Source organism: Balaenoptera physalus (assembly GCF_965194825.1).
Source record: "Balaenoptera physalus genome assembly, chromosome: 18".
Classification (NCBI taxonomy): Eukaryota; Metazoa; Chordata; class Mammalia; order Artiodactyla; family Balaenopteridae; genus Balaenoptera; species Balaenoptera physalus.
In genome coordinates this window covers 31,277,021-31,349,109 of record NC_138899.1, presented here as the reverse complement: position 1 = coordinate 31,349,109, position 72,089 = coordinate 31,277,021, and positions in this window count along the sequence as shown.

The following is a 72,089-nucleotide window of genomic DNA, read 5'->3' as shown; positions in this document are numbered from 1 at the left end:
ACTATTATCATGGTTGTACAGTCAGGACAGGCTAGGTTATGCTGTTATAAAAAAGTAAATCAAGAATCTCAGTTACTTTGTACAATAAAGATTTTATTTCTTGCCTAGGGGAATTCTAATGCAGGTCAGGTGGCTGGCTTCCTTGGGAAGGCAGTGATTCAGTGGTCCAGGCTATTCTGATCTGTGAAACTGCCATATCAACATGCAGTTGAAAACACAGTTATCAATTAATAACTGCCATTTATTTATTTAAAAAAACAGAGGTTGAGGCAATTCATTTTGCAATAAGAGAGGAAAATGTTAGAGCGATAAAGAGAAAACAGGGCTTCTACCACAGATTTTGAAAAGTTTAGTAAGTAATGATATTGAGTTGACATAGTGTTTTTATCTTTTAAATACTTTTAATAACTCATTTGATAGGGAACAGAGCAATGTAGTAGAAAGGAGGGTAGGTTTTGAATCCCAGCTCACCTCAGTAGGAAAAGAGACACGTGGAGAACTTCCCACCGGTTCTTAAATGCTCTGGGCCGGAAGTGACAATGCTTTTAACAACACTTTGGTCAGACATAGCCACATGGCCTAACTGCAAAGGTCTGTGAAATGTGGGGAAGCACATGGCTATGTGGTGAACAGTGAACATCTCTGCCCCAGTGATCAAAAGCACAGGCTACTGGTATGTAATAATGGTAGCCATTATCATTAATCTCACTTTAGAGATGATAAACCTTGAAGCACAGAAAGGTAAGGAACTTTTCCAAAGTTGCAAAGTGGTTAAATCAGGGATTAAACCCAGGTGATCTGGCTCTACAGCCCACACTCCTAACCATAAGAGTGTGTCATTTGCACAGGGTCACTATTAATTATCTATGGCTTTTAGCAAATCATTTGATATTTCTTCGTTCTACCGTTTGCAACTCGGGGTAAGGGTATCTATCCATTGGACCATATTGATCACAAATAAAGATATGTCTTTTGCGGACAGAAATTTTACCATTCTTGAATTACCATTGGATGCCAGGGATAATGTGTTTTTTATCTGCTATAGTCTCCCTATACCCCAATAATGATGAGAATCATGATGATGATGATGGTGGTGGTGGTGACAATGAGGACAATCGGTATCCGACAGGTACGAAGACTTAATATCATGCTCTATACTAAGCACCTAACAAACACTATTCCATTGAATCCTCATGATAATACTATGCTCAATATTATACTCCACTTGACAGAAGGAGAAAATGACATTCAGAAGGCTTTCAATAATTTGACCCAGGCTGAGTAAGTGACAGAGCTGGAATTCAAAGACCTGCCCTCATTTCTACTACACTGCTCTGTCCTCTATCAAATGAGTTGCAATAAAAGAAGTATTTAAAAAATAAAACACTATGTCAACTCAAATTGTCATTACTCATTAAAATGTTTTAAATCTGTGATAGAAGTCCTGTTTTTTCTTTATCACTCTAACATTTTCCCCTCTTATTGCAAAATGTATTGCCTCAAACTCTGGTCTTTTTGATAAATAAATGACAGAAGTAGAAGTTTCTTGAAGATTGTGACTAGATCGTCGGCTTAATGTATATGTCACATAGTGGTAGGAGTTTAATAAATATAATCAGAATTATATATAATATGCCATAACACACAGTTCCACATGTCAGTCTCTGTTTCTCCCTTTTCCAGGTTTGTTTTGCTCATCATTATTTCATTCCATACAAAGTCTAATTAGTATTCACATCTCTAGTACTGGTCTGGTCTTTTACAAACCTCATATTGCTTTCTATTAAAAAACATCCTCTTTGGGGCTTCCCTGGTGGTGCAGTGGTTCAGAATCTGCCTGCCAATGCAGGGGACGTGGGTTCGAGCCCTGGTCTGGGAAGATCCCACATGGCGCGGAGCAACTAGACCCGTGAGCCACAACTACTGAGCCTGCGCGTCTGGAGCCTGTGCTCCACAACAAGAGAGGCCGCGATAGTGAGAGGCCTGCGCATCGCGATGAAGAGTGGCTCCTGCTCGCCGCAACTAGAGAAAGCCCTCGCACAGAAACGAAGACCCAACACAGCCAAAAATAAATAAATAAACTTATAAAAAAAACAAAAACAAAATCCTCTTTAAGCGATATCTTTTGTTTTGTCAATTTCTATTTCCCTGCATCTAGAAAAATAATAGTGTTCCTTAATAGGTGATGATCCCACTTGCCACCAAGTTATGGCTGGTTTTATCGTTCAGATTAGCAGAAGCAGGAAGAGTAACAGAAAGTGTATTTTAAGGACCATGCCTGTGCTTAACAACAATGTCTGTGAGGGCTGGCTTTTATTTTATTTTGAGACATTAAATAGACTATGGGCTAGAGGAATTCTTCCTTTACTGTGAGATCTCTGGTCTTAACTTCTGAGATGAAACTGGTTTTTTATTAAAACAAATCCCACAACCCAGGACTCACTTAATCCCTCAAGGTCAGGGACTGTGTCTCATCCTTGTCAATCCCTGCCCCATCACAGGAGCCTGTGAGCCCAAAAGATGTCTGCTAAATATTTGTTGAATCTTCCATGTTCAAAAATAAAAGAGTTCTCAGCAGTTCTATACACTAATGCAAACATTCACTCTCTCTCTCTCCCTGAGGTAGCTTCCTCTTCAGAGTTTTCTCACGTCAGTTTTTTCTACCACTAGCATGTCAGGCCCCAGGGACATAACCCCATCCAAGTATGAATGCAAACATTTTAACTATTTTGTTCAAATTCTTTGAATTTCAAAGTTTTGGTCCCAAGTCCTCTCCACTTTGCTCCTGGATCTATGTGATAAAAAATAAGAAACTTCCTTTTCCTCCTATTGTGGGGAATTATGTTGTATCTGCTCCCGCTTCTCCGTGGTGAGTAGATTTCTCATCCCCTTCCTCCAGCCACAGGTTTGCCCTGCCTTTGGGAATGGAAAAGACTGCTTTCCAAACACATCTCTGCATCTTCACACCTTAAGCTTAGACGTGTCTTTTTCGAGTCTTTGCTTCTGCTTTGTTTCTCACAAATACGATAAACTGTGTAGAAAATTGACCTCTGTGGGGAAAGTTCAGTGGACATTACTAGGGCAAAGAGAATGAGGAAAGGCAGGGTGAAAAATATTATTCTTGAAAATTCCAGATTCTGAAATGACCAGAAACACACCCTGGTGAAAGTAAGGGCGTGCTTTCGTTCCAACATTCATCTAATTCCATCCTGGCTGCAAACTAATCTAGGTGAGTCAGTTGCTTGCTTTTAACTCTGTCTCCCCTCAGTTTACACCTACAGAGGTTCCACGTCGTTGGAATCCTTCATAATAGGCCTCATATTCTTGGCATTTGGCATTTATTTATGGAAAAGGCCTTTGCATTACAGTGTGATAAAAACAGAGTTGCATGTTTACTAACTTCTCGATGTTCAACTAACCACTATGAGAGTGTATTTTCCTTATGCTTATTACATGTTGAACTTTACTTGGCAACATACAAAATTAGAAGAGTCTATGATTCTGAGTTTATTACTTTTGGAAGAGAAATAATTCAATTTTTTTATCTTTCTCTTTTTAATTAAATTATAATTTATCTAGTTTTTTTTTTCCCTTCACTCCTCCACGTCCTTTTTTTATGTTTCCTTGCCGGTCACACTCCGTGTCTGGTACTGTACTTGTGGGCAAGTAATAACTCTTGTTTACAATTCTTTCTGAAACTGTTCTCAGAGATGCTGAGCATGCATCATTTTAAGCATTCACTGATTCATTCATTCAACAAATATATGTTGACCATCAGCCATCTACCAGGCTCCACTGTAGACACTGGGAACAAAATAGCCCCTGCCTTTTGGAACTTAGTAAAGGGAGACAGACAATAAACACAAAAATACATATATACGTGTGAGTGTATACACATACACACACACATATATATATGAAAAACGTAGAGGGTGACACGAGTTTTAGAGGAAAATAATGTAGGATAAGTGAATCAGGAATGCCAAGGATGAAAAAATATATATATTTTTATAGGATCATCAGGGAGAGTCATTTAGGAAATCAATAAACAGCTATAGCAGTAATCCTACCTAACTTTCTCTAATTCATATTGAAATTAGAAGACCTGAAGATAAGGGAGGTGAAAACCACTTTATTTTATTTTGTTTGCGAATGGAAAGTATGATGCTATTTACATTTCTAGTTGTCCCTAGAAATTCATAATCAACATTTTAAAAAGATCTCATGTCTAAATGGGAGGGAAGTCCAAAAGGGAGGGAATATATGTATGAGTATGGTTGATTCATTTTGCTGTGCAGTTGAAGCTAACACAACATTGTAAAGCAACTATACTCCAATAAAAATTAATTCAAAGAGTAAAAAAATGAAAAGATCCCATGATATAAATCTTCTGTCTGTCTGTCTGCCTGTCTATCCATCCATCCATTCATCCACCCACCCATCCATCCCTTCTTCCATCCACACATCTATCCTACCCAGTCACTGACAATATGGGCCAGGAGAGTCATGGCCAGGGCTGAACTCAGAGGTCCACGGGAGTAGTAGAAACATGTTGCCTGGACGCTAGCAGAAGGCCATTAATTATTTAATTAATTATTTCTATCTTCTTGAGCCTACCACGTGCCAGGCACTACAGTATTCTAGAATCCGGAGATATGAGATTGACAGGCTCCTGGCCCTCAAAGAGCTTGTGTTCTAAGCTTTCAAAAGAGGCAATACAGCTCCCTACTCTGCAATCTCACCATTGGCCTGGGTAAATGCTCTGAGGCAGTGGGCACTTAGAATTAAAATCCATGTGACTGATTTTTTTAACTTTAATAATATGTTTTATTTAACCAACTATATCCAAAATATTATCATTTCAATGTATAATCAATATAAAATTTCTTTTTTCATACTAAGTCTTCAAAATCCCATATATGTTTTATACTTACAACACATTTCAATTCAGATTAGCCCTAAGTCAAGGGTTCAACTGCCATCTGTGGCTATTGGCTGCCATACTGGACAGCACAGCTACAGAAAATGGCATATGACAATTTTTTAAGGGGCTAGTCCCACTCATATACATGTACTAGCCTAACTCTTTTGTCCCAGCCCTCTCTCATCCATTGCTTAGGAATTCTCTCTTCTTACCTGGTGGTCAACTTCACCAACCATTCCCACTTTTCCATATGACACCTAACCTTTATATATAAAGTAATGTCTTCCCTGTTACAACCTTGACACTTTAACAGTGAGATTCTTACCTATGTTTACTCAGACTACCTTATGTGTAGGCTATTACTGGTCTGATCTGGCCTCTAGAACTTTGCTATTGGTTGCTGAATCTCAGTATATCAGTTAACATGGTTTGGCCACAAGTGACAGAGTTCTCTAACAATGACTTAAAATATTTTGGCATTTATTTTTTTTACTTGTCATGAAGTCTGGAACTAGGGAATCCCAAAGATGACTTGGAAACCAAGGCTCGGGTATCTCTCCACCCTTCCCATGCCATCCACCTCTGCCATCCTCCTTAGGTTGGCTTTAAACTCTCATTTATTGCCTCAGAGTCTCAAATCAGTTATTTAAGCTCCAAAAAACATTCTAGTCACACAAGCTCATACATGAAAGTGAAAGAATGGAGAACAGGCCAATGGCTTGTTCCTATGAACCTCTGTCTTTTAATCATGGAGGGAAAATATTTCTGCGATGTTCCCAGAAGATTTGCCTTATATCTTATTGGCCAGAATTAAGTCATATACCCACCTCTAGCTAGAAGGATAATTGGAAACGTTCAGGGGCCAAAGGACTGGGGGAAGTGACATTTTTGTTGGGCACCATTCAGCCACTTGAAGTGAAGAACAAGATCAGGGCAAGGGTCAAGCATGAGCCTGACTTAATCTGAAATCAGTAAAATGGATTATGAACTTTTTTGGGGTGGGGTGGGGCTGGAGAGATACTCTAGGCTGAGATGAAACCGTGTGTGTGTGTGTATTGGTGTGTGTGTGTATGAGTGTGCACACTTGTGGGTATTGGGGGACAGGGTAGATGTCCTTGGATGAGGAATAATGGGGAGGACCAGTGAGATCATCATGGGTGACAGGACCAATTTTGAGAACATCTGAATGCCAGGTAGAGGGATTTTTACTTTATTATGTGGATAATGCGGATCCATTGAAGATTTGTGAGCAAAGATTTGACAATAAAAAAAATTTTTAAGTGGCATTGTGCAGCCTATGTGTGGAGGTTAATCAATGCTGCCTCTGCTGGGGACTCTGCCTATGTGCACTGCTTTTCTGTTCACCCAAAATAAGAGAGCAAAATCCACATGATGTCAGCTATATAGTTCACAGAACCACCTCGGAGGAAAGTCCATAGTGTCTGGGAAGAGGATGAGGAATAGGAGTAATCTGACACTTCCAGACTGGAGAACTTTTAGTTCACTAAATTTAAAAGTTGACTAGTTGTAAGAAGTACTTCCCATATAAAGATGAATAAGTAAAAGAGACTCATAGGGGTTATTTTTCAATTCCACAAATGATTATATCACAAAGGAGAATAAATGATTAATGAAAAAGTTGCAGGTCTGGAATTCAGGTAAAAGAAAATATCTTAAATTAGTATTAAAGATAAAAATAGCAATAAAATTAAGATATCATTCCTTAAATTCAGCTTTTATTTTTAAGCAGAGTGGCTCTTCATTCTCAAGAATAACCACAAGAGAAATGTTATAAAGGCATAGTCAGTGCATATTTGTATGGTTTTGCCCTCTCTTTCTTCAGGTAGAAAAAAAATGAGCTTAATTAGTCTACAATCATTACCGTTTTTTCAGTCCTATTGCTCTATAACCTTATAGCAGATTCTCCCTGGATAGCTTAATATTCTCTACCATTTAAAATCAAATTTCCCACATTGCTTTTATTTAAAAAGGTCACGTAGCCATAGATATAATCACCTGATTTAAAAAACCTTCAGCTCCAGTGTTAAAAGTATACTGCTTTTATCTTCTAATGGGATGAGTTCAGACGGTCCCAAGCAATATTTTTAAACTGTCACATAATCCTTCACAGCTAATAAACTGTTCTACAAGATTATGGTTGATTATCTACAAGGCTGTGTAATTTATCCTATAGGGTGTTTTTTCTTCAGTATAATTGATGTCAACAAAATTCAGGAGTCATGATAAATTCATATCAATCTTTAAAATGACAATTTATTATAGGATACAAACCAAAATTCAAAAAGATATATTTCCAGTTTGCCTTTAAATAAAGCAAAAAAAAAAAAAAATTCTGTTATTTGTTTTAACTGCTTAGATTTTATTGCTTTTGATCAAAGGCCATCACCTGATGTTTTAAGTAAGGAGCTGAGTATAATTTGATATTCAGAAGAACCTGCAGAACAGTGATTTTTCTAAGCATGAATATATGTAACACATCAGAGATAATAACCTAATAGGAATGATCACAACATTGTACTGCGTGAGTTTAATGACATTAATTTAGCTCTGATTTTTAATCAGCAGATTAAAAAATGGTAGATGCTAAATACTGGGTTGGCCAAAAAGTTTGTTCGGGTCTTTCTGTACTGTCTTAAACGAACCTTGTGGCCAACCCAATATTAAATACATATCTGTTGTAAAGAGTGAGCAACATCTTTCCAGAATGTTATTTCAATTTACTAGGTGTTACCCCAACTGCTACTGGATCCAGAAATAGCGGGATAAAACTGGTATGCAAGACATGTGGCTTAAAAATTTGTAAAATGCTTATCTGCTGGGCTAGGAGAGTCCGCTTTGAATTGCAGCTAAGGGGATGGTCTAGCAAAGCGCTGAAGAAGTGTTTGATCTTGGTAAGTTACGATTTCCAAGAAGACTGAGTCCTCTGATTACTTCAAAAGATTTCCAACAAACTAAGGAAAACAAGCTTTAAAAAAGAAAATCTGGGGCTTCCCTGGTGGCGCAGTGGTTGAGAATCTGCCTGCCAATGCAGGGGACACGGGTTCGAGCCCTGGTCTGGGAAGATCCCACATGCCGCGGAGCGGCTGGGCCCATGAGCCACAACTACTGAGCCTGCGCGTCTGGAGCCTGTGCTCCGCAACAAGAGAGGCCGCGACAGTGAGAGGCCCGCGCAGCGCGATGAAGAGTGGCCCCCACTTGCCACAACTAGAGAAAGCCCTCGCACAGAAACGAAGACCCAACACAGCCAAAAATAAATGAATAAATAAATAAATAATAAAAATAAAGGAATTCCTTAAAAAAAAAAAAAGAAACAGCAGAATGTCCCACCTGGCTTTCCCATCCCTGCAGACACAGGAATACAATTCCAGGCTTTGGGTGCCCTTTGCCTTAGCTTCTTTTACCTTTTCCAAGTCTGTAAGGCAGAGAATTTACTCAGCTCCATCAACACCACTTTTTTTCTTCCCGAGCTGTAATTAGTATCAACAGTAAAAACAAACTCAGTCTTTAAAAATCTGTGGTTGAACCATGCAGAGTTTGATGGATAGATTTCAGAGAAATCTCAATTTTTGCCTAGACCTCCTGAAATGAAGAACTCTAAGGAGAGTTTTACTTTTACCCAATCCAGAATAGCAACACCAGAAGGTTGTTGAGAAATTATTATTTCGTAAGATTTCCTGTTCTGCACTGCTCTTATATCAGCCTAACTCCACCTGTTTTCACAGAGAATGAAATTCTGGGGTTTCAAATTTAGACAGTGTATACTACAATTAGCAATGCAGACCTCTCTGTTTACATGCACAGAAACAGAAACTCTGAGACTGTTATAGCCATTTGACAGAGGACACAAAGTAGTAATAAACGGGGCACCCAAACTTGGGCCTTCTGACTCTCAGTACAGTAAATTTTTCACATTGGTTTTGGTCTCTTCTTGCACCACTATCATATAAATTAACACCCAGTAACGGCATTTACATGTTTGTTTGACTTGATATGAATAACACAATTTTGGCTATTTTTATGCAGCATCAACTCTCTCAGTTGCAGTTAATCAGGATCTGAGTAGGCACTGCAATTTTGACAATGCTGGCAGGAAATATCATGAAGTTAGTAGCTGCCAGTAAAGGCAGCAAGACAGAAGGTACAGTAGACCAACATTCCAATCAGCCTTTTCCTCCCATCATCCTCATTTTCCTCCCATCATCCTCATTTTCCTTCGACAGGAAAGAGAACGTTAGAAACTAACAGTATCTTCCATATTTTAGATCACTGTGGGAGGAATAAAATCCAAAATTCATGCCTACAGGATTTGAGTTGAGTAAGGAAATAGCTGTAACAACCACATTGAAGAATCTAGAACTTCTCAGTTATCGAACAAATCCTTTTATAGTAGAATGCATACCTGAAATAGAGGATGTACTATCCTCCCGCTCATATTTCTTTGAAGAACCTAGTCACACCCGATTCACACACCTGTTTCCCTTTTGATCTTAAAGGATATATGGGATGCAACTTCCCATGTATCTGATAGCTCCTTTTGTTGCAAGTGACAAAAACAAGACAAATCCAAACAAACCAACCCTTACGCTTCTTAGCCCCAAAAGGAGGGAATTTTGCTCACATCACTACCATGGAAAGGGCCTGAATTTGGCCTCAAGGACAACTCAGGGCAGGGACTCGACCACTGTCCAGATATTTCTCTTTCTCTTCATTGCTTGTCTCCATCTTTCTCTGAATATTAGTTTCATTCTCTGCTGCTACGTCTGATACGGTCTCTCTCCACATAGCAAGGATATGTACACCAGCAACTCTGGGATTATATCCTTAATAGTCTTGCAAAAGGGAGAAGAGAAAAATTCTCCACCAGTTTAACTCAGGGAGCCAAAACCTCAGGAAAGATTCTGTTTGTCCTGTCTTGGATCATGTGCCTACATTGAGCCAGTCAGAATTTCTGTAGACAGAAATTTTGCTGGTCCTAACTCTGGCCATGTCCAGGGCACAGAGTTTTTGCCAGAGTAAGGTAAAGTAGCACAGACATCACCACGTTAGGAACCCTAGGTGTAGTAACTACCCCAGTTTGCACCTAATAATAGCTAATAGTGAACACTCAGGGCATGCCTACCATATTACTACCAAGAGTCTAAGTGCTTCACGCTTATTAACTATCTTATTCCTCATTGCCCTATGAGGACGGCTCAACTGATACTTCTACATTAGATGAAACTGAAGCTCATTGGGGTTAAACAATTTGTCCAGGTCACACAGGTAGGTGGCAAGGCCATTGACCCTTGGCCCAGGACATGAGCTATTAGTTTGTACAGCGTATTTTTACATCCTGGAGGCTCACTGGCAAACTTTTGGCCACATCTACAGAGATCCCTCCTTCTTTATCTCTGGCACTTAGGGATAGTTTCTTATTTAAAGACAACTCCTTCACTTTTTAACCCATCACCTTTTGCTTCCCCAGGGACTTGTCTATCAATCATTACTCCTTTACCTATATCTTTAAACACTTCCATTTTACTAGATCATCTCCCTTAGTTTTACCAACACCCAAAATCTCTTTACTGTTACCATTCAAGCTTTTTAAAGCAATATGTTTTACTCATTGCCTCCACTTCACTACCTTTTTTCCATTCCCTGCAAACCACCACATCTGCCATCTGCCCTATTCTCACTCTCTCTTACACACAGTATTTCAGGGGAGTAGTTTTATTAGTGATTTTACTGCCATTGAGTTTCCAAAGGCTAAATCCAATGGACACTCTTCAGTCCTTTCCTCTACCTCTGCTCCAGTTAACATTCTTACCCTCTCCCTTTGTAAAGTTCAATGCCTCTCCCACTCCTAAGACTATTTCCTCTCGTTATTTTTTGAACCATTCTTCTTTGGTCACCCCTTAAATGACACACCTCTGCAGGGTTCTGTTTTTTACTCTTCCGTTTCCTTGCTCTGGGAGAACTCCTTAGGAATTCTCACACACACCTATGAATCTAACTTTTATCTTCATGCTGGTAACTCCCCCATATATAGTTCCGGTTCTGAGCTCGTCTCCCTGAATTCTAGATCCATATATCTGATTTCTTCAAATACCTTCACTTGGACCTTGTCTTATAAGTCATAGGGATCAGTGACTAGCTTCCAGCAGTAAAGGGGTATGATCAGATTTTAATTTTATAAAAAAGAAAATACTTAGGAAGCATCATGAAGCCTGAGCTAGGACTCTTCGTAAGATCACTTAAGAAGAGATTGAAATAGTGCTGAGATAATGAAACATTGAATTAGGACACTTTGGATGGAGAAAAGGGATATGTGAAATATTTCAGACGTAAAATGGACTAAATCTGGTAATTCACTGAATGTAGGTACAAGAGAGGAGTGCTTAGGAGTGACTTCTGGATTTCTGACTGAGATGATCGGATGGATGGAGATGCCATCAAACGAGACTGGAATAAAAGAACGAGAACAAGTTCTGAAACGGAAAACAATACAGCTGTAAGACTGTTTGAGTCCTTCCTCCTCTCTCTTCTCTGCCCACCTTTTGAAACATACAGATTTACTTTAGCTTATATGGGCTCCAGGTTCATCCCTACATCTGCTGGATAGGGATCACATAACCCCCTTACAAAGCTGGAATGGAAATATTTTTAAGAAAGACAAATGAAGAAAAAAAAATCTGCTGCTACTCCAGGAGGAATTCCCTAGGTTAAAACAAACTGCCTGGTCCCAGAGCAAATGAATTCTAGCTACTTGCTCAACTTACTTCTATGATGCAAAAGCTCTTCCCTGTCTGCCTAACTTCCTGGTCCCCTGCATCAACTTTAACTATTAACCTTTGTTCCCTCTCACTCACTAAACTCTCTTTTTGTACCTGTCTGTTCTTCAAAAAGCAACTTTGTATCATCAATCCATTGGGGATACTGTTAGTCACTTCAGTGCTTTATTTTGAGGGGCTACAGTCTATTTCATCTATTTTCTTCAGTATTCCTCCCCATAGCTGATAGTAGACCACTTCCCAGCCCCAAACTGGGACTTTACATTTTGTTTTGCACAGATACAAGGAAGTCTGGGCCAAATGTTCCTTGTCTTAGTTGAGTAATCTGTTTATAAGTCACATATGTGCATCACAACAATGTACTAGACCTGGCTAATATTAACATTGTTATCACACACTAATGCCCTTAAAAAATAGGCACAACTTGTGCTTCATATGTATGAGACCGGCATCATATACTGAAATATTAAACAAATCTCCTCTGGCTTTACAATGCCTACAATGGGCCATTCTCTAGCTTTTTATGTTGTCACCATGGGTATGGAACAAAGAAACAGATTTGGAAACATGGAATAAATCTTAACTCTACATGAAAGCAGAGTCCACTGGAATTCCACCAAGGAGAAAGGTCCCCTGATCTCCCTGTGCAGTGGCCCAGTGTTTAATACGAGGAAACTATTCCTCTATTCTCAAATTTACATATCCGAGAGCAGGGCATAGTGGGTAAGGAACACGCACTGACCTTTATGGGTTTACTTACTATAAACACAGATTTATCCTCAGATGATGATGTTTACACTAGATTATAAGATAGGAGTGGAGGCAAAAGAATCTCATGACACAGGACACTAGCAGTAGAGAAAAATACAATACCACCTATGATACTATAAAAACTTGCCGATGTATGAGAGTGGGAATTAAATTTCATACTTATCTATCTACAAATTTGATTGATAAACTCCTGCCACACCATCTACCACGTCTGAATTCTATTCTCCTGCGTCTCCCCTTCAAGGACATTTTCATTCGATATAAGCTTGATAGAAATATGTGGGAGCTAGAGGAGCATACAATTGATCTTTACAGGGTGCCGAGTCTCCCAATGGAAAGGAAACGTAATTTAATATTTTTCAAGGAATGAACTACTAAATTATTTTTATAGACCTTCGGGTGGGATCCTCAGAAAACAGAGAATTACTCTGCTGAGTCAAGTATTTTTTAAATTCCTTGTTTAAAAAGTATGTGATGAATGAATTCTATTTCTTTAATATTTATTTTAAATTAAGAGCAAATGATGCCTAGTTTCTCAATTTTGAAGCAAAAAATATTCAAATCTACAGGGCATACATATGAGCACAAACACACTGGCCTCTAGCATTTTTCATGTTGCTGCTTTTAACACATGTGGAAAAGTGCTTCACCTGGCCCAAAATCACAGTTCATTTATTAAAAATCGCTATCGAAACCACACCCATAAAAAGTATTCATAGGAATTCAATAGCTCCTGAGCATGTCTCCAAGGCTATTTTAATGATTATAACGCTCTGAGAGATTGAGGGCTACATTTGAAATCTTAATTCCTGCTCTGAGACTTACAGATTTTATCCAAGAACTAACAGTGTTAGCGTAAACATACCCTAAAGGGTCAGACTTGCTAATGCACATTTAATTCTTTCCGTGGAGGACCATCTCCCTGGAGAAAACTATCCAATCATAAAAGTAACAAAGATGTGCAGCAAGGGTCTGACACTGAATATAGAATAAGTAGAGAAGGAGAGAGCTGGGTTTTGATCACAGTCTTTAACAAAATCCTTTTACCACTGGGATTTCTGGTTACCTAAACTCATCACTTCTAATCTGGAGAAATGCAGGAGGCCCTCAGGCCCAAGCAGGAGAAAGTTATGTGGCCAACATGGAAAATACATCTCTGAAAGGAGAAGTGTCATTTCTTAGTTAGTGCTCATGAAAATTCTGATAACTTAGAAAGAAACCATCATTATTATTCATATTCTCTGAAAGTGCTCGCTATTTACTACTAGGCTTAATGTAAAAGAAAATATAAATTCTTTTAGCAGCATAATTCAACAGCTCTACACTGTATGCTTGCTATTGCAGGGAAATGGCAATCCTCAGGAGTCTTGTAATATAGTCTCTAGTAGCATTCACTCATTTATTAGGACAGTAATAAATAGTTATTCTGAATAAAATTCTCACTAGGGTATTAAAGCTTATTGGAAATTATGACAAATGAACAAAGCGGATTTGTTGTTTGTAAGTAAAGTAGTTCAGAAGTTTTGCCTTAAGATTGGTCTCTAAGTTAACCTCATCTAACTTAACAACTCTCAATTTTAGGAATTTTTTTTTCTATCTGTAAATATTAGTGAAGGTTAGAAACTGGTTTACTTCACGAAGCTAGTTCTCTTTTAGAAAGATATTACTGCCATAACCACAAGCTTGGATTAACATGGATGAGAAGTTCTCTGCCCAAACTTCAAATAAATGAAATCACCTAGGTGTGTCTTTTTATTCACTGCCACCCCCAATTCTCGAAAGGGGTATGACAGTCCTTCCCTGACACACAGTTGACATTGGGGAGGAGGCTCATAGACCATGTGCCAGTTACCCCAACTTCTATTCCAATCGGGCTTTGAGTTTACATACAATTCAGGTATCCAGGGTGCACGGGACCATCGACATAATAACCAGCTGTATAATAGGACACTTTCAAAATAACTATACAGAACAAAGTATAAACTGCTTCATGTGAAAATAAACTTATTTTCTTAAGGTGTACTACTGATATATCAGGAGCTTGATCTTGTCGAGGTTATAGGCAAGTTCAACCACTACTTTTGTCCTTCAGCCTACTCTAAACATGCCTCTGCTACTCACTTATTTAACATTCACCTCTCTGAAGTCATGTTGGTTTATTACTCTGCTAAGTAATTAAGTTAGTTAATTACTTTAAGCAATTACAGCAGTTGTTTAATTGTAACAGAAAATTTATATGAATGTATTCAGAATTCTAACTAGAAATAAAATTACCTTATGTGGTGATTAATTTTATATGTCAACTTCACTGGACTGTGGGATGCCTAGATAGCTGGTCAAACATTATTTCTTAGTGTGTCTGGGGGGGGTATAGCTAAAGGAGGTTTGCAGCTGACTCAGTAGACTGAGTAAAGCAGATGGCCCTCCCCAATGTGGGTGGGCATCACTCAATCTGTGGAGAGCCTGAAAACAGCAAAAAAGGCAGAGGAAGGTTGCATTCGAGGATCTCTTGCCTCGTTGCTTGAGTTGATGCTCCTGGTTCTCAGGTCTTTAGACTCAGATCAGAATCTATATACCATCAGCTCTTGAGATCTCAGGTCTTCGAACTACACATCTGTGGCTTTCTTGGGTCTCCAGTTTGCAGAAGGCAGATAGTGGGACTTCTGAGCCTCCATAATCACATGAGCCAGTACCTTATAATAAATCTATACATATATATATATTTACTATAAATACATATATATACACATACACATAACTACATATATATATATAATACACACGTATATATATGTATATATCCTATTAGTTCTGTTTCTCTGGAGAACCCCAATATACCCTACATTTGAAAACCTGTTTTTCCCCCCAAACTGTAAAGGTTATTGATGGGACCAATGAAGTGTGCATCACTGAAACACAACACATCCACAGCCCAATCACAGTCGCCTCCTCTCTGTCAAGTGCCCTCCCAGACCAAAGGACAAACTCATGGCCAATTACACTGTTCTTCTGCAGTCTGCTTATTATGTCATTGGGTTTGCAGACCTCACAGGAGAGTTAGATAAGTACATGGCTTCAGGGATTTTATTCTATTTATTCATTTAGTCAATAGGTCATAGTCAGTAGATATTCTTCTATTTTAAATTAGTATATGCTAATGTCTTCTGCATCTTGCCAGTTGATGGCTTTTGTGCAGGAAAAGACTAACTTTGAGTCCCCAGAACTAGCCGATCATCCAACAACCATGGCGGTCTCTGGTTCTCTGAGATGCAAAGCAAATTTCAAATCATAAATTCCATTTGGCTTAAGAGAACTGACACAGTCTAGTGTGTTTATTCCCCAGAGTTCCCTTTGTTTCTGTCAAAGGTAATGCATTTTTAATGTACGATTAAATATTATGATAGAAAATACATAAGTATATAATTCTGAACTTTTCTACAGCTGAGGGAATCCTACATTTATTTCCAATAACTATTCCACTGGATTTAATTGTAATATTAGAGAAAGATCTTATTGAAAATTATTAAATGATTTGCTCTCTGTGATGAGTCAACCTAAAAGATACATTTACATTTTAACTATTAAATATAACTAGCACTAAAAGCTAAAACCAATCAAAGAGAATAACTAAACTAAGTTTCAGCTTTATACATCCAAACAAAAGAGAGAAGACAGAATTGAGGCCCCTTGATTTGCATTAGATTTGGGCGATTCCTTGTCTAACTTAATTCTCTCATCCAGAGAGTCAAGTTGACTTGCAGGAATGAGCAGAATTGAATACTTCCTAAGAACTTACCGAAGAACTGGGGAGGTCTATACCCATGTAGGTTCATGCAAATCAGCCCTATTTGGGTCCATAATTGGTTTTGGTCTTTGGTACCACCATGCTCAACCCCCTGTAGGAGAATGTCAAAAGGTCATTGACTATGAATTCAGTTAGGAAAGCAAGGTCCCTCCTACAAAGAGAAGGGAACTCCAGAAGAATTTTTTCTGTCTTCTCCAAATTCAGAGGCTTCTCAGCTTATGGTTCTAAAGATGGAGAAAATGTTGAGTAGAGGAAAACACAGTTACTACAAAATAATAATTTGGCAGCCTAAATGAGAATAAAAGATGCATGATTTAAAAAGTTTGGTGTTGTCATTGTTAAAACACCTCATTTGTTCAAAACAAACTTCCAGGAGCACAGCTAAATATTACAGCATAAAATGAGTACCAAGATATAGCTGGAGTAATAAGAAATGCTGACAGATCATCATGTAAAATAAGGGAGTTTTCATTTTAGAGATGAACAGAAAAGACAAGAAAATAAGTAATTATCTGTCTGCCTTTTGAGTACAAATTCCAACTGCCAAGAAGGTACCATTAATTATTGTTCAAAGTAAATACATCCTTGCCTTCTTTTCAGAGGACTCTTTGTTTAATCTCTCTGGAATTTTTGTTTCATTTTTTAAGTCCTCTGCCTCAGTTGCTGACAGACAAGGTTTCTCTCCTCTTAGGCTAGACCTTTCTTTCTTTCTTTTTTTATTTTTTAACATCTTTATTGGAGTATAATTGCTTTACAGTGGTGTGTTAGTTTCTGCTGTATAACAAAGTGAATCAGCTATAAGTACACATATATTCCCATTTCTCCTCCCTCTTCCGTCTCCCTCCCAGCCTCCCTATCCCACCCCTCTAGGTGGTCACAGAGCACCGAGCTGATCTCCCTGTGCTACGCGGCTGCTTCCCACTAGCTGTCTGTTTTACATTTGGTAGTGTATGTATGTCCATGCCACTCTCTCACTTTGTCCCAGCTTACCCTTCCCCCTCCCCGTGTCCTCAAGTCCATTCTCTGCATCTGGGTCTTTGTTCCTGTCCTGCCCCTAGGTTCTTCAGAACCTTTTTTTTTTTTTTTTAGATTCCATATATATGTGTTAGCATACAATATTTGTTTTTCTCTTTCTGACTTATTTTACTCTGTATGACAACCTCTAAGTCCATCCACCTCACAGCAAATAACTCAATTTCGTTTCTTTTTATGACTGAGTAATACTCCATTGTATATATGTGCCACACCTTCTTTATCCATTCATCTGTCAATGGACACTAAGGTGGATTCCATGTCCTGGCTACTGTAAATAGAGCTGCAATGAATTTTGGTTTTCTCAGGGTATATGACCAGTAGTGGGATTGCTGGGTCATATGGTAGTTCTATTTTGAGTTTTTTAGGAACCTCCATACTGTTCTCCATAGTGGCTGTATCAATTTACATTCCCACCAACAGTGCAAGAGGGTTCCCTTTTCTCCACACCTTCTCCAGCATTTACTGTTTGTATATATTTTGATGATGGACATTCTGACTGGTGTGAGGTGATACTTCATTGTAGTTTTGATTTGCATTTCTCTAATGATTAGTGATGTTGAGCATCCTTTCACGTGTTTGCTGGCAATCTGTATATCTGCTCTGGAGAAATGTCTGTTTAGGTCTTCTGGCCATTTTTGGATTGGGTTGTTTGTTTTTTTGATATTGAGCTGCATGAGTTGCATGTAAATATTGGAGATTAATCCTTTGTAAGTTGCTTCATTTGCAAATATTTTCTCCCATTCTGAGGGTTGTCTTTTTGTCTTGTTTATGGTTTCCTTTGCTGTGCAAAAGCTTCTGAGTTTCATTAGGTCCCATTTGTTTATTTTTGTTTTTATTTCCCTTTCTCTAGGAGGTGGGTCAAAAGGATCTTGCTGTGACTTATGTCATAGAGTGTTCTGCCTATGCTCTCCTTTAAGAGTTTTATAGTGTCTGGCCTTACATTTAGGTCTTTAATCCATTTTGAGTTAATTTTTGTGTATGGTGTTAGGAAGTGTTCTAATTTCATTCTTTTACATGCAGCTGTCCAGTTTTCCCAGCACCACTTATTGAACAGGCTGTCTTTTCTCCATTGTATATTCTTGCCTCCTTTATCAAAGATAAGGTGACCATATGTGTGTGGGGTAAGTCTAAGAGCAGAAATTATGAAAACCAGAGGACATAAATCTGCTAAAGAACTACTAGCATCCACCTCAAAAGCTAGTAGTTATATTGACCGTTTAATGCATCCATCCGAAGACAATGACTTAACACATACTCACAGGGGTACTTGCATATCATTTGGTGAAGCATAACTTTTCAATTAGATCAAATGACTACTCTTCTAAATTAATTTATTTGCAGTTCCAAGTTTTCTTATGCATATATAAAGCAATAGCTGTTAATATATTGGTTCCAAGCCAGTATTTTTTGTATCATCAAAGGCCTCAGATAGATAATCAGATTAATTTTTAAATGCTTTGTTCTCATCCAATTTATCAAATCAAAGTAAGACTCTTTTTTAAGCTCATTCTTTCACTTGAACGTACAACAGGGTCTGAAACCTGTTGTAAATTCAGTTTTAAAGTTCAACATTAAAGATAAAATTAATGCATGTTTTGGTGATATTTCAAATACAAATTTTGATTGAGGTCAACATCAAAATAAAAACCTTTTTATTAAATGAAGAAACATATGGAGCAAAAATTTGGAATTGGCCATGGTACACACATAATTCAATATTGCATCCAATATATTTTAATATTCTGCCAATTGAAATAGAAGTTGTATGTATACAAATTCATAAATATTTTTATATATATGAAGAATAATTGAACTATACATTTTTTGTTAAGCTGATCTTAAATATAAAATAAATACTTCATCACAGCACTATATGCTTTTTCTTTTTTCTGATCAATGTCAATAGTCAATAGAATTCTAGTATATTTGAGAATCTGGAGAACTAGTTTTTAAATTAATTGTCTTAAAATGGTATTGATTGAACATTTGCAAACGAGTCCTCTAAACTTCAGCAGCATTTTGTTCAAAATCATTTAAAAATCTTGAATCAAATTATTCAATGAATGAAGTGTCAGAGCACTTCAGCTTTTGAAGCTTTAATTGAATTGCTATTACTGAAAACTAGGCTTGAAAACAGGAAGACATTAAAATGTATTGCTTAATAGCAAGGGAGCAATTGAACAAATTAAATAATAAGAGCACAGCTGGCATACAATATGAAATTTTGAAATTCTATAATTGTGCTTCAGAATGATGCTTTCCAAACTATCCGTGATGAAGAACAATGTTTTAAAAAAATGTTCAATCCTTCACAAAACAAAACTTCTGTAAAGTATAATAAAAATACATTTATGGAAAAATGAAATGGACAAAAAAGACATACAAAATTCAAGCCCACATTTTTTATCATTAGCGTATATGGACATAAAATTACATTTTAATAAATATAATTAGAGCAACCATAACAGAGAAAAAATAAAGAATTACAAAAACTATACAAGTTGCTCACTGTACATAAAGGCAACTAATACATAGAAAGGCTATTAGATGCCTAACTTTTTGTCACTCTGAAATTGTAACCCAGAAAAAATTCCAATTGAAATATGGTTCTCTATGTTAAACACCTATACACACACTTTCAATGAGTAGCATGTACAGCAATATTTTTTTGAAATCATATATAATTAGATTTTGTAATATGTATAATTTTTCATATGTAATTAGATCTTTGTAATTTTATATATAGTTGTTTATAGAGTATCAGATACAATTTGGAGGGGGCTGTTTTTTCTTAATTTATTTCATTTTTTTCTTCTTTTGATTTTCTTTTTCCTGGGTATTTTTTTTAAATTGAGGTAAAGTTTATATATGATATTATATACATTTCAGGGGTACAACATAGTGATTCACGATTTTAAAGGTTATATTCCATTTATAACCTTTGAAATATTGGCTACATTCCCTGTGTTGTACAATATATTCCCGTAGCTTATTTATTTTGTGCATAATAGTTCGTAACTCTTAATCCCCTACCATGCCTTGCCCCTCAGCCTTTCCTGCTCCCTACTGGTAACACTAGTTTGTTCTCTATATCTGTGAGTCCCTTTTTTTGTTACATTCACTAGTTTGTTTTATTTTTTAGATTCTATATATAAGTGATATCATACACTATTTGTCTTTGTCTGACTTATTTCACTTAGCGTAATACCCTCCAAGTGCATCCATGTTGTTGCAAATGGCAAAATTTCATTCTTTTTATGGCTGAGTAGTATCCCGTTGCATATATGTACCACATCTTCTTTATTCATTCATCTGTTGATGGACACTTAGGTTGCTTCCATATCTTGGCAATTGTAAATAATGCTGCTGTGAACATCAGGGTGCATGTAACTTTTTGAATTAATATTTTTGGTGTTTTGGACATATACCCATGAGTGGGATTGATGGGTCACATGGTAGTTCTAGTTTTAGTTTTTGAGAAACCTCCATACTGTTTTCCACAGTGGCTACACCAATTTACATTCCCACCAGCATGTACATCAATATTTAAAGTTTTTAATGTGGCAACTGAACTTTTTCTTGGTTGTTAATTTATCTAATCTAGGTTGAATTGACAACAATGTTAACTTGCAAGAGATAATATGCATCTAAACTATTTCCTTTTTTATTAGTATAAAAACACAGGAGAGAAACCAGAGTCACAAATACATGCATGGGAATGGAAAACGATTTTTTTTATAACTTCAACAAATTCAAGTTATTATTTTTTTAACTTTTACCTAAAATCAAGCAAATGATACTGTAGTTTCAAAATTCATAATCCTTCATGGGTAACCAGTTCTGACAATTAGTCCTATGAGGTTATAGTTAAATTTGTTATATAATTTTATGAAAGCAATGAATTTCCTCTGCAGGATCTTCTTGTGATGGAAAATAAAATTCAAAACCATTCATCAAATTCATGAGGTATTTGGTGATAAACGTTTTCAGCTGTACAGTATCAAGATCATCACCTACTTCCTTGATAATTATTGGTTAATCATGGAAAGTGTTATGATAATCTATAGAAACTCTGTCTTCCAAGCTTCTCACTTTAAATTGTGCCCTTTGGTCTTTTCTGCCACTGAAAAATGTGTTGCATTCCTTCATTGTATGGATGCAATAAGAGCATCAAAAATTCCAAAAATATCAGATAAATAAGCAAGTCAAGAGTCCAATTACATCTTTAAAAACCTGGGACCAAACTGTTTTCTTATCTTGCAGAAACACATTCTCGACAGAATTTTACCCTTGATAACAATCATACCTCCACATGCAATAGCAGTTATATATGATCAGTTTCTATATTATCACATAATAAAGAATATTATGAAATTTAACATCTTTGTAAAAGCGGTATGAAAACTATTGGTCTTCTTTTCCCTGAAATCACTTCCAACACCATGTTCACCATTTTCTTTACTGTAACTATCACATTCAAAGAAGACATATCTTTTCAAGTATAAGAGCAAAGTTTATCTGCCATCAATAAATTAGGGTCAAAAATAAATAATATGTATCAGAAGCCAAAACAATCCACTGAGCTATATAAGTATACTTGTTCTTGAAATTCATTCAATAACTGAGTATAAGAAGAAACCTAAATGAACCAAACTCTGGAAAACAAGCTTGCAAAAGAGAAAAACAATCCCCAGTGGCTATCATCTCTGAAACAGAGGGGGAGCAATCTGCTACTGATAAAGGTAATGAGTAACCAGGCTAATGTTTAACAAACCTTTTAGGGCTGTGTGTGAGCTGGCCTGATGGATTAGTAACCCAAGGAACCCAAGTCACAAAGGGAAAGTATATCACCCTCCAACTCTTTCCCTCACATCTTTACAGGGGCTGATACCCTAAAACTGGGGCAGGGAAAGAGAGTTCAAAGAAATTACTGTTGGCACTCCAGGTTTTTGGTTAAGGAAAACTGGGGAAGGGGCAGGAAAGCTGAGAGAAATCTCTCGGGAGTAATCCCTGGTTTCACAGAGCGTAGGCCAGCTATAACCACCTGCCAAAGGCCAAGGGTGGTGCAGCAGGAATGAAAAAGATAACCCAAGGCACAGGAAGCAGAGAAAAGAACTGGAGATCAAAGAGAATTCCCCAAACCACCCAAAAGTGCTGGCAACCAGAATGTAAAGCGGGGAGAGATCTCCCACAGTAGTACAGAAGGCACATGAAATGCAGCAGATGTCCTGAAACTTGCCAGTGCTAAGATCCCAGGCCCTGCTGAAGGGAAAGGCTAGGTCTATTTTAGATCCTACAATGCATAATTATCATTGTTTTATTGACTCAAAAGTCATTTAGATTTACCCATATAATTGATCTTTCTGTTGCCTTACATTTCTTCCTGAAGCTTTGAGTTTCCTTTTAGAATCACTTTCCTCTACTTAAAGAACGTTCTGTAGTACTTTCTTTAAAATAGGTCAGCTATTAGTTAAATGTCTTTATTGTGTCTCTATTTTTGCTGGGTAAAGAGATTTATTATGTGGATGGAACTGCCAGTTTAAATGCTCTTTATGAGGCGTATTCTAGATGATTTCCCTCTTCATAACCAGGTCACAGCTTATTTGCACAATGTCTTACCAGAAAGCATGTGTCTAAGCAGACATAACTAGAAGATCTCTGTGAAGTAACAGACCCCTCATGGTCCAAAAATTTACCAATATTGCCTGGATTTTAGGGACTGAATTCATCAAAATTCAGACTGACCTAACCGATTCTTTACCCAAGTTTGTACAATACCCTTTGAAACCAGAACCAAAGGAAGGATTATGGCCCACAGTATAAACACCAATAGAAATAGATGTAATATGCTATGAACTATCCTTTGAAGTACTCCTAACCTGCAATGGATAGCTCAAGATCTTAAGGCTGTTAATAGAATGATCATACCTCACTTTCCAGAATTGCCTGATCCTCTGGATAAAATTCTAATAGTCATTACCCTACATGAGTTAGAGAGTCATTTTCCTTCCACTGGCCCCTTCTAAAATATTCCCACATTATGAACCCTAAATTCCAGTAATAGGAAAAAAAAATAGGATTATGACCCTGGAAGAACAAAGTGCTTCTGCAAAAATCATTACAGTAATGTCTACTGAGACCAGGAATGCAACAGAGGTAAGAATAAATATTGGAACAATTTTTTCGGCATCGTTCATTTTTTCTCCCTAGAGAGTCTTCAACTGCTTTACAGAAGTTATTCAACTCCAGGGTATCTGCCCCTCCCAAAACAGAGCTGATGTACCTGTCATATGAAAGGATTCCTACACTACCACATAGTCTGTGCCCTCGAGGACACTATTTTGTTTTATTATATGAAAGCAGTCCTTTGCTTGTTTATCACAAACAAACCATCCCTTGTAAAACACGATTCCTGGCAGCAGGCAACCAGGAACATAGAAAATGAAGCCACATAGGCTACTTTGGAGAATTACCCAGAAGAACCACTAATTTACTGTTGGAAGTACAACATCCAAACAAGAGTTCCTATAGTGAGGTTTACACAACTGGAAAAGGCAGTAAGAAATTTACACAATTGAATAGGGTGGTAAGAAATTAAATCTTAGCTGATATTTTAAATGATACTTCCCTAGCTTTTGAAGCTAATTAGACAAATCTAAACTCTTCAGTCCAAGTGGTAATGATGAAAGTAATAACTTTAGATTTTCTATTAGGTTGTCAATGCGATATCTGTGCCATTACTAGCACTTCAGTTGCACTTGGATAAACACTACTGGCCAAATAAGGACAAACAGTTCATCTCTAAGAAGATGTCCACATAAATCTTCAAAGTAGACCCAAACAGACTCTGCATGTGTTTCCTTGCTTTGGATTCTAATCATCATTCTGCTTTCAGTCTGCTTTTGTCAGTAGAGTAATTGCCAAGTGTAGAGTCTCCAGAATCTTAAATACTTCTGAACAGCCATTGTCATATCGCATGATTTAACAACTCCTCATTTGATGAGAGGAGTAAAAAGGATAGACCCTGGTCCAACTCCAAATAGTTTGTCGTTTCTGAGATAATGCACATCTGGAGATTATGATAGTAACGTACATCTGGAAAGAGTCTTCTCTTTGGTTTGGTTAGAGACTGGTCAGAAGGAGGAAGGGGTTCAGGAGAGACTAATTGTTCAGGAGAGAACAGTCACCCCATCATATATGCAAGACAAAGAACAATGACATTTATTAGTTATACAATTATAACCACACAATGTCATATGACTCGCATTAACTCCTGAGCTCAGAATATCATCTAGTTTTGCACTGACCCTCACCTTAAGAAATCAATCAGTCTAAAGGCTCACTCTGCTTCTAATACAGCATACTCTAAGAACTTCTGAGGTCAATTCATACGCAATAAAAACATCTGCTTTCTTTGTTAACTAATACGCCTTTTCTGAGTTTTCCTTGTGTTGTTCCCCCTTGCTGTAGTATGTCGATACAACTCCAGTTACTTATATCATAGCAGGTTTCTTTATTAGAGTAAAAGGCTGTTCACCCATAGAACAGAGTATAGGAACATAAAGTGGATATAAAATATATCCAATTAGGTTATGGATTAATACAAATATTCACAGCTTAAAAAAGGAAGCAAATGATTAAGCAGACCTTGAGAAGCTATAGCAGCAAATTGATCTGCTCATCATGACACATCAAAATACTATATTGTTTGATAACTCTATAATATTATTCCCCTAAAGAACTCAAGAGGCATGGAAATATCTTGAAAAATGGCATTTTAAACTATACTAGTATTTAAACTAGTATTAGTAATAGTATTAGTATTAGCAGTAGTAGTACTGAGTCACTGTTAATATGAAATTTTTTTTTTAATCCCAGAGTAAAGTAATGAGTTTTAGTACAAACAAGCACTAGAGAAACAACCTTGGATTGAAGACAGCTCTGGAAATCCATAATAACGCCACACAAGGCAAGTCATTTAACTTTTAGACCTCAATTTCCTCATGTATAAAATGGAGGGACTTCCCTGGCAATCCAGTGGTTGAGACTCTGCGCTTCCAATGCAGGGGGTGCAGGTTCAATCTCTGGTCAGGGAACTAAGATCCCACATGCCGCGCGGCACAGCCAAAATTTTAACAAAGTGAAATAACAACATCTGCCATGTTTAACTGCAAGTGTTACACAAAGAGAAAAATTGAATAATGAATGTGAAAGGAATTGTAAAATGGCAAAGTATGACACAAAGTGGCGATTGAGACTGTGCATATGCTTTAGGTTCTATATAGCTTTTTTCATGGATTTACACTATCATCACACAAACCCACTCTGCTGTCCCCATACCCATCCATCCTAATTTTCCATGCCAAAAATATCAAAATATTACAGCTTCAAGAAAACTGAATCTACATATTGTGAATCAAAGATTCCATTCAATTTAGTTATTTACTTGAATTTGAACCAGTGGTAGGAAATAGGGTTGAGGGCTCAGGGGTGCAGCATAGCAAGTCAACTTCAATAAATGCCAACACTGAGAAATCAACTTCTCCCAATGCTTTGGGTATCTGTATGATCCAAAAACAATCCATTTAAAACATAATTTTGCATGTGATTAATCTATCAACCAGTCTGATTGCCTGTGGTACATTTTTATAATTATAAATTGAATGGAGAAAAAAGATTATTCAAATAATCTTATTGGCTAAGGCACAGGGCATTAATTCAGTTTATAATAGCAATAATGACCTCAGCCCAGGACATTTCCAGGCAATTAATGACTGGTTGGAGTTAATGACCCGAGTTCCAGCCAAGGACCATCAACTCCTTCGAGCTGGTCATCAATCCTCAGAAAATGCCCAGTGCTCAGAGCACCGTCAGACCCATTCAGAATTTGACATCATTCCCACTTTTGATTTTCAAGGAAATTTGTTGCTCTACTCTTTTCTTAAAAGCCCATTTTACTTGTAAACTAGGTAAAAATGACTGATATTGTTTTTGAATAGTAAATTAATTCACGGAACATGGTAACTAAATGTTACGTAGGCATAGTACACTAAATAGTATTGTAATATTGAAAACACAGTACAGACCTGAAATATAAGACATCCATGCTCCAACTCTACAAATGCCTAAACATCAGTCCTACTAAGGAGAGCCTGGGGACTGGGCCCCCTTTCCATGTTTTTATTTTCTCTCTTTCGGAGAGAGAATCGGAGTTAAACTATAATCGACACATTTCTACTTTCTACCCAGCAAGCTGTCTTGCTTGTCTTTATATTCTTTTGCAGAATGAGTAGGAGACGCAGCCGAGAGAAACATGACTTTTCGTATACAAGCCCAAGAGATACCACATGACAATATCATCAGTCATTTCAAGCTCTTCTAGAATACTTCACGTATTTTTCTCCCATCTCACAGGAGGCATACGACACAGATGACCTGGATCACCGGCACGGCATGCACAGGCTTTCTGTGAGCCATTCAAGCAGAGAGAAGGATTCACCACCTGTGACTATTGATGAAGGAGAAGATGCTTCATTCAGATATCACGCACATCCACAGTCCTGCCTTGGTTGAACTTTTTGCCTTCTACTCGTTACCAGCCTGAAGAGGGAAACCTTTTAAAACTGTGTATATTCGATTCAAGTGGACAATTCATGAGCGTTGTCACTTACGTTAATAGCTAATGTCCACACTAGGCTTCATGCAGGCTGTGCTAAGTCACTGTCTGTACAGGGAAGAGAAAGCCCCTCAGTAACCGAACTAAGGGCTCCCAGAGGGGATTTCTCAGTGGGGATGGGAGACGTGTTGCCAAAGAATAAAGTCTAGTCGTCGAAGCTGCTGGATGATAAGAATAGTCAAAATAGTGTTAATAATAACACATTCTTCCAAAGAAAAACATCACATGCCCATGTTTTTTTTACTTACTGGGATGATGGGTATCTACCATTAAAACCATTATTTCTCCCGTCAAAAAGTAGACATAAAATAACTTGAAACTATCACAAAGAACACTGATGTATTGACGGTTTGATGTTTGATGAAGCCATGAGAAAAAGAAGTTCAGAACACAGATGCTGGCCATGCCTTGGTGTACTTCCAGCCAGGGGCCACTTGCAGGCACAGGAAAATTAAGATATTGAGAACTGTGAAGCAGGAGGAGAGAAATACTAAAAACATGATCTATCAACTTCTGCTAAGGTACATTTGACGTGCTGGAATAATACACATCATAATTTAATCGAGAAGCTATGTTTATGCAAATCAACAATAAATTTGGAGGCAAATTAATAAGTTCTACAGAATAAAAATAAAATTTGAATTTGAGAAAGCAGTAATTTTTATATCATTTTATAAAAAGCAGCTGATGGTCCATGTCAAGAGTCCTAGTTTGATTTCTAGAAGCAGACGACTTGGAAGAATATATATATTCTACAGATAAAGCTGTAACTAGATAATTGGCTCAGGAGCATATTTTCTATGCTGGAGTTCAGAGGATTCAGGAATCCTGAGCCCCACTTAGCAGAGCTAGGAAATGAACTCATGTCTGTCTTAATACAAAGCTTATGTGCTTTCTGCCTCACTGTGGGCCACATGTTAAAATCTCTTCCTATCATTCCATACAATGTGCTATTTCACTTAGGAAGATTTCACAAATCATTTAAATATGCAAACAGGAGGAAAGCTAGTTCGTGGTGTCTCCACTGCTAACCATCTATCTAACCTGTTCAGTTATAAAACAAGAAGACAGGAAAAGCCCTCAAGAAGCTCTGATTTGCATCTAATCATAGATTAGAATTTGGAAAATCTTTTCATCTAAGGGACGCCACAGCTTCAATCAGAAGATGGCAAAGAAGTGACGTCAATACCCAGATTTCAAAACATGTTTTAAAACACTCCCCAGAGAACATTCAAACGTTAATAATCAAGATCATCAGTTTTGCAAGTAGCATAAAAGTTGTGTGTTATTTAAACTAGGCATGTAAGAAGAAAAGTCATATGGTTAAACATTATTCCCAACTCAGTCTAGGAGCAGAAAAAAAAAGCACCAGAAGTATGTACACCTTTCTGGGTACCAAGGTGACAGTCTCTGTCCTCATAGCTCCTTGGATTAAAGGGTCTCTAAGATGTGTTTATCTTCTGAAAGCCTGTATTTAATTTCCATTACAATTATATATACAGTGAGTGTTAATGAACTGCCTTCTCTCCATCTACTGAAAATATGATATGTTATTTCTATATATGCTTATGAGCACTTGCAGGGGATTTGTTTTACACTGAGAGAGCAGAGCCGGGAAACTGATGAATTGCAAAGTCACCTGTCAAAGGAAATGCCTTTTTATTCTCTTTTAAAATAAGTGTTGCGGGAGGTTATGATGGAAAGTGCTTCACTCTGTTCCTGTTTTATGGAACTGACATAAGATGTTCTTTCTAAACTGAGTCCATTTTTAAGATGTGGTCCACTCTCTTTACAGATGTAAACAACAACAAACCAACCTGAAATATAGATAGAAAATTCTCAGTTTAAAAATGGGCTTTGTTCTAAAAATCTATAAAAGAGTTATTCAAACTGACTGCTTGTCGCCTACAGTTGTCAAACAACTGTACACCTAATGATCACGTAGCTGAAACATCACACAAAATTGACCCAACTATTAATATTGTTGAAATGGGGCCTAAGATCTATTGAGTCCCAAGTTCAGATCCAACCACACAGAGAGGGAGGGAAAAGGATGACAAGTAAAGCTTTTCTTCCTTCTAGCTAATGGCAGGATGAGCTTCAAAAGAGTATTGAAGCAGGCAAATTGTGTCTTGGGAATTCTCTCACTTCCCTTTTTAAATTGGTTCCCTAGTACCTGGTGCCTCCCTCCACTGATGACCACGAGTCCAGGGCCGTGCTGTTCACCTCCTCTCCCCCAGCCTCAGTTACTTCATTTACTTCTCAGAAATCACTGACTTCATTTTCCTGAAACCACACCTCAGAATCTCTTTGTGCAGTGGCTCTTGGGTAAGAGTCAGGGGAAAAGACCATTAACTTAAACCTCTGTATCTCATTTTCCTCTGGCAAGAAGGGTAATAATCCTTCACCTAAATCACATGATAGTAGTGAGGAATAAAATGTAAAATATAGAACATGAATGCAGGGTGTCAACTAAATTGCAAGCCAACTTCTAAGTATTATTTTGTTGAACTAATTTACACAAATGTGTGAAGCCCATTAACACTTGGAGAATTATATATTCTTTAACAAGTGAATGATAAATAACTCTAATTAATCTCTAATTGGTAAACTTTCAGGTAGTATTAAAAAGCCCATGTGAAAAAGACTCAGTAATTTCAAAGAAACGTGCTCTGGGCAAAGCGATCTTGCCAGTCTCACAGAGTCTGCCAAAGTCAGGGTCCCAGAATGTCATCCTAATTTCTCACTTTTTTTCCCATATTTCTCTTCTCTTGCCATATAGTTTTATGGCAAGGACAAAAGAGCCTTCAAGTGTTTCTGGGAGTTTCTGTCCAGTGGTTTCTGGGGAGAAAGAGTCAAGGGGTAAGGAGTGGCTTTTTGTTAGAACATTAGGACAGGTCATCTGTAAGTGCTAAGGAGTGGTCCGTGGTAAACTCACCCAAGTGGCCACTCTGACTATAGTCTCTAGTATGATGTTTCCAAAACTTCAGTTGCAGAAAATGATTCAAGTCTGTGGTTTCTCCTATCTAGGAAAAGGTCACCCATTTTCTTGCTAATAAATGGCACATAATCTAAGTCTGCATCTTAAGAAGGATGAGTGATGTTCAACTACAGGACCTGAATTAGAGCATGTTTTAGATTTATAAAAGGGAATCGGCTATATGAAATGGTATATGATGGTGCCCTCTGCAGGAAAGTCAAAGAGACAAAGACTTCCTCTGGACTGAGAATGGACTAAATAACTTCATCATCATGGTGTCTTTGTAGTGCATTGCAGTGAGATAATGGCATGGATAATTTGATATCATGCTTTAGGATTAAAATACTTCTCTTTACCACATCTTCTTCCATCAAAAAATTCTTATAACTTGGCAAGGCACCTAGGTTAGAGACTTAAGGCATAATGTTGCAGGTCTTCAACCCACAGTGCTCCTTGTGTCAACCCTAGCCACCTATTACAATGTCTGAAATTTTCTCTGGGCAGATGAGTCTTGATGGGAACAAGACGGCATTAGGAGCATCGAAAGTCTATGATGGGCTCAGAGCAGAAATCCTGGGCAACTGGAGGGCAGCATGTTGTCTGTATCAGTTAGTTGTCACTGCATAAACATCCATCCCAAATTTAATGCCTTAAAACCACAATCACTTGTTTGCTTTTAGATCTACAATTTGGGCAGGCTGGGTAGAAATGACTTGTCTCCATCTGGTGTCAGCTCACTAAAAAGCCTTCAGTGAAAGCTAAACTGAGTGATGGAACATCCAAGATGGTGTTACATTCACATCTGGTGCTTCAGCTTTGATAGCTGGACTATATAGGGGCCTGTTGGTCATCTCTCTCTCTCTCTCCAGCAGGGTAGCTGGACCTCTTTATATGATTGATGGCTCAGAGCTCCAAGAGGGTCAAAGCAGAAGTTCTAGGCCTCTTATGGCTTAGGCCTTGCACTGGTACAGTGTCATGTCTACAGCGTTCCTTTAGGTCCAAACAACTCACAAAGCCAACTCAGATTCAAAAGGAGGGTAGATTCTACCTCATGGTGGGAAGAGCAGCAAACAATCCGTCTTTAATCCACAATAATGTCCCTGCATGTAAAATTTGGCAGTCACTTTAAACCAGATAGAAAGTAGTTGAGAAAGGGAGCTTGAGAATGACCTGAAGATAACTGTTATTTTTTTTCTTCTGTTTTGCAGATTGCTGGCCAAATTCACTCAGCCACACGTGTCTCTGGTCCTACACTTAAATCTGGCCATTCACAACCTCGTCAGCACCCATTTATCAGAACACCAAAGTACAGAACAGCAGTAGCAAACTATAACCCATGTCAACTGTGTTTGTAAATAAAGTTTTATTGGAACACATCCCTCCCCTGTCATTTACGTATTTTTATGGTTGCTTCTGTGTTACAAGAGCAGAGTTAAGTAGTTGTGACAAAAACCATATGGTTCACATAGCCAAAGATGTTTACTTTATGGCCTTATTAGTTTGCTAGGCCTACCATAACAAAGTAGCACAGACTGGGAGACTTAAGCAAAAGAAACTTATTTTCTCACAGTTCTAGAGGCTAGAAGTCTGTGATCAAGGTATCTTCAGGATTAGTTCCTTCTAAGGGCTATGAGGGAAGGATGTGTTCCAGGCTTCTCTCCTTAGCTATAGATGGTCATCTCCCTGGGTCTTCATATCATCTTCCCTCTGTGCATGTCTGTGTCCAAATTTCCTCTTTTTATAAGGACACCAGTCATAATGGGCTCAGCCTAGTGTCCTCATTTAAACTAGATTACCTCTCTAAAGACCCTATCTCCAAATAAGGTCACATTCTGAGGTACTGGAGGTTAGGACTTCCACGTATGAATCTGGGGTGGGAGAGACACAATTCAGCCCATAACAACAGCCCCCAACAGAAACAGTCTGTTGACTCCCGGAAAAGAGAAAAGAAGGCAAATCCAGCTGTTAGAAGCTTTGGGTTCTAGTTTCAACTGTGCACCTTACTAGGTGGGTCACTATGGACAAGTTACGAAAACTCTTCAATTTTCTTTCTACATTTCATTCAGTGCTTGGACTGCTTAACTCCCAGCGTAATTGTAAGATCAAATTGGGATACTGTGAAGGAAAGCAGTATGAAAAATAAAAGGTGTTACAAGAGTTATATATATATACTATACATATTTTGAATAATTTATTGGTGTTTAACTCTGCGGCTTTGTCTATTTGAACTTAAGCTTGGCCTCCATTGAGTGGGAAATATATTAGCAGCTTCCTCCTGGTTGGAGAAGAAAGTGAACCAGTGGTTAAATTTCTACAGGTTTTCTGAATCACGCTGCTCAATATATTCTGACCTGTAGCTTCTTGATTTCAGAAAGCTTCCTTCAGGAGCTTTTGACTCACGATTTCTCTTCCTGTGTAACCCGTGGTCCTTACCTGCCTACCTGGTTTGCCCATTTGCCTTGCAGCACTCTTCAGTAACTTCACCCTGGGAGCCTAAGGCTCCAGTCTGATTGAGGTCCAGGACCTTATTTTAACTTCCTCTGTGTATCCTGCCACTGAATAGCACAGCTAATCTCAGACTTCTGCCTTGTACCTGCGAGAGTTTCTAGAACAAAACTTCCGATGCCTGACCGATCCTGGATGTCTGTTGGTTCTACAGTCCTTCCATCTCGGTGTTCTACCTCCACACCTCAAATAAGAAGCTAGAAAACTCATAATTTTCCCTTTGATACTAAGTTGCATGAGTCAGATCACTCCAATTCAAGGCAGAGCTTCCTAAACCTGCTATTTGTATTGAGACCTCATAAGGCATGTTAGGTAAGGGAGCAAGTATGATTCTGTTAGATTTCATAAGATGAAGATTACTGTTAGTTTGCCCATTTTTGAAACTAATTTCCTCTTAGTTTGTGTTTTTCAATTAAAAATTATTTTAAAGACAAGTTCAGGAACCAAGTCTAACTTAGACCTGGGACCGATGAGCTAACACTTTTTCTTTATTTATAGTTCACGTTGGAATTTTTATATGTCTCCCTCTAATAACATGTAATTATTTTTATATTTTAAATTGATGCCTAGGACTATGTCTTTTATCTGTTGTTTACTGTGTTTCAATCGTAAGTAAATCATGCAACAAAATTTAAAAAAAAAAACGAGTGCAGGAAAAATGTGTGCATTTTTATGAAAGGGAGGAAAAATGGTTCTAAATTAAATGTCGATCTAAAGTAGTAAACTCAACAAAAGTCTCCCAAAGAGAACAATAAAGCCATCTTTATTTAGCAAAGTTAAATATTAGTCTTCAGTGGCCATGTGTTTGGGTAGATAGTTCCACTCGACAGTGCAAAGGTAGCTCTCATATTGAATTGCCTTTAATGGAGAAAAACGAATTGCTGTTAATCTTATCTTGATAAATTATGAAATGCTATGCCAATCTTTCCCATTTGGATATGCCACCTTGTCTTTTCTATTTGCTGAACTGGAACTTTTTAAACAAAATGAGCCATACAGCTTGGTAAAATCAATTTACTGAAATGGGTCTGTGCACTCTCACTCCGAAAAAGGGATGTCAGTGATATATGCCATAACCAAAAGGCACTCTTCCATGGAATTCTACCAGTCTGCCATGTATTTGCTGGAGATTTCATGCCAAAGGACCCCGAAATCCTCAGCAGATCTAATTTTAACATTGTCCAATTACTCCTAAGCTATCTTTATTTGCCCTGACATCTTAGCATCAAAGATACTATACACACTCAACGCTATTAGTGATTCAAGCATGATTTTCTTCAACTAAACTTCACATAAATTGAAATATTTGAGCCTAAAAAAATCCAGTTTCTTTGACTTCTAGATGAGTTCTAACCAATTCATTAAGCTTTAACTTGGTGCTGCATCTATGTTTTGTTGAATTGAAATTTATGGAAAAGATTTAGCCGAAGACAAGCATGAAATTAAAAAGTGTAAAATGAGCTGAGGTCTCTACTCTGTCACTTTAAAAAAACATTGGAGGTCTCCAATTATCCAATAGAATAGAATTAATAAAAACCATATATAATGTCATAATAGATTTTATTCCAGTAGAACAACATTATTACATCTGATTGCAAATCACATGAATACTTTCTGGCAACCAAAAGGAAAAAATTCACACTGTTGATAATTGCATAGCTTTCCATATATCAAAATGTATGAGGGGTATATGTTACTTGTATTATTAAATTCTTATTATATTTTAATGTTGTAATCTAATTTCTCTAAGTGCCTCATTATTTTTCATTTCAGCTGCCAAATGCACATATATTTTATGTTGTTAGTGAATTAAACAGAGGCATGCTAAACAGACTGACATTCTGGATTCACTCTGTGATTTAAATGTACTGACTATAGTGTAAAATAAGACAAGGAAAAATGTGCTGTTTCCTGTAGGTCACAGCCAGTGGTTTATAATAAAGGCAATCTCTATTGTGCCCAGAAACATACTGTATGTAAACAACTGGTGTGAAAAATAATATAATTTCAAATAAGTGTAATTGCTTATTTGCAACAGAATATCTGAGATATCAACAAAATTTGAACTTCTAAAAATGTCTGTGGGTAAATTGTGTTGTACAAGAACCAGCACAGCCTAATGAGAGTTTAGTCACTTAATAACTACTCACTGTCCCTGGCAATGACATCTCTTCGGTGATGATAGACATGATCAGCATAAAGAGATACAACAGAATGATGTATCAGCTAGCTGTTACTGGGTAACAAACCATATCAAAGCTTAGTCACTTAAAAAGTAGCTAATCATTTAGCTCATAATCCTGAGTGTTGGCAATTTAGGCTATGCTCAGTTGAGATGTTCTGGTGTGGCACCTTCATGTCTTGTGGTCAGCTGCAAATTGAGCCAGTAGCTTTGCTAATCTTAGCTGGGCTTTCTCCATCTCTAGGGCCTCAACTGGGATAACTGGATTTCGCAGCTCTGGTGACTGGTCCATCCTCCAGGAGACTAGCCTGGGCTTGTTCCTATGGCCATGGTAGGGGGTCCCAAGAAAGTAACCAGAAACACTTAAGAGTTCATGAGGCTTGGGTATGGAGCCTCCATACCATCACTTCCACTGAATTTTACTGGATAAGAAGGTCTTGATTTAAGGGTAGAGAAATAGACTGTAGTCCATCATGGGAAGAGCTGTAAGGTTATATGACAAAGCTCACAAATAAAAGTAAAGGTGGAGATCTGCAGCTATTTTTTCAAACAATCTCCCACAATGGTGACTTATTAAAACAGGTATTTTGGATAAATTTATTAAAAGAATCTATCACCTCTATTGTTACTAGGACTTGTCGAGGAACCACAAATATTATTTCCAGAGACTGGGGAAAAGTCCAAATCCTGCCTTATAAATCATTATCCCTTTATGTCCGTCGCCATGGGTTTTCAAAGAATGATCACACAGAAAACCAGTAGCCAAATGAAATTCAGTTATTATTTTTTATAACCGCTGCTAGGCCCTGATAATCCACGGCCAGGTGCATGGAGGAAGGACATTGGTAAGAGCTGCCCTTTAGCCTCTTGATCATCAAGTCTCATGGGGAAAAAGCTGTGGAGAAGAGATTGGCTACACGTCTTTAACACAGAAATCTCTTCTTACTTGGAAAACTGATTCAGAGCATATTCTAGAGCTCTGACCATTAAGATTAATTGCTCCTCTTTTAGGATATCAGTAGCTAGGAAGGGGGTGGTCAGAAGTGGGCTTGGCTTGCTTCCACACTTCAAATCCCAACACTATGCAAAAATTGATGGTAACAATAAAAATTACAATAACAACAAGATAGTTTTAAGCTAGGTCTCTCACCGAAATCTCAGCCAGACTCATGCAGGTGCTCTGTACAAATCACCAGCTCCCTCCATCCCTTGTCTCAAAGCAGTAACTCAATGTGCTCATGGTTCTACCCTCTGGGACAAGCTGACACACAAATACACTTACTTCATAATAACTTTACAACTGACCTGGCAACTCTTGCTATAGCTTCTCCCTCTTCCATAATTCAATGTGTGTAAAAAGACTATCTAATGCTCTCAAATGATATTTTTTCCTCTGTTTAATCCAGGTTTATAATTTAACTCTAGAATAGTAAAGTAAAATAACCAGAACCCCCAGACTAGAACTGCTTATCCCAGCTCTACCTGGAACTATATGATCTTAGAGGAAGACTGAGGTAACAATACCTTCCTCTCTATTTATTTCTCCTTATCAGAACTTACATATGCTTAAGTGTCTAGCACTTTATAAAAAATAAAATAAAACATAATTTAAAGCCTCCTATAATCCCCCAATTTTTATCTAGTAATCGCCCTGCCCCACCTCTTCCTCATGGTCACATTTTACTTTAATTCCCTCCTTTTCTTCTGCTTCCACTCGTCTGGAAGCCCACTCCAGCCCCAGTTTGCCTTTAGCTCCCGCAACACCACCAAATTTCTCCTACTAAGACTCTGATGACCACCATGTTATTAAACCCAGTAGACACTTTTCCACTCTTATCTTTTTGGACGGCTTAGAAATGTGTGATACAAATAACAGTGTTATTCCTTCTCGGAATACTCTGAGTGTCCTTTGCCTTTCCTGGCTCACCCTCCTCCACCTAACCAGAGTTCTCAATTTCTCTCCTCTTCTGTCTTCTCAATCCATACTCTTCAGTCTACCCCCATACCTTCAATTATAGCTATGCTGATAAATCTCAAATTGAGCTCCGCATTGATATTTCTAGCAGTCCACTTCACCTCTCCATGTGTATGTTTCAGAGGCAGTTCAACACAAACATCCCAAACTGATCTCATCATATGTCCCCCTAAATAACCCCTGCCACAAGCATTCTCAAACCAGAAACTGGAAGTCATCCTTGACATCTCCCTCTCCTGCTTAACAATATCCAAACAACCATCTCTATTTCCCGAAGCCATCCGTTTATGTTCATCTTCCCTTCCTCATACTAACTCAAGTGAATCTTATCTCCTGGCTGACATATAGCAAGAGTTTTCTGGTTGACCGCCCCCTTCCATTCTTACTCTTTATAATCCATTCTCTACTTTCCAGCCAAAAGATGTAACCCTGATCCTGTCAATCTTCAACTTCAAATCAACTCTTCAGTGCTTTTCCACTTTCCCTTGGGATGAAGTTCACATCCCTGACAGACTCTGCAAGGCCCTAGATGGTCAGCCTCCTGGTTATCACTCCAGCATCATCTCTTGCCATTCTCCCCATGCTGCTCTTCACATTTGGCCTACCTTGAGCTTCTTAATCATTCAGTGTTCTTTCTCATCATCGTACATGCTTTTATTTCCCACCCATCTTCACGCTAGTTTTTTCTGCCCCTCCTGGTAAACGTGCACTTCCCATAACACTTCCAACTGTTTGTTCAATAGCTGTGCTCCCTGGAGACTGTGTGTTTCTCAAAAGCAGGGGCTCTGCTATAACCTTTCTGCCTAGAAAGGTAGCCTGACACATTTACTCAACAAACTCAAATGTTTGCTGAGTAAATAAAGAATTTATAGACCTCTGGGTTATCCCCCATTTCTAAAGTGGAAATGTTCGTGTTTGATCCTGAACCTGTATCACCTACTTTTTGAAGTTGTCTAGATTATATAATAAGTACTATTATAAAAATAATAAAGGTGAAAGTTCTCTGAAACACATAAAGCCTTTTACAAATGAAAAAGGTATTAGAACAACCTCTATGTATTATTCACACAAATGGTTCAAGTAGGTTTGGGGAAGCCCTGAGAGTCCAAATTTTGATGAAGGGAAAAAAAGCTTCAAGTTTAAATGACAAAGTTAGCAACCGTAGGCATTTCAGTTGGAAGCTGACTCTTACCAATATTTCTATCATCTGATTATCCAAGTCACTAATTTTTATGCTCTGTCATGACCCCTGTTATCTTCTTTCTACCCAACACCATCTCAATGTTTAATCACTCGCTTTCCTCTTTTTTACCTTCAGGTTTCACTTTACAAATATTTACTGTAAGACAATCACTGTACCAGGCTGTAGAGGTATAAAGATAATGATCACATAGTTCTAGCCTTTCCACTTACTACTAAAACTATGGAAACTGATATAATGTAGTGCATAAGAGGAAAGAACCTGAGGCCAGAAAACTGTGGCTTTGCATCTCATCTCTGCCATTTACCAAATCTGTGAGCTTTGGCACATTTTTGCTCATTGGTTTCATTATCTTTAACATGGGTAAAAACTACTACCCCAAACAATTATCAAAACAACTACTAAAATTACCAGTAGAATTAAATGAGGTAGCATTTAAAGCACATAGTATGTGCTTTGTATATAAGTGCTCAATAAGTAGAATTACCTGTTAGGACTCTAACAACCCAAAAAGCCAACTAAATATACTTTTAAAATAATAAAATAAGGAAAACTATTTTAAGTTGTTTTTCACTGCATACGAAGACTATCCCATCACTTTGATCATACAGTGTAACCTAACCAAGTGGGTAACTATCCCATCATATTCAGAGAGTCCATCCACACTCAAGGCAGGAGGATCATACTGGGTGTGTACACTAGGAGGAGAGAATCTCGGGGACCATCTTAGGATTCAGCCTACTACAAGGAGAAAGACAGCAACTTGAACAGCATAGTAATAATACGAAGGAGTTTCTGTGGCATAAAAAAAAAGAAACATATGCTTTCTCTACTACACAATTTACTAGATTAAGCATACACACAACTGAGCCCAAATATAAAGCCAAAAGGAAAAAGTGAAAAATACGTCAAAATGTAAATGGATGAAATCTTAGAAAATTCAAAAGAATTGAAGGAATGATCCAAGAATCCTGAAATAAGGCTACTATAGTTCCAGAAAAAATAAAGTGACAAAGAGGGGATAGGCAATAAACAAACAACATAAGAAAAAGATTTTGCATTAAAAATATGCCAAGTCTCAATCCTGACTGATGATAAAAGACACAGAGTCAGCACAGCATGGTAAAATCTACGAAATTAATGAATTAAGAGGAAAAACTACAATTATTAGACAGAGAAGGTATCAACTTTAAAGAAAAAGTATTATATTGACACTCATGGTATCACTTACGCCACTCTAAAAGCTAGAAAGTATGGAATCACTACTAACAAAAAAGAACTTAACTCAACAATCCTATACCCAACCACAATATCAGCCATCTGTCAGGGTATAAATAGATATTTGAGAATATGCAAGAAGTCTGAGAGGGTGTTACCCACATAACAAATCTTAGGGAAATACTTGACTAAGTACTTAACACATAGGAAGCAGAATCAAAATCTCACAATAGGGGAAAATAAATAAGAGCTAAAACAGTGGTGAGAAATGACCTTTACAATTTATATCAATAATATAAACAGATAATGACAGACCATTTGGAAATATGTGATGCACGCTCTTGACACAAAATAAAATATTTAGGAAAAGATTGCGATGATAAAAGGCAACATTTTAAAGACTATAGTAATAAACCTCTACAGAACACATTGCGCAGTATCAGACTAGAAAATGCAAATATTCAAGAGAGTTCAAGAACCAGATAAAAGCATAGTTGGAGTCTTCAATATGCTTCATTTGGAATTAAATTACTCTAGTAAACTAAAAATAAAAGGACCATGGAGGATTTTAATACAAATAAGAAAAAAACTTAATAGGCCTACATACTCACATCTCCAGAAATAATATAAAAATTTTGCATTTACATGGAACGTTTATGAAAATCAATATGAACTTGTCCACAAAGAACATTTTAACAACTTTAAAAAGCAAAGATCACATTTTCTGATCATAATCCAATAAATATGGAAATTAATAGTAAAATTGCATCAAGAAAAGTACTTGGAAACTAACATATATATTCCTAACTAATGCTTCAATCAAAAAAGAAAGGGGAGGGGACTTCTCTGGCGGCCCAGTGGTTAAGACTTCGCCTTCCAGTGTAGGGGGTGCGGGTTGATCCCTGGTCAGGTAGCTAAGATCCCACATGCCTTGTGGCCAAAAAACCCAAATCATAAAATAGAAGCAATACTGTAATAAATTCAATAAAGACTTTAAAAAGGGTCCACATCAAAAAAAATAAAAAATGAAAAAATAAAAAAGAAAGGGGAAGTAAAACCTACCTGGAAAAAATTAAAAAGTGACTACTTCATATCAAAAACTATGAAAGACAACAAAAGCTGTTCTCAAAGAAAATTACATAGCCTTCATTATTAAGGGAAGAGGAAGGAGGGAGGGAGGGAGGGAGGGAGGAAAAGAGGGAAGGAAGGAAGGAGGAAAGAAAGAAGGGAGGGAGGAAGGGAGGAAGGAAGGAAGGAAAGAATAACCTTATTATTCATCATATGAAATAAGAAAGAAAGCAGTTCTTAGGCTTATACACTTTGGGTCTTTTTTATAAGTTTATTCATAGCTTGTGGATTAGAACCTTAGTTATATGTATAACCAACAAAATTTGCTCTGTTAAAAAAATCCCAATCTGCGACAAATCAAAACTGCAAAGATTTGGTTCTTAGTAAAAACTGGCTAATTCAGGCAGAATGAATAAGAACATCTGTGTATCAGATCAGAGCATGAATTTGAAAAATTATTAGGTGCTGGTAAAAACAATAACAAAACATCCAAAGAACTATCCAGTACTTTCTGATGATGTCTACAAGAATCATTTGTTTAAAGCTCTTTTTAGTAAACATTCAGGCTTTGTGTTCAGGGTCGCAAATATGATGTGAGAAGTTCCAGAGCAGAGGTGCTTTAAGGATGCTAAGTAAGTCTTACAAAAATCCCCAAGGAGCCAGACCCAAACGAGAATTCCATTTTTCAGGATACAAAATTTCTTTAATGAAGAAAACCCCATTTCTGGAGGCCCACACAGAAAAAACTCAAGAATATATTTTTTAAAAAACCACTAGTAGATGAGTAAGTAGTATCTAGCTCCCTGTGCCCTCCCCCCAAATTATCATAAAATGGCCGACATACTGATAGATAAAAAGTGGGAAATCTACAACAGCACAGAAAACCAAAGTTAGAAGCTCCACACACACCAAAACCCTAGGGGTTCCAAAGAACACTACAACCAAACTGGGTGGCAAACCATAGACTAAGAATTAGCTAGGTAATGAGTACACCTAAATGGAGAAGAAAAAAGAATTGTCTTTTATAGTGAAATAGGCATAAGAACTAATTTCCCACACACATACAAACATTTATATATATAAACAAAGAAGTAAAACAGCTAATAAATATAAAAATTCAACCTCAGCACAATTAATTACATACATTAATTTGCCTCTCAAATTACTAAAAAATAATTATTATAATATTTAGTACATAAGAAGGTACGCTGAGATGGACACATTCACAAACTTCTAGTGAGACTGTTATTGAAATGACATTTCTGGAAAATAATTGTGCAAATCGTGTCCAGAAATTAAAAAGTGCTTATATCCTTTGACCATAATTACTTTTCCAGAATTCTATCTTCATAAAAACTCTTCACCACAGCCTTATAATAGGAAAAAAAGTTGAAAGAACATAACTGTGTAACAACAGATGATTAATTAAGCATATTTATGGGTCATTCATAATGTTTTACAATCATTAAAATATCATTTATTAAAAACTAATGATACAGAAACATGCGGCCGAAAACTCATATCTACCATTAAATCACAACGTAAAACATGTAAGAAAAATGCTGGAATAAAATGCAACAAAATCTTAGCAATGACTATATCAGGGAAAAATTAAAATTTTCTTTTAAAGACTGTGCTCTACTTTGGGGAAATAATGTTTGCAGGATTTGTTAACTGAATTTCCTATTTGTACCCTATCTCCATGACAGTTTTGTGATCTACATCAGGAGTCATTTATCCATTTCCTAAAAAAAAGTGTTCCCTCTTTGTTTTAATTAGATTTAGGATCTTCGATCAAATTATTCCTTTCTAACGCCATCTTTTATTAGTTGAGTTTCAACTGAAGTCTCAAGCTATGCCTATCACAACATTCTGCATTCCTGTATTAAAATTTTCAGTGCTTTGGTAATCACTTGTACTGTGTGCTTTTAATACACAGGTACCTGGAACCAGAAAAACTCCCTGTTATGTCCATCTAAAAATTACAAATTTTTTTCCTGCCAATGGTCCTTCTTTACCTGGCTCTCATTTTCTGTCTTCTGCTTGCAATAGTGTATGGCAGTTTTATTAGGAGTTTTTCTTTCCACCCATTAAAATTTAGATTAAAGCCAAGAGATAAGGTTTTATGATTCTTCCTTCAAACATCTCTTTCATAGCATATGCTAAAACCTTACCAGACATTCTTTTTTTCATTCAATGTCATCCATATCTTGTGCTGTTTCCTTTTCATAGTTTTATTCTCTTCCAGTGTCACAATCATCAACCAGAAGAACTGAAAGTGTCACTAGTACCGGGGGACCATACCCAGCCAATCCTGGAATGTTATTCCAGAACGTTAAATGTCTAGAGTTGTATCAGAGATTTTTATCCCGATGTGTGATACATTTCCACTTGCTTTAGCAGAAATGAGTAGCTCTCGGTAAATATAAGAGATCTACCAAAACCCCATTCACATTTTTTGAAATACAAGTCCAGGAACGCAGTCACTACACATAGCTGCCACTTAACATCTTTGTGACCTCTTGGAGTGAAGGTGTCACCAATCCTCAGGACCTGGTAGAGGTGACAGGCCCTCTTCTACCTGCAGCCCCTGGGCCTTCCTGCCTGAATCCTCCTCTAACTGGGTAGCAGTGAATCCTTTTCAAAATGATCTAAGCCACCACTGTTGAAAAAATCCCCTACTTCTTTAAAATGTCTAAAGGCTTTAAAATGTCCTACGCACTCTCCCCTCTGAATCTTCCACTTGTTTATCTCTTACAACAGATTTAGTACCGCACTCAGAATTCTACAAGGATTCCTTCCACCCCCAAACACTTTAATATGAAGCTGATTCTCACTTCAACACTTTAATAAGCTGGGTATAAAAATCATTTGGAAGGAATTTTTTAAATGCATGCAGGTTCCTGGGCTCATCCCCTGGAAATTCTGTTTCAGTAAGTCTAGGCAGGGTACAGGGAATCAGCATTCTTAACAAACATTGCAGTTGATTCTAATAGGGACGCTCTCCCAAGTACACGCTGAGAAAGTGTTTCCACCTTTCTAAGAACCTGGAACATCATTCCTCGAGCTCCTCCTCCTGCAACAGGTTGTACTCCTCAAAACACTCTGCTTCTAAAGGTTCCTATTGCTTATCTTGTTAAACCTATTTCGTTCTAGTTCCATCCATTTGATGGTTGCTCAGTATTAACATATGGAAGATTTAAATACCCTTCATGGGAGACATACATTCATTGAACAAAAAACCCTACAACCACGGGCTCCCCCTCCTTAGAGTAGCAGGCGGCGCCGTAAGTAGTATTGACTCACCTTTCCTGATTATTCCTGGCCTCCTCCTGTACCCAGGCACCTGGATCACAGACGTCATTTACTGCATTCTTAATGGATAAGCAGCTTTCCATACCTACATTTTCATGGCCAATTATGTCATATAACTAGCAGTTATTTCTGATTTCCTCAATAAGTTTAAATCAAGAAAGTTCCATTTTATTTAATCTTAATGTCTGCTCAGGTAATTCGTCATATTCAGCTTCTCTTTCTCCTGCTCCTTTTTGCCCTTTCTGTGGTTTTTCCTACTTGCTCCTTTAATTACCAAACCTGCATAAACTCCTGGTGCATTTACAAACCCTTTCCAAGTCAGCCCCACTGGTAAACAAAGCTTATAATAACAGTGTTTACTGTTAACACCTGAATAAAAAATGATGTCCATTAATATTTAGGACTTTTTCAATCATGATGTGGGTTTCCATTATGCAATCAAGGCAGAGCAGTACAAAAAAATTATAATATTCTTTCTTCTCTTCTGTCAAATATCTCACTTGAAGCTCCTTTAATTATCAAACCTGCATAAACCCTGGTGCATTTACAGACCCTTTCCAAGTTAGCCCTACAGACACATAAAGCTTATAACAGTGTTTACTGCTAACACCTGAAGAATAAAATGATGTCTCTTAATATTTAGGAATTTTTCAATCATGACATGAGTTTCCATTATGTAATCAAGGCAGAGTAGCACAATAAATTGTAATTTTTTTTCCTCTCTTCAGTCAAGTATCTCACTTGAAACAAAAGGTCTGTACCCAAAAAAACTAAACTCTGTTTTCACTTCCAGGATGATGTTTACATATGAGAAAACTTAGTTTATAAAAAAGACTTTTTTTTCATTCTCAAGTCAGGGGACTGACAGTGTGCAAAGAAGGAAGAATTAACTGGTTAGGAAGAGAAAGATAAACAAGCTTAGCCCTTCTTAGAGACCATGAATATACAGTTATTTCTCACAAATGCACATTAAATGTAGTTGAGCAATCTTTCTGAAATATGCATACTATCAGCTCACCAATAACATCTTTTAAGCTAATGTACTCAGATGTTTATTGGGAGAAAAATGATCTCTGTGATGAATTTTAAACCAAGTAACAAAAATATATTACACTTTCAAAGTAGATGACATTGCATTTAAATGTATCCCCACTTACAAATATTATAAATACCTAGTGACTATAAATATGATGAATATAAAACAAGTGGGAAGTGTTTTCCCTTGCAATACAACTTAACTCAGAGATTATCTCAATATTTTTCAACCAACTCCTAATACATGGGAACTGTTTCTGAAAATGCCTTGAGAGCATGAGTAAACTGACGTCCCACAGAGACTAAGGAAGAAGTCCCTGCAATTTAATGGATGCAAATCCCCCTCCCCAGCACAGCGTTAAGTCACTTAATCTACTTATTCCTGTTTCCATGTCCGTACAATGAAGGTTATTAGAGTTCCTAGGGTTGTTAGGAGGATTAGATATAAAAATAAATACAGTATATTCTGTATGCATGTATTTTTGTATGTATACGTATTTATGTATGTATATATGTATTTTGTACCTATGTATGGGCAAATTAATATAAAGAAGGTAATAAATGTAAAAGAAAAGTATATATAGTGAAAACTCACTAATACACCTTATTCTCATTATATGCAGTTTTGCGGCACTGAAATTTTCCAAAATGGTTACATTGGGATGTCTTATTTTATTATTAAACTGGTTCCTTGTGAAAAAAGATATTTCCCAATAATACTCTGTACTCAAAGCCTCAGATAAAAAGCAAGTAAGATGATATTAGGGCAAAGTACTTTCAAAAAAGTGCTCTACAAATTTCAGGCATTATTAGTGTTGATGACAATGGTGATAAGAATGATGGTTACACATTTCTCAAATCTTAATCTCATCCAGATGGTCCCATTTTCTCCAGCCTTTGGGAGTCACTCTTCCTTTTTACACAAGTAACAGTAATTCAGTCACCATACTCTGTTTGGGTTTCCCCCACCCCTGAGGACTCGCTGAGGAATGCATGCATGTGACACCGTTACACTCTCTGGGTCACTTCTTCTCAAGCATGTAATGCCTGCCCTGCAACACCCAAAGCACAGCTAAGACCAAGTGGAAGCCGTAGACAAATGGAAGGTCATCGTAATGCAGGAAGAGAAAATGCAACTCTTCAGTAGTCCCTTCACAGGCAGTCGCTTATTCTTTTCAGCCCCTCAAATAGTCCTCCTCAGAATTTTACCTGCTAACACATTACAGAACTCGTCTATTTCTTCCCAATTGACGTTCTTTCAGACCACGTCCTTCCTACTGAGAACTCAGGTGCCTGTGTTCCCGGCCATAGAAAGAAGAGTAGCATGCCTGCCCCCTCATTCCAAAACCTCAGCCCAAGACCTGCCCCCTGCCCCCCAAATGTAGTCAGGGTACGTTTTCCAAAGTTTGAAAAGCATCACAACCAGTTCCCCTGCACAGTCTTCAATATACTGTAAGGAGATTATGTTTACATGGCTCATCAGTGAACAAACACGTGGAGGGGGAAAAAAAAGAGAGAGAGAGAGAGACCCATCTGTCAATGACAGACATCAATTTTCAGGAAGAGTCTAGCCAAAAGCCGTATTTAGGAGGAAATATATTGGGCTCTTCTAGACCACACCCTTAATAAGTACACACCCAATTTAACATTTCAGTCTGAGGCATCTGTATTTGAATTACTCTCCAGTTCTGGGTTTCCTGAGTGCCATGAATTAGATGCTTGCTTTGTATCTAGTTGGTTAAAATTACCCACAAAACTGGTCTCTGCCATAACAAAAGAGGCTTAATCCCCAGCCTAAATTCCCTCTTCTGCTCTGAAATTTAGACACCGTTTACATCTCTCAAATGGTATTTTTCCAGCTTCAATTATTTTATGATCTTGGCATCTGACTTGGTAAATATGAATATGGATTCATAGTTAAGTAAATACGGAGTACAAAAAGAAACTCGAAGAACTATTATTTGGGAAGGGAAACAGTAAGCATATACAAACAATTCATGAAAGGCTATGAATTCTAATAAATATTCAAATTATTGATCTGGGATTTGTAGCTGAGGAAGAGGAATTCCAAGTAACTCTCTCAAACCCCAAAACAGAACAAAGTCAAATAACCAGTTAGAAGTTGATTTTGAGATAGCTTGTTAGAACAGGCGCATATATGCTTTTCTAATCCTTGGTGAAAAAAATAACATTACTGTCTATTCTTAGACAGCTCAGCCTACTTATTAATTAAATATAAAAAAAGCATATTTAGAATTAGCTATATAGTCATTTTGAAATGTAAAATATTATCTTTCTAAGAGAAAAAAAAAATCATTCCAGAAACAACTAATTATATCCAGATACTTTAACAATATAAACACGAGGGAGCACAAAGTCTAGAGTGCAAAAACATCCAGGCGCCAGTTTTACTTACAGTCTGAAGTGAGGGTCTGATGGTCCTATGAGAATCTTACCTCCATCAGTGAACTTGGTGAGCATAAGCTCTTAGATGTAGTTTGCAGAGTGATGAAGTCCCATAAAGCAGATGCTGAAGGCCCAGATTGGCCCTCACGGGACCTGTAGGGGATCAAATAAAAGTACCATCTGAAAAACTCTGTGTAAGCCGTGAAAACATATTCTTATTTGATCAGTTACTGATAATTAAACGTTATAAGGAAAGTGATGAAGCTGCCATAAACTTACTACCTTTGTGCATTATCAAAAGGAACCGCTTTAGTCCAAAGGGGTTTAATTACCCTATGTAATTAAAACATTACAAGAAGTGTTTGAACTTCTGGAATCTCGATATTATTTGCAATTTTCTAAGCAAATATTTTCCAAAATTATAGTTTTTCAAACTTAAATCATGATTTAATTTCCCCCTTGTACTGAAAGATAACTAAAATGGACTTTCTTTTTTCTCTCTAGAACATTTCCTTTTCTCTGAAGGGATATGGACCACTTATAAATCAAATTTACAAGAAGAATGATACAAAAGATGACATGTCAAACAATTATGCAATTCAAAAAATCAACTGATGTAACTGTTTTAATCTTTTTTCAGTAAATTAACTGACTTCACTCATATGATTGCCCAATTCTGTCAAATTGCCAAACTTGTACGTATGAAACAGATCTTGTTGATTTTGATATTAAACTATGCTCTGTTTAAACCTAGATGATCTTTTATAAATTCCTGAAATTCTGATATTCGGAGAGCCATCCTTTCTATGGAAAACTTGTATCTTAAGAATGCTCATGGACTTCACATTACTGTTGCTTAAAAAAATTAACTGAATTTTCTTTAATTATGAAAATAATTCTTAATCAAATGCTCTTTTAAAGATTTATCTTACGTGTGCACTCAGGTAGGAATCAGCAAGGATGTTTTTCTTTTCTTTAATTCTCAAGCTTTTATGGTAAAGCAGAAGAGGCTTCACTAAGAGGCTCCACAACTTTTACAAAGACCTACTAATACTGATCACCTATGAACACGGTTCTCTGGGAATGCAAATTTAGCCATCAGTGGTGATACACACAGATTCTGTAAACTGTGTTTCAAAGTTCAAGAAATGCTTCACTTTTCCCTCCGTCAGGTAGTGCATAGCTCATAATAGCATCCTCACCTCTTCAGAAGAATGCCTTGGCTTGTGTTGATTGATGGCATTTTTAATCACGTTGGAAGTAAAGCTTTTTTGATGGATGACAAGCAATGAATCCCTTCAATTATTTCTCTTCTTTTTTTTTGCATTTTTATTTTTTATTTTATATTATTTTTAATCAGTCATAAATTTTATACACATCAGTGTATACATGTCAATCCCAATTGCCCAATTCAGCACACCACCATCCCCACACCACCGCGGTTTTCCCCGCTTGGTGTCCATAAGTTTGTTCTCTACATCTGTGTCTCAACTTCTGCCCTGCAAACCGGTTCACCTGTACCATATTTCTAGGTTCCACATACGTGTGTCAATATACGATATTTGTTTTTCTCTTTCTGACTTACTTCACTCTGTATGACAGTCTCTAGATCCATCCACGTCTCAACAAATGACTCAATTTCGTTCCTTTTCAGGGCTGAGTGATATTCCATTGTATATATGTAAAACAACTTCTTTATCCATTCGTCTGTCGATGGGCATTTAGGTTGCTTCCATGACCTGGCTATTGTAAATAGTGCTGCAATGAACATTGGGGTGCATGTGTCTTTTTGAATTACGGTTTTCTCTGGGTATACGCCCAGTAGTGGGATTGCTCGATCATATGGTAATTCTATTTTTAGTTTTTTAAGGAACCTCCATACTGTTCTCCATAGTGGCTGTATCAATTTACATTCCCACCAACAGTGCAAGAGGGTTCCCTTTTCTCCACACCCTCTCCAGCATTTGTTGTTTATAGATTTTCTGATGATGCCCATTCTAACTGGTGTGAGGTGATACCTCATTGTAGTTTTGATTTGCATTTCTCTAATAATTAGTGATGTTGAGCATCTTTTCATGTGCTTCATGGCCATCTGTATGTCTTCTTTGGAGAAATGTCTATTTAGGTCTTCTGCCCATTTTTGGATTGGGTTGTTTGTTTCTTTAATATTGAGCTCAATGAGCTGTTTATATATTTTGGAGATTAATCCTTTGTCCGTTGATTCATTTGCAAATATTTTCTCCCATTCTGAGGGTTGTCTTTTCGTCTTGTTTATGGTTTCCTTTGCTGTGCAAAAGCTTTGAAGTTTCATTAGGTCCCATTTATTTATTTTTGTTTTTATTTCCATTACTCCAGTAGGTGGATCAAAAAAGATCTTGCTGTGATTTATGTCAAACAGTGTTCTCCCTATGTTTTCCTCTAAGAGTTTTATAGTGTCCGGTCTTATATTTAGGTCTCTAATCCATTCTGAGTTTATTTTTGTGTATGGTGTTAGGGAGTGTTCTAATTTCATTCTTTTCCATGTAGCTGTCCAGTTTTCCCAGCACCACTTATTGAAGAGACTGTCTTTTCTCCATTGTGTATCCTCGCCTCCTTTGTCATAGATTAGTTGACCATACATGCGTGGGTTTATCTCTCGGCTTTCTATCTTGTTCCATTGATCTATATTTCTGTTTTTGTGCCAGTACCATATTGTCTTGATTACTGTAGCTTTGTAGTATAGTCTGAAGTCAGGGAGTCTGATTCCTCCAGCTCCGTTTTTTTCCCTCAGGACTGCTTTGGCTTTTCGGCGTCTTTTGTGTCTCCATACAAATTGTAAGATTTTTTGTTCTAGTTCTGTGAAAAATGCCATTGGTAGTTTGATAGGGATTGCATTGAATTTGTAGACTGCTTTGGGTAGTATAGTCATTTTCACAATATTGATTTTTCCAATCCAAGAACATTGTATGTCTCTCCATCTGTTGGTACCATCTTTAATTTCTTTCATCAGTGTCTTATAGTTTTCTGCATACAGGTCTTTTGTCTCCCTAGGTATTTTATTCTTTTTGTTGCAATGGTAAATGGGAGTGTTTCCATAATTTCTCTTTCAGATTTTTCATCATTAGTGTATAGGAATGCAAGAGATTTCTGTGCATTAATTTTGTATCCTGCATCTTTACCAAATTCATTGATTAGCTCTAGTAGTTTTCTGGTGGCATTTTTAGGATTCTCTATGTATAGTATCATGTCATCTGCAAACAGTGACAGTTTTACTTCTTCTTTTCCAGTTTGTATTCCTTTTATTTCTTTTTCTTCTCTGACTGCCATGGCTAGGACTTCCAAAACTATGTTGAATAATAGCAGTTAGAGTGGACAACCTTGTCTCGTTCCTGATCTTAGAGGAAATGCTTTCAGTTTTACACCATTGAGAATGATGTTTGCTGTGGGTTTGTCATATATGGCCTTTATTATGTTGAGGTAGGTTCCCTTTATGCCCACTTTCTGGTGAGTTTTTATCATAAATTGGTGTTGAATTTTGTCAAAAGCTTTTTCTGCATCTATTGAGATGATCATATATGGCTTTTATTCTTCAATTTGTTAATATGGTGTATCATATTGATTGATTTGCATATATTGAAAATCCTTGCATCTCTGGGATAAACCCCACTTGATCATGGTGTATGATCCTTTTAATGTGTTGCTGGATTCTGTTTGCTAGTATTTTGTTAAGGATTTTTGCATCTATATTCATCAGTGATATTGGTCTGTAATTTTCTTTTTTTGTAGTATCTTTGTCTGGTTTTGTATCAGGGTGATGGTGGCCTCATAGAATGAGTTTGGGAGTGTTCCTTCCTCTGCAATTTTTTGGAAGAGTTTGAGAAGGATGGGTGTTAGTTCTTCTCTAGATGTTTGATAGAATTCACCCGTGAAGCCATCTGGTCCTGGACTTTTGTTAGTTGGAAGAGTATTAATCACAGTTTCAATTTCATTACTTGTGATTGTTCTGTTCATATTTTCTGTTTCTTCCTGGTTCAGTTTTGGAAGGTTATACCTTTCTAAGAATTTGTCCATTTCTTCCAGGTTGTCCATTTTATTGGCATAAAGTTGCTTGTAGTAGTCTCTTAGGATGCTTTGTATTTTTGTGGTGTCTGTTGTAACTTCTCCTTTTTCATTTCTAATTTTATTGACTTGAGTCCTCTCCCTCTTTTTCTTGATGAGTCTGGCTAACTGCTTATCAATTTTGTTTATCTTCTCAAAGAACAAGCTTTTAGTTTTATTGATCTTTGCTATTGTTTTCTTTGTTTCTATTTCATTCATTTCCACTCTGAGCTTTATGATTTCTTTCCTTCTGCTAACTTTGGATTTTGTTTGTTCTTTTTTCTCTAGTTCCTTTAGGTGTAAGCTTAGATTGTTTACTTGAGATTTTTCTTGTTTCTTTAGGTAGGCTTGCACAGCTATAAACTTCCCTCTTACAACTGCTTTTGCTACATCCAATAGATTTTGGATCGTCGTGTTTTCATTGTCATTTGTCTCTAGGTATTTTTTTATTTCCTCTTTGATTTCTTCAGTGATCTCTTGGTTATTTAGTAACGTATTGTTTAGCCTCCATGTGTTTGTGCTTTTCACGTTTTTTTCCCTGTAATTCATTTCTAATCTGATAGCATTGTGGTCAGAAAAGAAGCTTGATATGATTTCAATTTTCTTAAATTTACTGAGGCTTGATTTGTGACCCAAGATGTGATCTATCTTGGAGAATGTTCCGTGAGCACTTGAGAAGAAAGTGTAATCTACTGTTTTTGGATGGAATGTCCTATAAATATCAATTAAATCTATCTGGTCTATTGTGTCATTTAAAGCTTCTGTTTCCTTATTTATTTTCATTTTGGATGATCTGTCCATTGGTGTAAGTGAGGTGTTAAAGTCCCCCCCCCCATTATTGTGTTACTGTCAACTTCCTCTTTTATAGCTGTTAGCAGTTGCCTTATGTATTGAGGTGCTCCTATGTTGGGTGCATATATAATTGTTATATCTTCTTCTTGGATTGATCCCTTGATCATTATGTAGTGTCCTTCCTTGTCTCTTGTAACATTCTTTATTTTAAAGTCTACTTTATCTGATATGAGTATAGCTACTCCAGCTTTCTTTTGATTTCCATTTGCATGGAATATCTTTTTCCATCCCCTCACTTTCAGTCTGTATGTGTCCCTAGGTCTGAAGTGGGTATCTTGTAGACAGCATATATATGGGTCTTGTTTTTGTATCCATTCAGCAAGCCTGTGTCTTTTGGTTGGAGCATTTAATCCATTCACGTTTAAGGTAATTATCGATATGTATGTTCCTATGACCATTTTCTCAATTGTTCTGGATTTGTTTTTGTAGGTCCTTTTCTTCTCTTGTGTTTCCCACTTACAGAAGTTCCTTTAGCATTTATTGTAGAGCTCGTTTGGTGGTGCTGAATTCTCTTAGCTTTTGCTTGTCTTTAAAGCTTTTGATTTCTCCATCAAATTTAAATGAGATCCTTGCCGGGGAGAGTAATCTTGGTTGTAGGTTCTTCCCTTTCATCACTTTAAGTATATCATGCCACTCTCTTCTGGCTTGTAGAGTTTCTGCTGAGAAATCAGCTGTTAACCTTATGGGAGTTCCCTTGTATATTATTTGTCGTTTTTCCCTTGCTGCTTTCAATAATTTTTCTTTGTCTTTAATTTTTGCCACTTTGATTACTATGTGTCTCAGTGTGTTTCTCCTTGGGTTTATCCTGTATGGGACTCTCTGCGCTTCCTGGACTTGGGTGGCTATTTCCTTTCCCATGTTAGGGAAGTTTTCGACTGTAATCTCTTCAAATATTTTCTTGGGTCCTTTCTCTCTCTCTTCTCCTTCTGGGACCCCTATAGTGTGAATGTTGTTGCATTTAATGTTGTCCCAGAGGTCTCTTAGGCTGTCTTCATTTCTTTTCATTCTTTCTTCTTTATTCTTTTCCACAGAAGTGAATTCCACCATTCTGTCTTCCAGGTCACTTATCCGTTCTTCTGCCTCAGTTATTCTGCTATTGATTCCTTCTAGTGTAGTTTTCATTTCAGTTATTGTATTGTTCATCTCTGTATGTTTGTTCTTTAATTCTTCTAGGTCTTTGTTAAACATTTCTTGCATCTTCTCGATCTTTGCCTCCTTTCTTAATCCGAGGTCCTGGATCATCTTCACTATCATTATTCTGAATTATTTTTCTGGAAGGTTGCCTATCTCCCTTTCATTTAGTTGTTTTTCTGGGGTTTTATCTTGTTCCTTCGTCTGGTATATAGCCCTCTGCCTTTTCATCTTGTCTATCTTTCTGTGAATGTGGTTTTTCTTCCACAGGCTGCAGGATTGTAGTTTTTCTTGCTGTTTACTTCTTTTGTTGTCCCATTCCTTTTTGTGGATTTTCAAAGAAACATCTGCTAGTGTTGGAAGGTCTCCTGCAGAGGCGGGGGGTAGCTCTGTTTCACCATGGGGACAAGGACACTGGCAGCAGAATTTCTGGGAAGTACTCCTTGGCCCAATTATTTCTTTATTAATGTCATTCTTTCCTGTGTAGTTGTCATTACTAATTCCCTCACCAATGTTTCCTGTTACATTCCAAGAAGAGTTAGGCTTCTGCCATTTCATGAAATATATACTGGTTTCAAATTACTACATTTTTTCTCTTTCAACTAAAAAGCAGTCACTGTTAGGTTTTTTTGAGGTCGCTTGTATGGGATCTTCTAATATATTCAAGGTTTCTAGTCATTGGTGGTGCCTCACAATGAGAATGTATATGGTGCAAATATGGTACCTCCATTCATGTACATAGTCAATAATGCTTCAGAAGCTCTGTCCCCTTCAAGCAGCACTCCAAGTAGTCAGTCCAAGACTGATACATAGAAAGTACTCGGGCAAGCATTAAAAGAAAAAATGAAAGGAATGAGAAAAAATGAGTATTTAGCACCTATACAGCTCTATAATATCTTGCCTAATCCTCACATAACCCTATGAAATAAGTATTATCTACTATTATAATTTTTTCCTAAAAAGAATGTTTAATGAATTTCTCAAGATTCCACCTTGACTCCAAAGTCCTACTCTATACATCTTAGTTGCAAACATTGTCCATGGAAATAAAAATCAGTAGGTGGGGTCTGTATGTCTTCTAAAATATTATGATAACGTTTCATTAGATACTTCATTATGAGGGAGGATACTTTCAAGGCTGCTGATATTTTAGCAACGGTGTAGAGAGCGAAGGAACAGAGTTGTCTGTTGTATTTTATAGGGTCCTTGTCACCACATGGTCTTTATGAGAGCCTATATTCTTGCAAATGCTTCTGAAAAGGAAAATTGATGACTTCAACAATTATCATTTAATAGCATTGTAATAGATGAGTATCAGCAGAAATACATGACAGAAGTAAAACAGTTGTATCTACAGGACTCTAGGAATGACTGGATATGGAGACTGAGTGAGAGACAGGAGTCAGGGATGATTCCTATGTTTCTAGCTTCCATGAATGAGGAAATTTTCATGCCATTCATTTAAGGAGAGAATACAGTTGAGAAGCAGATTTGAGGTGAAAATTACTAGGTCATTTTAAATCACACAGAGCTCAAAACTCCTGTAAGATGTGTAAGAGAGATTTTCAGAAAGCAGCTGGATTTATGGGTCTTGATTTCAAGGAGGATTTTAGGGCTACAAATAAAACATGTAAGTGTTAACTGAAACCATGAACGTGGTTTAAGTAACCTTGTAAGTGTGAAAAGTAAGAAGAACCAGGGCTGATGAAGTAGCCTCAGAAAATGTGACTATTTAAGGAATGGGCAGAAAAACATAAGCCTGCAAAGGAAACTAAGAAGGAAAACCTAGGAAATATGATGGAATCCAGGAGAAAATAAAGTCACAGAAGCTAAGGAGGTATTTCTTGCTTAAAAGAGAGAATGACCAACAGTAACAAGTAAGATGAAGTAAAAAGGGTTCATTTTATAGGCCATTATTCATCCTGGGAAAAAACAAGGAATGAATATGTACTGAAGTGATGGCAATAAACGTTCATCCCTCTATAAAGCAGTTCCATTTTCACCAGAAGTTTGGGACTTAGGCATAACTAAAAAGGGATATGATGTCAAAAAGAGGTATTTTAAACATGAGAAAAACTTTCTGTTACTTCTTTTTTCAGTAGGCTTCACCTGTGAAAAAGCACAGAGGTAAAACTCCAAAGTTAAGATTTTTATAAGGGGTTGCAACTGAAGGGCAAGGAGGAAGAGAGGCAGAGTAATAGTGACAGAGTGATTGAAATGACAGACTTTGGAATCTCGGGTTGGAAGGGATGAAAGTGAACCTAGAAAGAAGGGGACAGATTAGAAGGAAATACAGTGGTCCAGGGCCTAAATGTTTCCTAAGGTCAAAGAGTAGGTATATTAGTTTTACAGAGTTGGAAGGAGAGATAGGTTGTCATAGTTAAAGTGATGAATTGAAGTTTAATATTTCACATGTAGTATAGTGCTAGGTTTTGATATATTTCAAGATGTGGCTATATGTGTCAGATACTGAATTAACGTAATGGTAAAGACCATTTGAATTGAAATCAAAGCATTAACCTTAATTAAGTCACCCACAAACTCACTGAAGTAGTCTTGGAAATTATTAAGATTAAAGTAAAAAGTTGGCTGGAAGAAATGGACAAATTCTTAGAAAGGTATAACCTTCCAAGACTGAACCAGGATGAAACAGAAAATATGAACAGAGGAATCATAAATAATGAAATTGAAACTGTGATTAAAAATCATCCAAAAAACAAAAGTCCAGGACCAGATGGCTTCACAGGTGAATTCTATCAAACATCTAGAGAAGAGCTAACACCCACCCTTCTCAAACTCTTCCAAAAAATTGCAGAGGAAGGAACACTCCCAATTTCATTCTATGAGGCCACCATCACCCTGATACCAAAACCAGACAAAGATACTACAAAAAAAGAAAATTACAGACCAATATCACTGATGAATATAGATGCAAACATCCTCAACAAAATACTAGCAAACAGAACCCAACAACACATTAAAAGAATCATACACCATGATCAAGTGGGGTTTATCCCAGAGATGCAAGGATGCTTCAATATATGCACATCAACCAATGTGATACACCACATTAAGAAATTGAAGAAGAAAAACCATATGATCATCTCAATAGATGCAGAAAAAGCTTTTGACAAAATTCAACACCCATTTATGATAAAAACTCTCCAGAAAGTGGGCATAGAGGGAACCTACCTCAACATAATAAAGGCCATATATGACAAACCCACAGCCAACATCATTCTCAATGGTGAAAAATTGAAAGCATTTCCTCTAAGATCAGGAACAAGACAAGGTTGTCCACTCTCACTGCTATTATTCAACATAGTTTTGGAAGTCCTAGCCATGGCAATCAGAGAAGAAAAAGAAATAAAAGGAATACAAACTGGAAAAGAAGAAGTAAAACTGTCACTGTTTGCAGATGACATGATACTATACATAGAGAATCCTAAAAATGCCACCAGAAAACTACTAGAGCTAATCAATGAATTTGGTAAAGATGCAGGATACAAAATTAATGCACAGAAATCTCTTGCATTCCTATACACTAATGATGAAAAATCTCAAAGAGAAATTAAGGGGGGCTTCCCTGGTGGCGCAGTAGTTAAGAATCTGCCTGCCAATGCAGGGGACACGGGTTCGAGCCCTGGCCTGGGAAGATCCCACATGCCGCGGAGCAACTAGGCCCGTGAGCCACAACTACTGAGCCTGCGCATCTGGAGCCTGTGCTCCGCAACGGGAGAGGCCGCGACAGCGAGAGGCCCGCGCACTGCGATGAAGAGTGGCCCCCGCTCGCCACAGCTAGAGAAAGCCCTCGCACAGAAACGAAGACCCAACACAGCCAAAAATAAATAAATAAATAAATAAATAAATAAATAAATAAATAAATAAATTAACAAAAAAAAAAAAAAAGAAGAAATTAAGGAAACTCTCCCATTTACCACTGCAACAAAAAGAATAAAATACCTAGGAGTAAACCTACCTAGGGAGACAAAAGACCTGTATGCAGAAAACTATAAGACACTGATGAAAGAAATTAAAGATGATACCAACAGATGGAGAGATATACCATGTTCTTGGATTGGAAGAATCAATATTGTGAAAATGACTATACTACCCAAAGCAGTCTACAAATTCAATGCAATCCCTATCAAACTACCGATGGCATTTTTCACAGAACTAGAACAAAAAATCTTACAATTTGTATGGAGACACAAAAGACGCCGAAAAGCCAAAGCAGTCCTGAGGGAAAAAAACGGAGCTGGAGGAATCAGACTCCCTGACTTCAGACTATACTACAAAGCTACAGTAATCAAGACAGTATGCTACTGGCACAAAAACAGAAATATAGATAAATGCAACAGGATAGAAAGCCCAGAGATAAACCCACGCACCTATGGTCAACTAATCTATGACAAAGGAGCCAAAGATATACAATGGAGAAAAGACAGTCTCTTCAATAAGTGGTGCTGGGAAAACTGGACAGCTACATGTAAAAGAATGAAATTAGAACACTCCCTAACACCATACACAAAAATAAACTCAAAATGGATTAGAGACCTAAATATAAGACCGGACACTGTAAAACTCTTAGAGGAAAACATAGGAAGAACACTGTTTGACATAAATCACAGCAAGATCTTTTTTGATCCACCTCCTAGAGTAATGGAAATAAAAACAAAAATAAACAAGTGGGACCTAATGAAACTTCAAAGCTTTTGCACAGCAAAGGAAACCATAAACAAGACGAAAAGACAACCCTCAGAATGGGAGAAAATATTTGCAAATGAATCAACGGACAAAGGATTAATCTCCAAAATATATAAACAGCTCATTGAGCTCAATATTAAAGAAACAAACAACCCAATCCATAAATGGGCAGAAGACCTAAATAGACATTTCTCAAAGAAGACATACAGATGGCCAAGAAGCACATGAAAAGATGCTCAACATCACTAATTATTAGAGAAATGCAAATCAAAACTACAATGAGGTATCAGCTCACACCGGTTAGAATAGGCATCATCAGAAAATCTACAAACAATAAATGCTGGAGAGGGTGTGGAGAAAAGGGAATCCTTTTGGACTGTTGGTGGGAATGTAAATTGATACAGCCACTATGGAGAACAGTATGAAAGTTCCTTAAAAAGCTAAAAATAGAATTACCATATGACCCAGCAAACCCACTTCTGGGCATATACTCAGAGAAAGCCATAATTCGAAAAAGACATGTACCCCAATGTTCATTGTAGCACTATTTACAATAGCCAGGTCATGGAAGCAACCTAAATGCCAATCAACAGACGAATGGATAAAGAAGATGTGGTACATATATACAATGGAATATTACTCAGCCATAAAAAGGAATGAAACTGGGTAATTTGTAGAGATGTGGATGGACCTAGAGACTGTCATACAGAGTGAAGTAAGTCAGAGCAAAACAAATATCATATATTAATGCATATATATGGAATCTAGAGAAATGGTACAGATGAACCTGTTTGCAAGGCAGAAATAGAGACACAGATGTAGAGAACAAATGTATGGACACCAAGGGGGGAAAGCAGGGCACGGATGGTGGTGGTGGTGGGATGAATTGGGAGATTGGGATTGACATGTATACACTAATATGTATAAAATAAATAACTAATAAGTACCTGCTGTGTAAAAATAAATAAATTAAATTTGAAAAATAGTAAAGTAAATAGGTTGGACACTAAAAAGGCATTGCTAAATCAGTTTTATGTCAATCAACTAATAATGTCTTATTTCTCTTGGAATTTATCTAAAAGAAAAATCAGTTGAAAATATGCAATATACAATAGATTGAAATAGTCAAACAGTTGCTGACTTTTTTGAAAATTAGCCACTACAACTCAAACCATAAATAATATTGTGGGAAAGAAGAGAAAAGTCTTTGGATATTAACTTAATTGACATATTTTTCTAGCAAAAATTTGCTAAAGAGTTTTATTTCCTTTTTATACCAGCTTAAAAAACTGTCCTTCTTAAACTTTTTTGGTTAAAAAATTTCAAAAATAGATTTTGATGTCATCTTCATATGACATATGCAATATCATTGTGTAATGGTATATATTTTACTAAAGCACACAAATATATTACTGTTTCTTTTTCTTCCCCAGCTTTATTGAGATGTAGTTGACATATAACATTGTGTAAGTTTGAGGTGCACAGCATGATGGTTTGATGTATGTATGTATTGCAAAATGATTACTACAATAGGTTGGTTGACACATCTATTACCTCACACAGTTATAATTGTGTGTGTGTGTATGTGTGTGTGTGTGTGTTTGTGTAAGGGCTTTTGAGAGCAACTCTCTTAGCAGTTTTCAAGTACACAATGCAGTGTTGTTAACCATAGTCATTATGCTGTACATTACATCCCCAGAACTTATACATCTTGTGACTGGAAGTTTGTATCATTTGACCACCTGCACCCATTTCCCTCACACCATGGCAATTATCAGTTTACTCTTTTTCTATGAGTTTGGCTTTTATAGAGGATGTGGAAAAAAGGAAACCCTTATACACTATTCGTGGGACTGTAAATTGGTATAGCTACTATGGAAAACAGTACGGAGGATCTTCAAAATGTTAAAAATAGAACTACCATATGATCCAGCAATTCCAACTCTGGGCATATATCCTAAGGAAATGAAATCACTATTTTAAGATTATCTACATCCTATGCTCATTGCAGCATTATTTACTATGGACTAGACATGGAAACAATCTAAGTGAGAGATGAATGGATAAAAATAAAAATAATATATATGTATATATATATAAGCACACACGAAATGGAATATTAATCTTTTAAAATCACCTCTCATAACCTGACATTCAGGTGTCCTAGTTTTGTTCTCTACTTTTGATCAATTGGAAAATACGTTTAGTAGACCATTGGCCCTAATTGATTTATGACTAAATAAGTTCTAGCTATCAAATTGGAAGTAATGCATTATCGTTAGGCTGGTTATTTTAGTTCTTAAGTGGATGGTTCTCAAAACAAAATCTTTGACTTTAAATATATTTTATATATATATGTGTGTGTGTGTGTGTGTGTGTGTATACACGCACACACATACATAGAAGAGAGGTAATATTTCTTAACTTCTTATATTCCAGGAGTAGATTTAAATACATTGTAGTAGCTAATTTATTGTCACCACAACACAAGATAGGTAACAGATTTTGCACTTATTTTTATTTTAACGATAGTCCATGTATGTAGTATGTATCCAGGTATGTAACGGTTAATACACTGTAATGATAGAAAATGTAAAAAATATAAGAGGATATACAGGAAAAGTTCTCCCTCTGACTTCTGTCTTCCATTTCCCCAGTTCTTACTTCCCTTTACACTTTGGTAACAACCACTGAGCCTAGGACTTCTGGAATACCTTTGAGAATATTTTCTAATATTCTTTGCAAATACGTCTGTTTATATGCTCTATATATGAGATTTATGAAATGTATCTATGCGGTGCTTTCACTGTGGTTTCTTTATTATTATTATTAACCCAAGAATGAAGATTACTTTTGCTTTTTAAATCTCCAGGTGGAAGGGGCTTTTTTCCCAATATTATTATCAATTTCTAATTTCATTAAATAGTGATCAGAAAAATTAATTAATTAGAAATAAATATCCTAATCTAGACATAAAAGTACATTTGAGAACATGACCATTAGTAGGCAGATGGCAGCCACAAGAAGGGTGTATATTAACTGCATGAGCTTCTAAAGTTCTTAGTTCTATAAAGGCAGGTGTGTTTGCTAGTCTCCAAAGATTATTTCCCAAAGAATAACTTTTCCATATACATCCCTGAGCAGTTTCCTCCCCTTGTATCTGGCAAAAGAATGAGGCAGAGCTGACACTGAATGGCTTCATCACTTCTCATGAACATAAGTCATAAGAATCTTACCACTCACCACTGAGTTTCTTAGAATGCTTGCTCTGGAAGATGCCAGCCACGTTATAAGATAACCAACTACCCGGTGATCACATGCTGTGAGGAAACTAGCCTTACAGAGACAGAGAGAAATGCTCAGCCCAGCCATCTCAGCTAAGGTTCCAGACATGTGTGTGAAGAAGCCATCTCTGCAAGTCATCCAGGCGAGTCAAGCCTTCAGATGACCTCAGAGCCAGTCTACATCTAACTGGAACTTCATGAGAGAGCCATCCAGGTGAGCCCAAGCAACTGACAAAAATTTAAGGAATATTACATTTTGACTTCAAGTCATTTATGTTCAAGGTAGTTTTTTAGACAACAATGGGAACAGCAGGAAATTAAGCAATGATGTGGACAGAAGGGTGACACCTCTTCCTATTACATAAAGCAAAAAAGGAAAGTAAGGCTGGAATTTGATGGCTTCTTTGTTTAAGATGAGGTGAACTGATGAGAGTAAGGGGTATGCAGATGAGAGGAAGGGTTTGAGAAGAGTGATATGGTTTGGAATTGGTACCGTGGGGAATGGGAATGAGAGTTGAAAATGGAAATGGAAAAGGATCTCTGGATTATGTTATGGGTTAAGCTGAAATCCATCAGTTTGCATTGGTACCCAGTTAGGTCAGTTGTTCTAATAGTTCTTAAACTCATTCATGGGAGGGAAACCAAGGATCTATGAATATAAAATAACAAAAGTGTAAGTTATATGGACAGTAAAATGACTCAAAATGAAGGCAGCATTTAGGGTGGAAAGGAAGGATGTGAGTCAGGTGCTAAACTCTTCAGTGAAAGCCAGAGAGGTTAATACATGACAACTGCAGAGAGGACAACTGCAGTTGAAGAGAGGCTAGAAGTAGTAACATGGTATGATACTAAAAAGTTTCGCCCAGATATGGAAACATATCATAACTTTAACAATATCTATTTTTTTTGGCCACGCCACATGGTTTGTGAGATTTTAGTTCCCCAACCCTGGACTGAACCCGCGTTCTCGGCAGTGAGAGTGTGGAGTCCTAACCACTGGACCACCAGGGAATTCCCAACAACATCTATTTTTAAAGGAAAGGGTTTATCCTGCTGAAGGGAAGCATTTTTTAATGCTTTGATATATAATATCAAATTAATTTCCTCAACAGTCTATATTACCAATAGCTATTATGAGAGTTTCCTACTTAAAAGCTTTTGCACAGCACAGAAAACCATCGACAAAGCAAGACAACCTATGGAATGGGAGAAAATATTTCAAATGATGTGACTGACAAGGGGCTAATATCCAAAATATATAAATAGCTCATACAACTCAACATCAAAAAAGCAAACAACCCAATAAAAAAATGAGCAGAACACCTGAATAGACATTTTTTTGAAGAAGATATGCAGATGGCTAAAAGGCACATGAAAAATGCTCAACCTTGCTAATTATTAGAGAAATGCAAATCAAAACAACAATGAGATATCACCTCACACCTGTCAGAATGGCTATTATCAAAAAGAACACAAATAACAGATGTTGGCAAGGATGTGGAGAAAAGGGAACCCTTGTACACTGTTGGTGAGAATGTAAATTGGTGTAGCCACTATGGAAAACATTATGAGGCTTCCTCAAAAAACTAAAAAAGGAACTACCATACTATAAAGCAATTCCACTCCTGGGTATATATCCCAAAAAATAAAAACACTAATTTAAAAAGATATATGCACCCCAATGCAGCACTGTTTACAACAGCCAAGATATGGAAGCACCCAAGTATCTATCAACAGATGAGTGCATAAAGAAGATGTGGTACACACACACACACACACACACACATACACACACACACACAATGGAATATTACACAGCCATAAAAAAAGAAATTTTGCCATTTGCAACAATATGGATCGACCTGGGGGTATTACACTTAGTGAAATAAATAAGAGAAAGACAAATACTGTATAATATCACTTATACGTAGAATCTAAAAAATAATACAAATGAATGTATATAGCAAAACAGAAACAGATATAGTAGACAAACCCATGGCTACCAATGGCAAGAGGGAAGGAGAGAGGGGAAAGTTAAGGGTATGAGAATAAAAGGTACAAACTACTATGTATAAAAAATAATCAACAAGGATATATTGTAGAGCACAGGGAGTTACAGCCATTATCTTAATAACTTTTAAAGTAGTATAATCTGTAAAAATACTGAATCACTATGCTGTATGCTGGAAACTAATGTAAAATTGTGAATCAAATATACTTCAATAAAAATGAGAGTTCTGTATTTAATATTACACATGGTCAAGTCAGTGCCATATAATGCACCTATCTGAACCTAAGCAAAGTAAGGCAAGACCTTTCATGACATCTTTTAAACAAAATAGAGAAACACTGCTGAAGGCTAGATTAATGAGTATGGTTTTTAAGGTTCAATCAGGAAGCAAAAAGTACAAGTTTTAGCCATTTAGATTTGGGTTTAATATAAGGAAGAATTTTCCACTGGTAAGATCTCTCCTTTCAGTGGCCTCAAGAGATGATGATTTGTCTATCATTTAGACATGTTCTAACTAGGGAGCAAGTTGGAAAGGGGATTCTACTACCAGGAGAGTCCCTTAAAAATCGATGAACTTGCAACCATAAAATTTGTCTATGAAGTTGATATAACAAGTTCCAGGCATTCCATTTATAAACCACATCTACCAAAAAAAAAAAAAAAAACAAGTCATGTGATTTTTCTATTAGGGCCTCTTGAGAAAGCAATAAGCAATAAACTTAAACAGTATTGTCCACAGGCACAGTATTGTCCTGGGTATACCCACAATATCTAATCTACTCAAGAAGCACCTTCCAGCTCAAGCATGGGGGTAGGGGAATCCGAATTGCCATTTCCATGATTTCTACCTTTCTCAGTGTTGTCTCTTGACCGGAGAGATGTTTCAGTCACTCCCAATTTGATTGGCACTAGTGTCCTGGTGCTCCCAGAGGTACCTCCTGCATAGACCAACCAGCAATTTAATTGGTGCAGCTGTCTGAATAACAAACCCTCCACAGTGAATGAATCTTCTTGGCATGTGCCATGAAACCAAGTCATTTTCATGGCTACAGGTGCCAAGCTGGGTGACAGTCTCATGTCTCACTTAGACCAAGACTAGGCTGTTTCCACAAAACCACGTTCCCCAAAGTCTGTGCAAACCTAGGGGAATACATTCACTTCCTCTCTCCTAGATGACAAAAATCCCTGTGAATTTAGGTTTATTCTCTTTCCTTTGCCCTCCTCCATTTGCCTGCTCACCATATCATATTGGCTCTATCATATTATAGAGCCAATTTCTCCCAAAGAGGATTAGTGAACTACTTTCCCACCCCTTCTTGTATTCCTTCCCCTTTTTTTTTTTTGGCATAGTTTCTCTGATAGCTTTGTCAGTTGACTGGCTCCTTATTTTGAGTTTCAATGGTAATTGTGTGGTTTGCCATTTTACAGCAGAAACATTCACAATACAGGACATCATACGTCTATCTCTGGAATTATGCTGGTAGATCTGTATAATTTTCTACACATTTTTTTCCTAAAATTTCCCATAGCCTATGTTTTCATAATTTCTTTTTGATTATTGTATTTCTAGCTTTCTAGCTGAGCTCTGCCAACCTAAGGAAGTCCCATGTGAATGGATATATCCTTAGAGTGAATTTAAGAGGAAAAATTACTTACAACTGCAAATGCAAACTAAAACAACTCTTGAGTTCTGTAGGAATTTATGGTTAAGAAAAATGGTTTATTTGCACACTATTTAGGCACATTTTATCTTGGAATAGGGCACTCACCATAATTTATGGGCAGTGTTCATTAAAAATACAGATGAATTTTAGGAAATAACTGATAAAGAGAATACTATCAAGAATTTATTACTATAGTTACATCATTTATAAATTAATTTTGTGCCAGCATAGATAGCATCAGTTCTTTCCCTTTTCTTATTTAAATTGCCTATACAGTATTCCTCTTCTGTTCTATCTTTAGAAAGATAAGAAATGGCCTGAAAATGCTTATATCCCTAACCTAAATATACAGAATCATAAATTATACAGCTAGGGTGGAGTTGAGGGTTACATTAAACTACTTGGTATTTTAGTCGATGAATTTGAGACCCATAGAAGTTATATGAGTTGGCTACAGATCCAGAGATATTTTTTTTTCTTGCCCATGTAAGGAGGAGAACCAGATCTATTGCCCCTATTGTACTTTTTCTAATCATCTGGGAAGTCTATAACAGACAAAATGGTTTCATCAACTTCAGCTATAACTGATTATAACTGGGAACTCAATTTTCTCAAAGCAAATTTCAAAGAAACATTAAGTCCATTACATTAGTCCAAAACTACCTTGAACATTTCCAGTTTAATAAAATTCTACTTTTGTTTTAAAAATGGCCTTTTCCAAAATTCAAACATTTTAACCAAATATTCAGAACACATTACTCATTAAAAAATTAAAGACAAACTATTACTCCTTAATCACTTCTTTTGTCTTTCAAAGGAGACAATTCTAACTGGAAAAACTTGAAAGTAAAGCTACAAGAAGATTAATTTCCTTTCTCATCACAAATGCCATAGTCCTTCAGTCATTTATAACTTTTTCCTGGCAGAGCTGCCCAATAGCATTTGTATAATCTTTTCCCAACTCCTGGCCAGGTTTCCCTGGTGCTGCTTTCCAGGAATGTCTGGAATTAGAATCATATTTTTTCTTTGTCATTCTTTTCTTTTTTCCTTTAGTAATTATGTCTTTATTTTCTGTCTCACACTTAACTATTGGATATGCTGGCTAATATCTTAGTGATAATTTTAAAAGAAAACAAATTTTAGTCCGCATCTTAAATGATGGTATTGGCCCATCATCAAGTCCCATGAGTAAAAGCTGAATGGAAGTAATAAATTTCAAAACTTTTTATAAAGACCTATAAACTATGATGTCTCTTTTTTAACAGTTTAATTGAGGTATAATCAACATGTAGTAAACTATCGCAAGCGTAAAATTTGAAAAGATTGGACAAATGTGTACGCCCATGAAAACTATTACCACAAAAATAACGAAGATACCCTTCACCCCTGATTATAATTCTTCCATCCATCCCCCCGCTCCCCGAACGCCTTGCTCACTCCCAGGCAACCACTGATCTGCTTTCTGTCATGATAGTTTGCATTTTCTAGAATCTTATATAAATCATAGTTTGTACTCCATCTTCTCTAGCTTTTTTCATACAACATAGTTATTTTGAGACTCATCCATGTTGCAGCATGTTTAAATAGCTCATCTGTTTATTGCCGAGTAGTATTCAATTGAATGGCTATATCAGAGTTTGCTTATCCATTCATTTCTTAATGGACATTTGGGTGGTTTCCAGTTTGGGGCTATTAGAAATAAAGTTGCTATGAGCATGTGTATGTAAGTCTTTGTATGGACATATGCTTCTATTTTTCATGGGTAAATACTTAGGAGTGGAAAAGCTGAATCACATGGTAAACGTATGCCGAAGTTTTTTTAAAAATCCACAGATGCTTTTCACCAAGTTGTGCTATTCCACATTCCCACCTGCAGTGTATGAGAGTTCCACTTCATCTACATCCTTAGCACACATGGTAGGGTCTGTATTTTTCATTTTAGCCATTCTTACCCATATGTAGTGGTACCTCATTATGGTTTTAATTTTCCTTTCTCTAATGACTAATGCTGTTAGGCACCTTTTATTACTCTGCTTGGAGTAACAATGGGACCAATCGCTTTGATATTTATACACTTATCCTGGGGTCTCAGAGCCTGAGGTCTCCACACAAAAATGGTTGGACTAAGTAAGATCCATAGAACTCCACTAACAGGGAACCCTAGAAGTGCATAAATCTCCCCTCAGTCAGAATGATAAATAAATAAATAAAACATGTAGCTGGTGGAAATTATACTCTAAATCAAGAAAAAGGAACTATCTTAAAAATTCAAAGGGAAATCATTCTGTAGATATTATTTACTAAAAGAATCAAAGGAATTTTTTTCAGAAAACTACTTGATCCTTAATAATATGTAAAAAGGAATGATCTGAAGAGAACAGGAGCAGAAAACCAGGAGAAGAGACTGGGCTGAGATTAAAGAGCAACTGTATAAAATGACAGCGAGTGTAGCATCTCTAAACGCTTGAAGGGAAATGTGTCTAGTGCCAGATTTTTATTCCAGCCAAATTGGCTTTCACCTATGAAAGTAACAGGAAGACATCTGCGGATATGTGAGAGCTCCAAAAAAACAGTAAATCACAAACTCTTTCTGGAAAAAAAATTAAGACGTACCTCACTAAACTGAGGAGTGAGTTTATTTATTCATCTATCTATTTGTTAAATAAATATTTATTAAATCATTATTGCAAGGTAATGTGTTTGGGGTCCTGGAAAACCACAGAAAAGGTATCACTTTTCATCAAATGGATGTTGGTCTTTAAAATGTATTGTTAATTATGGATTACTGAAATATTAAATAATGCTTCCCACTTAAAGGATAGGAATTCAGTTACTCTTAAGGTGTTTTATAGTTAACTATTTTATCTGGCAAGGTCACTACAGACCCGTTCTGACTAATCCAATACCATGGTTAATAGAAACTTCGTGATTATTCACTACTTATACTAAATGGGAGTAACCAGTTAATAAATAAATGAGTAATTAAGTAAGTAAAGAAATAAAATTGTTTGATTGTAAAGTCATTGGTCACCATCATTTTAAGATTCATAGAAAGCTTCAAGATCACAGAGTACCTCAGGGTTCTAACTATAAAAGGATGTGTTCTCATTGTCCAAGAGACGTCAACAATGCCCATTTCTGGAATTGTAAATAACAGATAGTCTACTTCACATAGACGTTTAGATTCAAGTGACAGCTTATCTGTCACCTCCTGCTCTCCAAATGATTAGGTAAGGAGTGGGAGGAGAGGATATTTGATCTCCATGATGCCTCTGCCCCACTGATTCTGGGTTAGACACATTCTTGATAAGGTCTCTTGAAAGAATATCAACAACCTGGAAAATGTTAGAACTTCGATCCTTCTCGGAGAGCAGCACCTGAAAAGCTTCTCTGGTAGTAAGCTAGTGAACTAGTTGGCTCTGGTATAAGTATGAAGAAGGAGAAGAGCCCCTTTCAGGAAGACCCTGGAAATTGAACGTGCAGTCTCCCCTCTTTACAAATCTAATTTCTCTCGCATTATTTCAAGCATTCGCTTCACATAATGGAAGGTTTTTGTTAGAAGCATAAGGGCGGTGGGGAGATGCTTCAGAAAAACAACATAAATTTCTCCACTATTATTTCCACATTCCTTGTTGACTCAGATGCCTCTTCTGCAATAAATAATTTACTGTAATAAAAAATTTACTACACTAAAACTATCATTAAGGTCACTGAAAGAATAAATCTTCGTGTTTTACAGAGTATGCCTAGCTAACCAACTTTACTGCTTGGATTTTTATTTGCTGAGTGATGAGATGTGCAGGGCAGTTACAGGAAGTAGAGATAACTGAATAAAAATTAAAACATTCTTATAGCAAGCCACCAGGATTGAACTTGACCTTTGGGAAACAAATCGAAGAGTCTCATAAAAGTTGTGCTTCAAGCAATCAGAGTTATTTTCATGGACAAAATCTCCAGTGAGATCTTTGACAGTATGTGTACTCATGACTCTCAAAGGAAAGAACAGGACATGTTGCCTGATTGTTAGCAATTCTTCAAAAACAATATGGACACTTTCAAGTCATTCTACATCTTCAAATACTAACAAAATCTCCAAGAAAACTCTCTTTAGTCTTGTGTTTTATGTACACATATGTAATGTATTACATATATAATGTATCAGGTCTATTGGAACAGATTTGGCTAACTGCTTAATAACTATAATTTAGGTAACAATGTAAATAGACCATTTTCTAATTCCATTATCTAACTGTCAAAATGAAATTTTAGATATGCTCAAATTGCCTCGTAAAACTTCCTTTTCTAGGGATGAGGTATTGCTCAAATGTTAAATGGTATTGTGTAGTTTTAAAATATATTGAGAATAATTTCAAGGAAAAAAAGGATGCCCTGTGATTATAGAGAAAAAATTATAATTCCTAAACCTATGTTATTCATATTTAGAATATCTCAAAAGGGAGAATACTATTTGAACTTGAATAATAAAATATCTTCTGGATCGTAATTTTCAATTATTATTCCCAAGACACTGACCTCACTCAAGCTTTATTTATCATTCTTGATTTTATGGCTATACTTTCCAAATATTTATAGATTCATTTAATCAACAAATATTTATTGTGCTCCTAATATATATTTAAAGAGCTGTGCTAGTCATAAGCACAGTCATACCTGTGCTAGGTATAAGATGGCTATGACATCCTTTATTCCTTCCATCGAGGGTCAGGTAAACATGACACCTGTACCTGTGACTCTAAAGCAGAGTGGAAAGTAAAGATCACTGAAGTTGAGGTTATAAACCAAGGGAAGCCAGAGTATTGGCAGGGCTACCCATGATGACACTGAAGTCACTGGAAATGTCGCCGGGAATTAGAGTGAAAAGAATACGAAGTCAGGTACTAAAGTCTTAGGGAAGCCAAGAATTGAAAATGGCCTCACCTTCATGTGTTTAGCATTTCCCTTTTTTCACTGAAACTGTGCCCTCATGCTCAATATACAAAATTATGTATATTACTTCTTTGATATAAGGTTTTTGAGATTTCTTTATGGTGACCCAATGCAGGTGAGTAGGAAGAATGAGCCAAGGTCTTGTTCAGACATACATTAGGGCTACCCTGGACTGGAGAAGCCACCTTAGATAGTATGATGTGATGCTAAAGTACAGCAGAAGGGCCAGTGCCCAAGAGAGGTTGTGATCAAAGCACTCTGGGAACCAAAGAGCAGTGAGTGAGGCATGATGGTGGGAGATTACAGTGAGCATGCCCAGAATTCTGAGGACCAGCAGGCAGGCATCATTCACTCCGAGTGTCCTGGCCTCAGATGCCAATCAGGCTGAGAATAAGGGTAAAGGCTCCCTGGGCAAGGAGACTGGCAAGAAGAAGGGAGGGGAAACACCTTCCTGGACCTTGAGCAGAAGCAGGGAAGTGCTCTAACGGGCTGAATGATGAGATGGGATTTAGGATCAAAGATCAAGGCACACCTCCACATTCAGCCAATACATGAGTAAGTGAAAAAGCTGCCAGGTGTGCAAAAGAAGTTTGCAGAGGAAGGCAGGGCAAATCCAGATTGTGGAGGCTGAAGTTTATATAACAGTGAGGCCCTTTGAAAGAACGCTGAATTATAAATACAGAAAGTTAGGACTCCTCTCGGAAACCTGAAAGGTGTCCATGCAAATGGGGTTCTGTAGCTTCAAAGCAGTACAGGGACAGGGGCTTGAAAGGGATAATGTGAGAACTTTGTTGTTGCTCCCGAAGCACCTATAAGTCCCTAAAGTAAAAATACTTACGTATTTACTTCCCTGTCTGAGTGGCCTGAGAATCACTGTGGCCCTTACCTTTATTTGCTATGATCATGGAACTCAGCCATGGCAACGTGGAAAAGATGGAATTGGGAGAAGTGAAATAAGAAATATATATAGGAAACTCTTATTTGCTACAGTGAGATAAAAATACTGATTTCCCTTGCCAAATTTCAAAAGATGATTTTGGATGTCAGAAAAATATAGTTGTATGAGCACGTATGCAGATTTGAACATGACTTTAATGTATATAAAACAGAGTATATAGAAACATGAGGGATAAAAATACCACATACCAGAATAGAGTAGTAATGTGCATAGGTTGATAATATTTTTAAATTTTTAAATTATAAAACATGTGACTGCCGCATTACAGGAAGGGAAAAAAAGGAGTAATCATTATCAGTTCAGATACATTCATTTTAGTTTCTTTTCGTTCTTCTCAGATTTTAAAAATATATACCTTTGCTAATATAATTCCCTATGTCCTTTGAAATAGAGGAGTTCCTCAGTGTTAAGACGTATCTCTATTACTTATTCACTCACTTCTAAACTGCATCCTCCTTTCTTTGAACCTGGTCAAGCTGCATTTCATGCTTTAACCATCATTTTCATCCCTCTTGCTAACTGCTTAACAATAGCTAATGTAGCCCTCAATTTCATTAATGGAAGCGTAATGCCCAGAACACGGGTGTTAATAACCCCACTCTTTCCTGGGCTGGGCAGACAACATGTAGTTCACTATGTTCATTCCCAGAAACACATTTTATAAGGGTCATTGACAAATGGAATTACATTCATTCAAAGGAGGATTATCAGGATGGTGAATGCCAAATGAGGGACATTAAAGAAATTGAGGGTGTTTAACCTTGAGAAGAAAAGCCCTGGAATGAAATGGGAAGACATGATAGATCCCATCAATTATCTGAAGTTTTGTCATGTGGAAGAGGCATTAGGCTTGTTCTGTGTAGCTCGACCATTAGGTGGAAGTTACTGGGAATCAAGTTGCTGCTCAATTTCAGTGAACTTCCGAACAAGGAAGCCTCCCTGAAATTTTAATAAGCTCTCTGTTCCCCGTCCCTGAGAGTGTTCAAGCAGAGGCTGGATCACCACCTGGCAGATGTGCTTAATTGGAAGGTAAGTCGAACTGGCTGGGGTTACAAACTCAGATGTCTTCAAAGGCTCAAGCAGGTATGGGATAGGAAGCAGACGAGAGTGTTAATATGCCCCCAGTGACATGCCTCAGCTGATGGCTTTCACATTATTTTTGAAGCATTCAGAATATATACATAGACACACATAGTTAGCCGACCATATTCAGCCTGTAGGTACTAATTCATGACCTTTAAACCATGTCATTTTTGAGATCTCTTCCAAGCTAAGATCCGTACATTGTAGGACTATGTTCAGTACTGTGCCTTAGGGATTTTATGATATTTTTATGTTAATGATCACAAATAACTTTCTGTTTAACTTGAACCAAAACTCTATCACTTCTAAGATTTCACTGATATTCTACATTATTAAAGGAAAACATGGATTTTTATAAGTTGGAATGTGTTTCCATTTTTTTCTCATCACCACCCCAAAACCCAAGGTGAATCAAGAATTAATAGAAGCAGTCCTCATTAATGGCACTGTATATTATTACAGATGCAAGTAAACAGGATCCTTTGAAA